At 48.2% G+C, this 72,089-nt stretch overlaps 2 long non-coding RNA genes across 2 annotated transcripts in view; both read right to left on the reverse strand.

Moving 5' to 3' along the window:
* Positions 1-21,280: 21,280 nt before the first annotated feature.
* On the reverse strand, positions 21,281-37,875 carry LOC120914269. The gene is made up of 3 exons (XR_005743647.1): positions 37,751-37,875; positions 29,347-29,531; positions 21,281-21,418 (listed from the first exon to the last, which is right to left on the reverse strand). It is a non-coding gene; the product is annotated as an uncharacterized LOC120914269 (long non-coding RNA).
* Positions 37,876-69,396: 31,521 nt separating this feature from the next.
* LOC120914270 overlaps positions 69,397-72,089 on the reverse strand; it is an 11,223-nt gene continuing 8,530 nt past the window's right edge. The window contains exon 3 of the long non-coding RNA XR_005743648.1: positions 69,397-69,534. This is a non-coding gene — a long non-coding RNA (uncharacterized LOC120914270). The remainder of the gene's footprint in view (positions 69,535-72,089) is intronic.

Below are 72,089 nucleotides of genomic sequence, written 5' to 3' on the forward strand. Positions count from 1 at the left end.
TTGTCGCCACTGTGCCCATCAATTGTCACCACTGTGCCATGGCAAACGCAGTCACTGTGCCATGCCATCAAACGCAGCCACTATGAAATCATTTATTGCCACTGTGCCCATCAATTGTCACTACTGTGTGCCATGCCATCAAACGCAGCCACTGTGCCCATCAATTGTCGCCACTGTGCCCATCAATTGTCGCCACGGTGCCCTGTAAAAATCAGTGCAAAGGAGAGGGGGTGTCTGGGCTGTCAAAAGAAGAGGGGGGGTGAGGAAGAGAGGGGGGTGTCTGGGGGGTGTAAGTAAGAGAGGGGGTGTCTGGGGGGTGTAAGTAAGAGAGGGGGTTGTGTGAGGAGTAGAGAGGGAAGGTGTGAGGTAAGTTGTCTCCCCCCCCCTTGTACTTACAGACACACTGTGTATGAAACATTTCCTTCCTCCCTCCGGTCATGTGAGAGAGACTGAGGCAGAACGGCTGACTTAATTCACTGCACAGCGGCGCTCTCTATTGCCACCTTCAGGCTGGAGGGAGGAGGGAGCTGAAATGCAACCCTAAGCTGAATCCTCTCTCCAGCTATCTGTCTTCTCTGTACTGTGAATTGGAGCCTCGCGTCCACTGCACGGACGCGCGGGGGAAAGGACTCGCGGAAGGGGCGGGGCTCGGATGACTCATACCTGTACGCGGCGGCGGAGCGGCGCCATTTTGTTCCATAGACTCCTATGGACTGAAGTGAAATCACGGAGGCTCTGCTCGCAGGACCGGTACAGCGCCCCACAGAGGACTAATCGGAGACTACTTCGACAGATTTTTCATCCTACATCCATCGGTGACACAGTAAGTCTCATTAGCGGTGATGTCAGTGTGTGTGTGAGGGGGGGTGATGGAGAGCTGGGCCGGCTTGTTGTGTAATGTGACCTGTCAGTGTTTTCTCTCCTCTTTCTGGTCTGAGGGAAGAGAAATCACTTTTCACAATATATATTGTTTTATATATATATATTTTTCTTTTTATTTAAGGGCCCAGAGGTCCCCAGGGCCCCAGATGGTAACCATTTTTTTTAAATATATATATATATACACCCCCCTGCTTCTCAAATCACGGCAGCCCCCCCCCCCCGCTTCTTAATTAATTTGAGGCAGCACCTCCCCCCCCCCCCCCCGGTTCTCTGCTTGCTCCAGGGGGCCCCCCATGCCTGAAGCTGTGTAAGGGGCCCCATAATTCCTGATGGCGGCCCCAAACACCTGACCTGACATGGGCCCCCAACAACCTACTTCACAGGGGCCACCCTACATGACAGGGGCCCCCCTCCTCCTCCCAGTTTGAATATTTCCCCCCCCCCCCCCAATCCCTATAGAAAAGGGACGGCAGGAAGGAGAATCTGAGAATCTGACATAATAACAAGGCCCCACAATATATGACAAAGTATAACCTAAAAATACAAAATGTACTTTATTATACATGAAATGAATGAATGGAATGTAACCAGGGGCGGACTGACCATACCTGAGGGCCCCGGGACCAGTAGGGGCCCCATGAGCGTCTCCTGGGCTGGTATCTATATTGGGTCTCCCGTCCTGTGTTTGGATCCGGATTGGACCGGACGGCGTCCTTATGTCACAGATTTCCTGGCCGGCCAGTGTTTATCGTTGCTAGGATACAGGGGGCCGCATAGAGCATGTGCAGTCACTGTGATCCTTTCTGGTTGGACCAAAAGCAGCTTTCCTGCTGACATAGACCCCGCCCCCTGCCGCCTCCCACTCACCGCCCATTGCTTTGATGTGATATCTACAATATGTGTTTACCCCACAGTGATCACACACACTACCCAATGGGGGCACAGGGATCCCTGCCAGGGGGCACACACTACCCAATGGGGGCACAGGGATTCCTGCTAGGGGGCACACACTACCCAATGGGGGCACAGGGATCCCTGCCAGGGGGCACACACTACCCAATGGGGGCACAGGGATCCCTGCCAAGGGGCACACACTACCCAATGGGGGCACAGGGATTCCTGCTAGGGGGCACACACTACCCAATGGGGGCACAGGGATCCCTGCCAGGGGGCACACACTACCCAATGGGGGCACAGGGATTCCTGCTAGGGGGCACACACTACCCAATGGGGGCACAGGGATCCCTGCCAGGGGGCACACACTACCCAATGGGGGCACAGGGATCCCTGCCAAGGGGCACACACTACCCAATGGGGGCACAGGGATCCCTGCCAGGGGGCACACACTACCCAATGGGGGCACAGGGATCCCTGCCAGGGGGCACACACTACCCAATGGGGGCACAGGATACCTGCCAGGGGGCACACACTACCCAATGGGGGCACAGGGACCCCTGCCAGGGGGCACACTCTACCCAATGGGGGCACAGGGATCCCTGCCAGGGGACACACACTACCCAATGGGGGCACACAGATCCCTGCCAGGGGACACACACTACCCAATGAGGGCACAGGGATCCCTGCCAGTGATCACACACACTACCCATTGGGGGCACAGGTATCCCTGCTAGGGGGCACACACTACCCAATGGGGGCACAGGAATCCCTGCCAGGGGACACACACTACCCAATGGGGGCACAGGGATCCCTGCTAGGGGACACACACTACCCAATGGGGGCACAGGGATCCCTGCCAGTGATCACACACACTACCCATTGGGGGCACAGGGATCCCTGCTAGGGGGCACACACTACCCAATGGGGGCACAGGAATCCCTGCCAGGGGACACACACTACCCAATGGGGGCACAGGGATCCCTGCTAGGGGGCACACACTACCCAATGGGGGCACAGAGATCCCTGCCAGGGGGCACACACTACCCAATGGGGGCACAGAGATCCCTGCTAGGGGGCACACACTACCCAATGGGGGCACAGGGATCCCTGCTAGGGGGCACACACTACCCAATGGGGGCACCGGGATCCCTGCCAGGGGGCACACACTACCCAATGGGGGCACAGGGATCCCTGCTAGGGGGCACACACTACCCAATGGGGGCACAGGGATCCCTGCTAGGGGGCACACACTACCCAATGGGGGCACAGGGATCCCTGCTAGGGGGCACACACTACCCAATGGGGGCACACACTACCCAATGGGGGCACAGGGATCCCTGCTAGGGGGGACACACTACCCAATGGGGGCATAGGGATCCCTGCTAGGGGTCACCCACTACCCAATGGGGGCACAGGGATCCCTGCTATGGTGAACACACTACCCAATTTGGGGCAGAGGGATCCCTGCCAGGGGGCACACACTACCCAATGGGGGCACAGGGATCCCTGCCAGGGGGCACACACTACCCAATGGGGGCACAGGGATCCCGATTTGGAACAATGTCCCTCTTTCCTCCTCATTCAAAATTGGTGTCCTTTTTTCCCCCACAAATACGGATTTCTTTTGGTGGCATTTGATCACCTCTGTGGTTTTTTTTTTGTTGCGCTATAAACAAAAATAGAGCGACAATTTTGAAAAAAATGCAATAGTTTTTACTTTTTGCTATAATAAATATCCCCCAAAAATATATAAAAAACATTTTTTTTCCTCAGTTTAGGCCGATACGTATTCTTCTACTTATTTTTGGTAAAAAAATTGCAATAAGCGTTTATCGATTGGTTTTCCACAAAATTTATAGCGTTTACAAAATAGGGGATAGTTTAATTGCATTTTTATTAATAATTATTTTTTTACTACTAATGGCGGCGATCAGCGATTTTTTTCATGACTGCGACATTATGGCGGACACTTCGGACAATTTTGACAAATTTTTGGGACCATTGTCATTTTCACAGCAAAAAATGCATTAAAATGCACTGATTACTGTGAAAATGACAATTGCAGTTTGGGAGTTAACCACTAGGGGGCGCTGAAGGGGTTAAGTGTGACCTCATCTGTGTTTCTAACTGTAGGGGGGCGGGGCTGGACGTGTGACATCATTGATCGCGTTTCCCTATATGAGGGAACACACGATCAATGACAGCGCCACAGTGAAGAATGGGGAAGGTGTGTTTACACACAGCTCTCCCCGTTCTTCAGCTCCGGGGACCGATCGCGGGACTCCAGCGGCGATCGGGTCTGCGGGACCCGCGGCCGCGGTCACGAGCTTCGGACCGGGTCGCGGACACGCGCCCGCGACCCACGGCTGGGCACTTAAAGAGGACGTACAGGTATGTGCTTGTGCCCAGCTGTGACATTCTGCCGACGTATATCTGCAGGAGGCGGTCCTTAAGTGGTTAAAATTACCGATAGATACCTAACGAAAAAAAAAAACGATTGTTTGTAGGCACGTCCATCGGTTAAAAATCACCACTCACCGACTCTTCCCATAACACTGCGCCGCCCTGGTGGATGTTGCTCCCTCCTCCGAGTCCAGGCCACATGGACTTCTGTGAACAGGCCATTCCTTGAGACTACATGTCCCATTCATGCCCCTCAAGTCTCTTCTGATTGGCAGCTTGTTCTGCTTAGCTGGAGGCAGTGGTGTATTTAGGTTTCGTGCTGCCCTAGGCCTGACTAAACTCGTGCACCCCCTAATTTAAATATGACCCACCCCTTCCTGTCAAGGCCACACCCCTTTCTGTTTAAGAGTGGGGACACCAATTTTATGGGCCTGGGGGTGGGGCATTGGATTCCCTTAATTTGCATAGATTTCCTATCACTTCCTGTTTGGCTATGGGGAAGGAAGTGAAGGGAAATCTCTGCAATGGGACAGGGATGGTAAAAAATAAACAGACAGGGGCTCTAACCCTCCCGCCACTCTATCTAGAATGAAAAAAAAAGTGTTGCCTATAGTTCCACATTCAGCAGAAATTTCTGATCATTTTATGGAGAGGACTGAGAAGATATAACATGCCAATGGTGCAGCAGAAAACATAGGGCACAGTGAGGAAGGTTTGTGGTCCAGGATGAGAGGACAGTCAGAATTAGAAGCAGCTTGTGTTACACTAACAGTGTAGCGCAAGCCAGCGGGGACTCTTTCCGTGCTGCCCCCCTGCAAAGTGCTGCCCTAGGCCTGAGCCTTGTTGGCCTAGGCCAGGATACAGCATTGGCTGGAGGGAGGGGGAAGAGCGAGCGAGCAGCGATTAGACAGAGCTGGCTGCTGACAGGAAGGGGGGGGGGGGCAGCAGGTTGCGAGCGCACAGACGACCTGCAGCTGCGCCTTTTCCCTGTGATAGCACAGCAAACCCGAGACATGTAGTGTTCTGTGCAGCAGTGTGAGGGGAGAGCGCTCAGCTACACTGATATGATAGGGAGGCAGCATGGGCCCCTGTAGCCATGAGCAACCCCTGGGCTCAAGGGGCAGCTGCTTTGGACCCCACAAAAATAACTGGGCCCGGGGCAGCTTCCCCTTTTGCATTATTATGTGCCCTGCAGTAAACCCTTTTAACCACTTAAGACCCGGACCATTATGCAGGTAAAGGACCTTGCCCCTTTTTGCGATTCGGCACTGCGTCGCTTTAACTGACAATTGCGCGGTTGTGAGACGTGGCTCCCAAACAAAATTGGCGTCTTTTTTTCCACCACAAATAGAGGTTTCTTTTGGTGGTATTTGATCACCTCTGCGGTTTTAATTTTTTGCGATATAAAAAAAAAATAGAGCGACAATTTTTAAAAAAATTCAATATTTTTACTATAATAAATATCCCCAAAATATATATATAAACATTTTTTTCCCTCAGTTTAGGCCGATACGTATTTTACATTATTTTGGTAAAAAAAAAATCACAATAAGCGTTTATTGATTGGTTTGCGCAAAAGTTATAATGTTACAAAATAGGGGATAGTTTTATGGCATTTTTATTAATCATTTTTTTACTATTAATGGCGGCGATCAGCGATTTTTTTTTTGTGACTGCGACATTATGGCGGACACATCGGACACTTTTGACACATTTTTGGGACCATTGTCATTTTCACAGCGAAAAGTGCTATAAAAATGCACTGATTACTGTGAAAATGACACTGGCAGTGAAGGGGTTAGCCACTAGGGGGTGCTAAAGGGGTTAAGTGTGCCCTATTGTGTGTTTCTTACTGTAGGGGGGCGTGGCTGGGTGTGTGACGTCACTGATCGTCTGGTCCCTATAACAGGGAACAGACGATCAGTGACAAGCCACAGAGAAGAACGGGGAAGGTTTGTTTACGCTCACCTCTCCCCGTTCTTCAGCTCCTGTGACCCGATCGCGGGACACCGGCGGCGATCGGGTCCCGTGGTCACGGAGATTCAGACCCAGTCGCGCACGAGCCGCCGGCGGCGCGTGTGACCCAATGCTGGGAACTTAAAGGGCTGGGGGATGATTAGGGGTCTCTCCTGCTCCCCCCGATTCTCCTCCTCACCTTCACAGCTCTGCTCCCCCCAGCCGCCATTTCTGCCCCCCAGGACTAGGGTTGCCACCTCATCCCTTTAAAACAGAACACATATGAATTACACAGGTTCTGTGGCTGATTAAGGTGGTAATTGAACTCAAGTGAAGCCTTATCTAAATTAAATTAGCCTCAGAACCTGTGGAATTCATATGTGTTCTGTTTTAAAGGGATGAGGTGGCAACCCTAGCGAGGACCGTTCCTCTCCCCCTCAGTAACAGTCTCTCCTCACCATTCATAGAGATATCCAGTAATAAATATGGCCGATGGCTGATGATGAAACCATAGAAACACTGCATTCGGGATAGGAGACATCTATGGCGGGGATCGGTATTACAGCCAGAGAAGTAAAGATCGCCATCTTGTGGCCAAATTCAATAATAACCATTAAAATCACCCAAAATTTTTTAATTATAAGTAAAATCAATAAAATGATATAAAATTGATAAGGGTTTGTGTTATATGACTGTTGGTGTGAGGGGTTTACTTCAGTGTGAGGCGCTGTGATTGGTCACAGGTTGTTGATCACTTCAGTCTGAGGACCTCTCAGCTCACTTCTCCTTAGTAAGTTGCCAGAGTGACATTCAGAGAGCTATCTCCTGTATTTCACTGCGATTTTCAGCGACTTACGGCGAATAACCGCGACTTGTATAATTTTTATTGATATTTATCACTATTACTAACTCTTATTATAATATTCTTATTAAAATTTGTTTTTTTTTGCCTTTTCAGGTCTTCAGAATGCCTCGTCCATCACGTCGGGACGGCGACTCACCAACCGCCCACCGGAGGAGATCCCGACGTCGGCGGAGGCGAGAGGAGACCCCACCCAGGAGCCGTTCGCCCAGAAATCGCGTCAGGCCCATTGAACAAATCCCAGCACCGCCGCCGGCCATGGAGCCGCGTGGCGAGGAGCAGGTAACATGTGCTATATGTCTTGTAGAGAAGAACGGGGAAGGTTTGTTTACGCTCACCTCTCCCCGTTCTTCAGCTCCTGTGACCCGATCGCGGGACACCGGCTGCGATCGGGTCCCATGGTCACGAAGATTCAGACCCAGTCGCGCGCAAGCCGCCGGCGGCGCGTGTGACCCACTGCTGGGCACTTAAAGGGCTGGGGGGATGATTAGGGGTCTCCCCTGCTCCCCCCGACTCTCCTCCTCACCTTCACAGCTCTGCTCCCCCCAGCCGCCATTTCTGCCCCCCAGGACCGTTCCTCTCCCCCTCAGTAACAGTCTCTCCTCACCGTTCATAGAGATATCCAGTAATAAATATGGCCGATGGCTGATGATGAAACCATAGAAACACAGCATTCGGGATAGGAGACATCTATGGCGGGGATCGGTATTACAGCCAGAGAAGTAAAGATCGCCATCTTGTGGCCAAATTCAATAATAACCATTAAAATCACCCAAAAATGTTTAATTATAAGTAAAATCAATAAAATGATATAAAATTGATAAGGGTTTGTGTTATATGACTGTTGGTGTGAGGGGTTTACTTCAGTGTGAGGCGCTGTGATTGGTCACAGGTTGTTGATCACTTCAGTCTGAGGACCTCTCAGCTCACTTCTCCTTAGTAAGTTGCCGGAGTGACATTCAGAGAGCTAGCTCCTGTATTTCACTGCGATTTTCAGCGACTTACGGCGAATAACCGCGACTTGTATCATTTTTATTGATATTTATCACTATTACTAACTCTTATTATAATATTCTTATTAAAATTAGATTTTTTTTGCCTTTTCAGGTCTTCAGAATGCCTCGTCCATCACGTCGGGACGGCGACTCACCAACCGCCCACCGGAGGAGATGCAGATCCCGACGTCGGCGGAGGCGAGAGGAGACCCCACCCAGGAGCCGTTCGCCCAGAGATCGCGTCAGGCCCATTGAACATGTCCCAGCACCGCCGCCGGCCATGGAGCCGCGTGGCGAGGAGCAGGTAACATGTGCTATATGTCTTGTAGGTTATCAGGTTGGAGAAGAAACAGCCATCCTCACCTGCGCTCATGAATACCACATGGCCTGCATTCAACGGTGGATGGAGGAGAGTGCAACCTGTCCAATGTGCCGAGCTCCCATCCCCCAACCGGACCGCAGAATCCAGTTCAGCATCGCCAACTTGATTGACGAAAGGTTTGAAACTGAGGCTGATGAAAATGGTGATGTGTGGTACATTATTGGGAGGTTATTTTACAGGTTTGAGTTTTACAATGATGGAAATGGTATTATGTGGTTCATTGACTTTGAAGAGCTGATGGCGTACAGGTTTGATATTGAGGTTGATGGAAGTGGTAATACGTGGTTCACCAACATCGAGGGGAGGCTCAGGTACAGGTTCAACATTCAGGACGAACAAAATGATAATATGCCGGTCATTAACCTTGAAAGGTTTTAAAGACTTTCAGGGTAATGAAATTGTAATGATTGCTATAGTATACTTGTATAATTATAATAGTAGTTTTATAGTAGTTAAGAAAAAAAACCGAAAAAAACCCCCCCCAAAAAAATATAGTATAAATATATGTATAAATGTATAGATAAGAGAGATTTTCTTTTAATACCGCGGATAAGTGAATTGGGGGGGGGGGGGGATGGGGGGCAGATGAGTGAATGGGGGGGCAGATGAGTGATGGGGGGGACAGATGAGTGAAAGGGGGGTAGATGAGTGAATGGGGGGTGATTGGGAGGGACAGATGAGTGAATGGGGGGCAGATGAGTGAACGGGGGGGGCAGATGAGTGAACGGGGGGAGGATGATGGGGGGTAGATGAGTGAGGGGGGGACGGGACAGATGAGTGATTCACTCATCTCCCCCTCATCACCCCCCGTTCACTCAACTCCCCCCCATATTACCCCCCTTTCACTCATCTGCCCCCCTCATTCACTCATCTGCCCCCCCCCCCCCCCCCCCCCCCCCGTTCACTCATCTGTCCCCGCCATCACTCATTTTCACCAACATGGAGGAGAGGCTCAGGTACAGGTTCGACATTCAGGTCGATCAAAATGGTAATGTATATATCATTGACCTTGAAGAGTTTTAAAGACTTTCAGGGTAATGAAATGGTAATGATTCCTATAGTATACTTGTATAATTATTATAGTAGTTTTATAGTAGTTAAGAAAAAAAAAAAAAACAAAAAAAAAAAATATATAGTATAAATATATGTATAAATGTATGAATGTATAGGTATAAGAGAGATTTTCTTTTAATACCTCGGATTAAAGAACACCACTGAGAAGGGGACCAATGATCCTGATTGTAGCGTCTAGCTCTCAGGTGCGTTCCCCAGACACCACTGAGAAGGGGACCAATGATCCTGATTGTAGCGTCTAGCTCTCAGGTGCGTTCCCCCAGACACCACTGAGAAGGGGACCAATGATCCTGATGTAGCGTCTAGCTCTCAGGTGCGTTCCCCAGACACCACTGAGAAGGGGACCAATGATCCTGATTGTAGCGTCTAGCTCTCAGGTGCGTTCCCCAGACACCACTGAGAAGGGGACCAATGATCCTGATTGTAGCGTCTAGCTCTCAGGTGAGTTCCCCAGACACCACTGAGAAGGGGACCAATGATCCTGATGTAGCGTCTAGCTCTCAGGTGAGTTCCCCAGACACCACTGAGAAGGGGACCAATGATCCTGATTGTAGCGTCTAGCTCTCAGGTGAGTTTCCCAGACACCACTGAGAAGGGGACCAATGATCCTGATTGTAGCGTCTAGCTCTCAGGTGAGTTCCCCAGACACCACTGAGAAGGGGACCAATGATCCTGATTGTAGCGTCTAGCTCTCAGGTGCGTTCCCCAGACACCACTGAGAAGGGGACCAATGATCCTGATTGTAGCGTCTAGCCCCAGTGTAGCGCCAGTCTTATGAGGTAGACTGGGCCGCAAGACAAATCAGCCTGGCTCCCCCATATTTGGGCGCAAGTTCTGTATTCAGAATGAACTTGCGCCCGTAGTTACGGCGGCGTAACGTATGTGTTGCGGCGTAAGGCCGCGTAATTCAAATGGGGATGTAGGGGGCGTGTTTTATTTAAATATGTGTTGACCCCGCGTTTTTTACGTTTTATTTGAACGGCGCATGCGCCGTTCGTAAAATATCCCAGTGTGCATTGCTCTAAATGACGTCGCAAGGACGTCATTGGTTTCGACGTGAACGTAAATTACGTCCAGCCGTATTCGCAAACAACGTAAAAATTTCAAAACTCGGCGCGGGAACGACGGCCATACTTAACATTAGCTACCCCTCAGCAGGGGTAACTATACGCCGAAAAAAGCCGAACGCAAACGACGTAAAAAAAAAGCGCCGGGCGGTCGTTCGTTTCTGAATCGGTGTAAATCCTCATTTGCATATTCCTTGCGTAAAAATACGGAAGCGACACCTAGCGGCCAGCCTGGAATTGCAGCCTAAGATCCGACGATGTAAGACACTTACACCTGTCGGATCTTAGGGATATCTATGCGTAACTGAATCAGTCGCAAAGATACGACCGGCGGAACTCAGAGATACCGTATCGTATCTCTTTCTGAATCTGGGCCAGGATGTCCAGATGTAAATAAACTGAGCGCTCCATGCTTTAGATAGATGTACACACACACACAACCAAATTAGGAGAGAGTAGATCGCACACACAGATTATAAGATGAGGCCGTACTACAAACCTACACCCAACATTAGAAAAAGGATGACTAGCATCCAGTAGGGTAGCTTAGTGTAGTCAGTGTAGATCCTGCCCTAGAAGAGTCTACCTTGCCGTGGTGGGCAGGCTTGTAATCTCTTGGTCAAAAGTGTGTCAGCGAATGGGTGAGACGATCACTAGATCTTCACTTCTGGCCAATTGATTTTACCAAAGGACTCTTGGTTTAATCCGAGTATATATATATATATATATATATATATAGTTGGAAAAGGAAAAAATATGTATAGGTCCATAATTCTACTTTCATAAACACCCAATAAAAATTTGGTATATTTACATTTGAATTGCTTCCTCTTTTATTTAACCACTTGACAACTGGGCACTTAAACACCCTTAATAACCAGACCAATTTTCAGCTTTCGGTGCTCTCACATTTTGAATGACAATAACTCAGCCATACAACACTGTAACCAAATGAAATTGTTGTCCTTTTTTTCCCACAAATAGAGCTTTCTTTTGGTGGTATTTGATCACCTCTGCGGTTTTAATTTTTTTCGCTATAAATGAAAAAAGAACGAAAATTTTGTAAAAAAAAAGATTTTTTCTTAATTTCTTTTTTTTTTTTTCATTCAAGTTTTAAGTTTATTTTCAATTTAAATAAGATACAATAAAAATAAAATAGCAGAATATACATCAATGATATCTATAAATATAATTAATAGAATACATTTCATACCAAATATTCCCTATCTACTATCCTCCCTCTACACCCAGCAAGCCTATAAGCTTAATATCACGTAAATAGGGATAAAGAATAAAATCATCCAAAGTAACAATACATATCTAATAAAAAAAAGAAAGAGAAGAAAAATTCCCATATGTCTAGGAATTCTCAAATCTCTTAATACCATTTAATATAATAAATAAAATGTCGCATATACCAGATTAAATCTGGAATCTACGAAAAGGATAGATGTAAAGAACATGTCTACCTCCCAAATGGGATCAATCTGTGTCGAAGAAGTATAGTAATTCCCACAATCCATCCTCTCTCCAAAAATCAAAACTGGATAAAACCGGTATTTGGAAGTATATTCCCAAAATTTTCAACCGACTCAAATTCCCAAGGGGAAAGAGGGAATACTACAAATATGCTTATATAAACATATCTTTCCAAAGTAGAACAGATTGAGGATGTAATAAACCAAGGAAATCATCCTCATACATATTATTATAAAAAATAAGAGAAGAAGCAAAAAACAAGAAGAGTAGAAGAGTGAAAAAAAAGAAAGGAGAGTGAAAGAAAGAATCAAGAAGAATAAGAGAAATATACAGCCTGCCTGCCAATATTTGATCTCTTTCCGAAGTCACAAATATAATTATTATAATTACAGGGTATAAGAAATCCCCATGTAAGGTCAACCAAGGTTCCCATATTTCACGGAAAAGGTTAGACTTATCCAACATGGAACATGTCCTTTTTTCTTGTTCCATAATCCATGTAACTTTTCTCTTCATGTATAGGATGGAAACTGTTGGTTTCTTCCATGCTGCTGCGATAGTGATTCTGGCACCTGTCATAATGTTCTTAATTTCTATTATAAAATATTTTTCTTCATAATTTTGGACTAAAATGTATACTGCTACATATCTTTGGTAACAACAAAAAAAAAATGTGGATATTATTTAGTCTGGGTGAAAGTTATAGGGTCTACAAGCTATGGTGCCAATATCTGAAAATTGATCAATTTGATCACACCTGAAGTACTGACGGCCTATCTCATTTCTTGAGACCCTAACATGCCAGAAAAGTACAAATACCCCCTAAATGACCTTTTTTTGGAAAGAAGACATTCCAAGGTATTTAGAAAGAGGCATGGTGAGTTTTTTGAAGTTGTAATTTTTTCCCACAATTCTTTGCAAAAATCAAGATTTTTTTTATTTCTATTTTTTTTCACAAAATGTTTATATTAGTGGGTTATTTCTCACACACAGCATATGCATACCACAAATTACACCCCAAAACACATTCTGCTATTCCTCCCGAGTATGGCGATACCACATGTGTGAGACTTTTACACAGCGTGGCCACATACAGAGGCCCGACATGCAGGGAGCACCATCAGGCGTTCTGGAGCACCCAGACCAGTTCTGACATTCCTCTCCTACATGGAAAAATCATCATTTATTTGCTAGAAAATTACATAGAACCCCAAAACATTATATATGCTTTTTTAGCAAAGACCCTAGAGAATACAATGGCGGTCGTTGCAACTTTTTATCGCGCATGGTATTTGCACAGCATTTTTTCGAATGCGTTTTTTTGGGAAATAAAACAGTTTTGTGCTTTTAAAAAAAAAAAAACATTAAAGTTAGCCCAATGTTTTTGCATAATATGAAAGATAAAGTTACGCCGAGTCAAGAGATACCCAACATGTCACCCTTCAAAATTGTACACGCTTGTGGAATGGCGCCAAACTTCGCTACTTAAAAATCCCCATAGCTGACACTTTAAATATTTTTACTGGTTACATCTTTTTAGTTGGAGAAGAGGGCCAAAATGATTTCTCTCGCTCTAACGTTCGTAGCGATACCTCACATGTGTGGTTTGAACACCGTTTTCATATGTGGGCGGGACTTACGTGTGCGGTCGCTTCTGTATACGAGCACATGGGAACAGGGGCTTTTTAATTTTTTATTTATTTTTTTATTGTTCATTTTACTTTATTTATTTTAGTTTGACATGTTTTTCCCCAAAAATAAATGTTTTGATCACTTTTATTCCTATTACAAGGAATGTAAACATCCCTTGTAATAGGAATATAGCACGACAGGTCCTCTTTACAGTGAGATATGGGGTCAATAAGATCCCACATCTCACCTCTAGGCTGGGAAGCCTAAAAAAAAAAAAAAACAATCCTGGCTTCGATCGTAGCGGTGAGTCGAAAGCACTAGAGAGCGAAGGGAGGGGGGACGTCCCCTTTCGCCTCCCGTAAGAATGATCAAGAGGTGGAACAGCCGTCATGATCATTCTTATGGTGTAGGGAATCGCTGGCTGAAAAAGATGATATCTGAATGATGCCTGTAGCTGCACCCATCATTCAGATATCCCTGCACAAAGTCAAGGACCTTATATGACGTCTGGCGGGCGGGAAGTGGTTAAAACTAGGGCTGTCCCGATACCGATACTAGTATCGGTATCGGGACCGATGCCGAGCATTTGTGCAAGTACTTGTACTTGCACAAATGCTCCCGATGCCTGAGCCGATGCCCGGAAGTCGGCGGACGGAGAGGGGGCGGAGCCAGTGGGGTAGCGTGGGAAGCGCCATTGCACCGGGTGTATCATTCAGGGGGACGCCAGTCAGTGTGTGTCACTGCCGGATCCGTCCCCCTGTTTACTTCCTGTGTCCCTGGCTGGTGCCCTGTGAATGGTCAGGTACGGCGGCGGGGCGGGGCTATTACAGCATTGCTGGCAACAAGAGTGTGCAGCGCGAGTGCTGGAAATTGAAATGTTTTGCCGCTCACCGGGTTATCACAGCGTGAGACAAGCAATCAGCCGGCAGAGCCAGGTGTGCCCGATACAATGGACTGAGCCATTCACAGCGGTCAAAGTCATCAGAGGAGAAATGGTGAGGAAGGAGATGATAGTGCATACAGATATTGTGTTTTTTATTCAGATTGTTTCATGGTGAAAACATATTAATTATCAGAAATTAGTAAATGTGTTTTTACCCGAGGAGACAAGTGAAGAAATGCCATTCTCACTGCCTAACTAGTGTTTGTTTAACGGTACTGCTTTTTTTTTATTAAAGTCAAATATGTTTCATAGGAAGCTATGAGAGCCTTTAGCAAGAAATATTAATTACATACATTTTTTCACCCCTACTCAACAATTTTTTTCATAGAAGGCAGCATTAGATTAATTCCCTTTTAAATGCACCCTTGCAAAATGAAGACATATGTTCACTGAGGACTGGACTGAGCCATTCACAGCCCCTGTCAGAAAATAGTCTGTCTGCTGTCACTTCGCTTAAGATCTTTCTGCTTCAAGAAGTGTCATTTTATGCCAGACCCCGGACAGCTCAGCACTACCTCTCCCCCCCCCCCCTCCTCCTCTGGACACCCTCTCTTCACCTCCTCCAGGCTGATAGAAGACATAAGCTACAGGTGAAACCAAGTCAGCCAGAGAGATTAGAGAGTTTAGACAAGTCAGTATTGGTCAGTATAGTCAGTACATAGTATAGTGTAGTGGACAGAGCAGTGGTCAGTTGTTCCATCCATCCGTCAGTGCCATCCATCCGTCAGTGCCATCCATCCGTCAGTGCCATCCATCCGTCAGTGCCCCCTGTCAGTGCCATCCATCCGTCAGTGCTCCCTGTCAGTGTCATCCATCCTTAGGTTCCCACTGTCAGTGCCATCTATCCATCAGTGCCATCCATCCGTCAGTGCCCCCTGTCAGTGCCATCCATCCGTCAGTGCTCCCTGTCAGTGTCATCCATCCTTAGGTTCCCACTGTCAGTGCCATCCATCCGTCAGTGCCCCCTGTCAGTGCTCCCTGTCAGTGCCATCCATCCGTCAGTGCCCCCTGTCAGTGCCATCCATCCGTCAGTGCCCATTTTTCAAATTGTCACATGACATTAAAAAAAAGTATCGGTATTCGGTATCGGCGAGTACTTGAAAAAAAGTATCGGTACTTGTACTCGGTCTTAAAAAAGTGGTATCGGGACAACCCTAGTTAAAACTTATTTTTTTCCCCAGAGTATTTTCCGGGTATTGCAGAGTATTGGTGCGTGGGTATTGCAGAGTATTGGTGCGTGGGTATTGCAGAGTATTGGTGCGTGGGTATTGCAGAGTATTGTGCGTGGGTATTGCAGAGTATTGTGCGTGGGTATTGCAGAGTATTGGTGCGTGGGTATTGCAGAGTATTGGTGCGGGGGTATTGCAGAGTATTGCGCGGGGGTATTGCAGAGTATTGCGCGGGGGTATTGCAGAGTATTGGTGCGTGGGTATTGCAGAGTATTGCGCATGGGTATTGCATGGGTATCCATGCCGCCTATCAGTGCCCAGCCATGCCCATTTGTGCCACCTATCAGTGCCCATCCATGCCGCCTATCAGTGCCCAAACGTGCCACCAATCAGTGCCCATCCATGCCGCCTATCAGTGCCCATCCATGCCGCCTATCAGTGCCCATCCGTGTCGCAGACTCTCAGCCTCATCTATTGATTTGGTCCATCTCACAATGACCGGTTTCTGATGACACCTCTGGAGCTTCTCTGTGATTGGATGAGACTTTGTGACTTCATTTCAATTGATATTTATAAATTGAAGTGTTTACATGTAAGATAACAATGTGGAAATGTTTATAAATGACTAAACCTTTCTAATGCGTTGCGACGCATTCACACAATTGGGGGATGGGGACAGAGCGTTGTCACCAGGGTGACCATGTGTCCTGGATTGCCTGGGACAGTCCTGTATTTTTCAGGTGTGTCCCGGGTCCCGGGCACCTTCATTCCAGGACTATACAGTGTCCTGGAATGAAACTGACACGACCATCCCATGAGCCGATGATGGAAAATGTCTTGTTTCCCAGCCCAGGGTGTTCGCCCCGCCAAATGCCCTGCAATGCACTGCACCCAACCAGGGCGCAGTAAAAGCTGGTTGTTAAGGAGCGGGGCTGGGAAGGCGGCATCCTTAACAACTGATGAGTCATCAGCTGTCAATGGGCTTCCCCGCTGACAGCTGAATAATAATAAAAAAAAAGCTGCCAATAAAAAAAAGTAAAAAAACAAAACAGCGTTGGGTCCCCCTCCCCTACTCAATTCCAGACCCTTTGGGGGCTTCCAGATTCTGATAACCCCCTTGCCTGCATGCCACCACAACCACTGGCCAGGGTAAGATGGGGACAAGGTGCTTTGGGGTGGGGGGGAGGGGCAGAGCCCGAAGGGTCTGGTATGGACTGGGGCGGGGACCCCACTACGTTTTTTTTTTTTTCAATAGTCGGGTGCCGGCAATTGCAACCACAAGTCAACTTAAATGTGATTTGACTTGTTTTCTTTTTTCTTTCGAAATGTCATTTTTGCTGCAGCATGTTCTATACATGGTACACATGCGTCACTTTACAGGCAGACTAAGGGGAACCCCCCAGGCACCAGATTTAGAGGAATTGTTCATTTTTATTGTTGCATAAATATAATCTCCTGAAAAAACGATAATTTTTACACAGTGGCTGCATTTGATGGGCACAGTGGCTGCCTTTGATAGGCACAGTGAGGCTGCAATTGTCTTTTTTTTTTTATTGTTTGCACCCCCCCCCCCCAAAAAAAATTTGAGCACCAGCCACCACTGCAGGAGCTTCTGAAGGAAAAGAAGTGGAATATTCTGCAATGCCCGAGTCAATCACCTGATCTCAACCCAATTGAGTATTTTTCTTGCTGAAGACAAAACTAAAGGCAGAAAGACCCACAAAGAACAACTGAAGAGAGCTGCACTTAGATCCTGGCAAAGCATCAGAAAGGAGGAAAGCCAGTCGCTGGTAATGTCCATGGGTTCCAGACTTCAGGCACTCATTGCCAGTAAGACCCCTTTTCACACTGAGGTCATTTTGCAGGCGCTATTGCGCTAAAAATAGCGCCTACAAACCGACCCTAAACAGCTGCTGCTGTGTCTTCATTGTGAAACCCCCGAGAGCTTTCAACCTGGAGCGGTGCACTAGCAGGACGGGAAAAAAAGTCCTGCTAGCTGCATCTTTGGAGCGGCGTGTATACCGCTCCTCCACCGCTCCCGCCCATTGAAATCAATGGGACACTGCGGCTATACCACCAGCAATGCGCCTCTGCAGAGGCGCATTGCGGGTGGTTTTAACCCTTTCTTGGCCACTAGCGAAGGGGTAAAACCGCCCCACTAGTAGCCGAATAGTGCCGCGAAATTAGCGGTAAAGAGCTGCTAAAAATAGCGTCGCTTTAACGCCACCGCACCTCCCGCCCCAGTGTGAAAGGGGCCTTAAAGGGGTTGTAAAGGTAAAAAAAAAAATCCCTAAATAGCTTCCTTCACCTTAGTGCAGTCCTCCTTCACTTACCTCATCCTTCCATTTTGCTTTTAATTTTCCTTATTTCTTCTCAGAAATCCTCACTTCCTGTTCTTCTGTCTGTAACTCCACACAGTAATGCGAGGCTTTCTCCCTGGTGTGGAGTGTCGTGCTCACCCCCTCCCTTGGACTACAGGGGAGTCAGGACGCTCCCTAGATTGCAGATAGAGAAAGAAGCTGTGTGCTAGTGGGCGTCCTGACTCTCCTGTAGTCCAAGGGAAGGGGCGAGCACGACACTCCACACCAGGGAGAAAGCCTTGCATTACTGTGTGGAGTTACAGACAGAAGAACAGGAAGTGAGGATTTCTCAGAAGAAATAAGGACATTTAAAAGCAAAATGGAAGGATGAGGTAAGTGAAGGAGGACGGCACTAAGGTAAAGGAAGATATTTAGGGGAAAAATTACCTTTACAACCCCTTTAAGGACTCCCAACAAAATATTAAAAATGAACATTTTATTTATGATTATATTTATTTGTCTAATTACATCCGAGACCCTGAAAATGGGGGGACTGTGTATAAAAGTGGTTGAAGTTGCTAAAATTTGTACTTGATATTCATGTTCAACCCCTTGAATTAAAGCTGAAAGTCTGCATTTGGATTGGTTGGTTTTTATTTTATTCTGGTGACACACAGAGCCAAAAGTATGAAAACTGTGCCTGTGTACAAATACATACAGTTTTGGTCTCATCACTCCAAATGACTTCAAAGTATAGATAAAATAATATGCAAAGTGTTTGGCTTGTAATAAATGTAATTGGCCACAAGATGGCGCTCAGTGACAGCATCACATGCTTGTTTTATATACAGTAATAACCTTGGATTGAGAGTAACTTGGTTTGAGAGCGCTTTGCTAGACAAGCAAAACATTTTAATACATTTTGACTTGATATACAAGCGAGGTCTTGATATAAGAGTATTGTCATGTCACCACCGAGTATAAAAGAGAAGACAGGCGCCTCTAAGTGTAGCAATATGGTTACATTTAATGAAGGTACAACATTTAGAAACATATTGCTACACTTAGAGGCGCCTCTCTTCTCTTTTATACTCTGGAGCTCCTGCTGGATTCCATCTGTGGATGGACATTTAATGGTTACACAACTTATTACATTACCAGGCCTGCCATCGGGGGGGGGGGGGGGGGGGGGGGTACAGGCAGTACACCTGTAAGGGGCCCGGATTGCAACTACCTTCCTTTTTTTATAACATTTAAAAAAAAAAATTATATATATATATTTTTTTTTATTAAAGGGGTGGGGAAACCCCCCCCCCCCCCGCTTCTCAATTTGCGGCAGCCCCCTGCTTCTGAATTTGAGGCGAGAGCACCCCTCCCCGGGTTCTCTGCTCCAGGGGGCCCATGCCTGAAGCTGTGTAAGGGGTCCCATAATTCCTGATGGCGGCCCTGCACATTACTATAATCTTTTTATATGGACTATAAACGAAAGGACTTATGAATAAAAGGCTGTGGAACGAATCATTTGAGTTTCCATTATTTCTTATGGGGAAATTCGCTTTGATATACAAGTGTTTTGGATTACAAGCATGTTTCTGGAACACATTATACTCGTAATCCAAGGTTTTACTGTAATCCAACGTTAGAATGACTTCAAATAAATAAATGTCACAGCCTTCTGAAAGTAAAGACTTCATTTACTATAAGCCTTATTTGAAAATGCTAGTTTCCTGGCTGTCTCTGGTTTTATTACTTTCCAAGTCACAACCCTGGAGCAAACGTGCAGCAAGCAAAGTCAGCATAAGGTAAGCATTGAAGCCATTGGATCGGAGAGACAGTCAGGATTTTTGGAATGAAGCCCTCCTCTGTGTCCTTCTCATGACAGGTGCACTTTATTGCAGAGGTCTCCTGGTCGCTGTGGAGTGACACACAGCAGACGCTCTTTGGGATCAGACAATGTAAAATGCACAATATCCTGGACCAGGCAATCTGGCGGGAGAGAGCCGAGTCCGTATTCTGCAGCGAGACGACAATTCTCATCAATTAGCTCTCTGAGTGCCGAGCTCCAGGAAATATTGCGCTTTATTCCATTCTCTTCTGCCCAGAAAGACAATTACCATGAAGCTGGAGGACACATGGGCCCAGATTCTCAAAGGCGTTACGACGGCGCAACACCATTTGCGCCGTCGTAAGTCCTAATCTGGCCCCGGGTATCTATGCGACTGATTCTTAGAATCAGTTACGCATAGATACCCATTAGATCTGACAGGCGTAAGGCTCTTACGCTGTCAGATCTTAAATGCAATTTTTTTTCCCGCCGCTAGGTGTCGCCGAAGTCGTTTTCCCCGTCGCTTATGTAAATTAGCTAATTACGACGATTCCCGAACGTACGCGCGCTCGATGCAGAGAATTTATGACGTTTCCGTAGCCTTTGCGACACGTAAAGTTGCCCCTGGGTCTATGAGGCGCAGCCAATGTTAAGTATGGCCGTCGTTCCCGCGTCGAAATGTAAAAAATCTACGTCGTTTGCGTAAGACGTCCGTGAATGGTGCTGGACGCCATTTACGTTAACGTCTAAGCAAATGACGTCGGTGCGACGTCATTTAGCGCAATGCACGTCGGGTAATTTACCCGACGGGGCATGCGCAGTACGCTCGGTGCGGGAACGCGCCTAATTTAAATGGTGCCCGCCCCATTTGAATTAGGCGGGCTTGCGCCGAGCACTTTTACGATACACCGCCGCAAGTTTACAGGTAAGTTTTCTGAGAATCAGGCACTAACGCTGTAAACCTGCGGCGGTGTAACGTAAATCACATACGTTACGCTGCCCAGGAGCAACGTAATTCTATGTGAATCTGGGCCATGAAGCATTTAAAGGGGAACTCATTTTATGTTCAGTCATTTTGATGAATGTGTTTCATATACAGATTTATAGATTCTCCTTCCATCGGGCAGTACAGTCAGCACTACTGCTAAATTCCTCTGGGATCAGCCAGGCAAAGGGCCCGCCCTGCAGAAGGAGGCAACCTCAGAATTGCTGTCCCTATAGGCAACCCATGGGAAGCTTTATATTTAAATTAAAGCTAAATATTGCGATTAGCAAATATTGTCTAAATCCATTCATCATGTGTATTCTTCCTGAATCTTGGTGCTCTTCTGTATTTCTTCCAAATCTGTGCAGTAATCCAGAGACTTCCTGTGATAAAGACCGCTCTTTGCTGCTCTCCCTTCTTGTGCAGGGGGACCATCACATTATGGGCAGCTTTAGTGAGATTGGTGGCAGATTTGTACCTCTCCAGTGAACTGACCTTCCATGGCTCTCCGGGCACACCAGAGGAGATGGCAGGCGCTGTGGCAGATTTACTAATCTATAGAAACACCTAGAAAGAAAGATATAATATCATTTCATTATCAATATGTAACGGATTTAATCCACAAACTGAATAAAGGGGGAGCAGATAAGCTAGTGACTTTATTTTACACAGTGTGCACCATGTCCTGGAGTACCGACATCTTGCTGCAATCCCGCAGTCTGGACTTTGTTATCGGTACAGTTTGTACTGAGGGAGAGGTGACTGAAGGTACATATAATGTGTGTATTGCATCAGATGGTACGTGCCATATAGATCAGCACTCCTCGTTCCTCATCTGAAGCCCCTTATCCAACAGATCTCATCCAATGCTCCTCATCTGAAGCCCCTCATCCAACTCTCCTCATCCAATGCTCCTCATCTGAAGCCCCTCATCCAATGCTCCCCATCTGAAGCCCCTCAACCAACTCTCCTCATCCAATGCTCCTCATCTGAAGCCCCTCAACCAACTCTCCTCATCCAATGCTCCCCATCTGAAGCCCCTCATCCAACACTCCCCATCTGAAGCCCCTCATCCAACACTCCCCATCTGAAGCCCCTCATCCAACACTCTCATCTGAAGCCCCTCAACCAACTCTCCTCATCCAATGCTCCTCATCTGAAGCCCCTCAACCAACTCTCCTCATCCAATGCTCCCCATCTGAAGCCCCTCATCCAACACTCTCATCTGAAGCCCCTCATCCAACACTCTCATCTGAAGCCCCTCGTCCAACACTCTCATCTGAAGCCCCTCGTCCAACACTCTCATCTGAAGCCCCTCGTCCAACACTCTCATCTGAAGCCCCTCGTCCAACACTCTCATCTGAAGCCCCTCGTCCAACACTCTCATCTGAAGCCCCTCGTCCAACACTCTCATCTGAAGCCCCTCGTCCAACACTCTCATCTGAAGCCCCTCGTCCAACACTCTCATCTGAAGCCCCTCGTCCAACACTCTCATCTGAAGCCCCTCGTCCAACACTCTCATCTGAAGCCCCTCGTCCAACACTCTCATCTGAAGCCCCTCGTCCAACACTCTCATCTGAAGCCCCTCGTCCAACACTCTCATCTGAAGCCCCTCGTCCAACACTCTTCATCCAATGTTCTTCATCTGAATCTCCTCATTCAACATTCCTCATCTGATGCCTCTCATTCAGTGCTTCTCATCCAATGCTCCTCATCACAAGCTTCTTATCCAATGCTCCTCATCTCAAGCCCCTCATTCAATGCTTCTCATCCAGTGCACCCCATCTGAAGCCCGTCATCCAACACTACTCCACTGAAGCCCCTCATCCAAGACTTCTCATCCAATGCTCCCCATCTGAAGCCTCTTGTCCAACACTCCACATCCAATGCTCCCCATTGTAAGCTTCTCATCCAACACTCCTCATCTAATGTTCCTCATCTAAAACCCCTCATCCAACGCTTCTCATCCAGTCCTCCCCACCTGAAGGGTAAGTTGGGACTTTAAATGAGGTAATGGGTCAATTACCTCCATCGCTGGTTTTGTATAGAAAAAGGAAGCAAAAGCGGGACTTTAAATGAAGCATGTGCGGGAAACAGATTGTAATAAATGGGGGAGAAAAATAAACCAAAGATAATAAATCTGAAATACGTTTAAATATTTTATTGCTTTCACATAGTGCACCGTCCTTGACTATATTGCACTATTGAAGAAATAGATAGACATATGTATTTTACAGATTAGTTGGGGGAAAAGGTATGCGGGGAATGACCCAAGTATATAAATACAGCAAGTACATCAATCTGTACTGTATCCATTAAGACATAAAATAGGTATCACATGCTGAACAAAGATTACATCACGTCATACTGCAGTGATTACACATTGATGCATGGAGTATGTAGCTCTACGCGTTTCGCGACTGTTGGTCGCTCATCAGGAGCAGGCAGAAGAACGGGGAGAGGTGAGTGTAAACAAACCTTCCCCGTTCTTCATTGTGGCAGTGTCAGTGATCATCTGTTCCCTGATATAGGGAAAGACGATCACTGACGTCACACGTCCAGCCCAGTCCCCCCTACAGTTAGAAACACAAATGAGGTCACACTTAACCCCTTCAGCGCCCCCTAGTGGTTAACTCCTAAACTGCAATTGTAATTTTCACAGTAAACAATGCATTTTTATAGCACTTTTCGCAGTGAAAATGACAATGGTCCCAAAAATGTGTCAAAAGTGTCTGATGTGTCCGCCATAATGTCGCAGTCACAAAAAAAATTGCCGATAGCCGCCATTAGTAGTAAAAAAAAAAATATTAATAAAAATGCAATAAAACTATCCCCTATTTTGAAAACGTTATGCATTTTGTGCAAACCAATCGATAAACGCTTATTGGGATTTTTTTTTACCAAAAATATGTAGAAGAATACGTATCGGCCTAAACTGAGGAAAAAATTTTTTTTTTTTTTTAAATCTTTTTTGGGTATATTTATATTAGCAAAAAGTAAAAAATACAATTTTTTTTTAAAAAATTTTCGCTCTATTTTTGCTAATAGCTCAAAAAAATAAAAACCCAGAGGTGATCAAATACCACCAAAAGAAAGCTCTATTTGTGGGAAAAAAAGGACGCCAATTTTGTTTGGGAGCCACGTCGCACGACCGTGCAATTGTCAGTTAAAGCGACGCAGTGCCGAATCGCAAAAAGGGGCAAGGTCCTTAAAGCGGAGGTTCACCCCAAAAAAATGTTTTTAACATTACATTCAGCCGAGTTGTCATAATGACAATCGTCTGTTTTTTTTTCATTTTATCCCGTACATACCATATTTTCACCGCCGCTTCCGGGTATGTCTTCTGCGGGACTGGGCGTTCCTAATTGATTGACAGGCTTCCGACCGTCGCATACTGCGCGTCACACGTTGCCGAAAGAAGCTGAACGTCGGTGCGCAGGCGCCGTATAGAGCCGCACCGATGTTCGGCTTCTTTCGGCAACTCGTGACGCGCTGTATGCGACGGTCGGAAGCTTTTCAATCAATTAGGAACGCCCAGTCCCGCAGAAGACATACCCGGAAGCGGCGGTGAAAATACGGTATGTACGGGATAAAATAAAAAAAAAACAGCCGATTGTCATTATGACAACTCGGCTGAATGTAATGTTAAATTTTTTTTTTTTGGGGTGAACCTCCGCTTTAAGGACCTTGCCCCTTTTTGCGATTCGCCACTGCATCGCTTTAACTGACAATTGCGCGGTCGTGCGACGTGGCTCCCAAACAAAATTGGCGTCCTTTTTTCCCCACAAATAGAGCTTTCTTTTGGTGGCATTTGATCATTTTATTTTTTTGAGCTGAACCCCCGCTTTAACCTGCATAATGGTCCGGGTCTTAAGTGGTTAAAAACCATACAACAAAAGATGCAATCAACAGCTGACGTGTTTCAAACCGTAACTACTGGTGCGAAACACGTCAGCTGTTGATTGCATCTTTTGCTGTATGGTTTTTAACCAATAAAGAAATTGTTGTTGGAGTGCGGCCATCCAGATTACATTTTTTTCTATATCATACAATTCCCGCCGGAAAATCCGATCGTGTGTACGGGGCTTAAAATGGTTGTAAACCCTCTGATACTACTTGCACCTGCAGGTAAGCCTGCATTAAAGTGGATGTAAACCCCTCTCATCAATTGTAAACTACTGCCATAGTGCTGATCTATAAGGCGATACATGCCTCCTGCATCTATCCTTACCAGTCAAATGTGTCCCGTTTATTAGTTAGAAGCCCCCAAAAACAGCAGATTCAGTGGGTGGGTCTGTCATCGGCGCTTGGTGGACGGGGTCATGATGTCAGCAGATGCCCTGCCCACCTCTACACTCCCCTTGGCCAGAGCGTGCAAAGCGCATTCTTGGTAAAAAAACAGAGCGCGCTCACGGCCCCCTGTCATTTCTGTACACAGTCACATCCATCTCCAGTGACAGTCTGGGATGATCGGTGCGGGGGGGAGGGTAAGCTGTGAGCACCGATCCTCCCTGAATGGCTTTTCATCTGCTTCTCTCCCTCCCGCGGCATTCACCTGAAAAGCCATGCAAGGGGGGATCGGTGTTCACAGCTTACCCTCCCCCTCGCACCGATCATCCCAGACTGTCACTGGAGATGGATGTGACTGTGTACAGAAATGACAGGGGGCTGTGAGCGCGCTCTGTTTTTACCATGAATGCGCTTTGCACGCTCTGGCCAAGGGGAGTGTAGAGGTGGGCAGGGCATCTGCTGAAATCATGACCCCGCCCACCAAGCGCCGATGACAGACCCACCCACTGAATCTGCTGTTTTTGGGTGCTTCTAACTAATAAACGGGACACATTTGACTGTCCGATCATCCCTGACTGTCCTCAGTGTCCTTCTTCAGCGCCCCCCCCCTCGTCCCTCTTCGTGTGTCCACACAAAACCCCCCCCCCCCCCCGTGTCTTCCTCCTCCGCCTCGTCCTGGTCTGTGTTCACATTCCCCCATGTCTTCCTCCTCCTCCGCCCTCCTCATCTGCGGTCTTCCCTCCCCTCTCTCTCCTCTCCCGAGGGCTGCGAGGGGGGGAGGGGCGAGCAGGTAGATCTGTGTGGAGTGAGGAGCTGGTATGTCAGTTACCAGCCCCTTTCTTTTCTGGACGGGACACAGAGCGTCCGTTACCGATCGCTGTGCGTCCTGTGATAACTGAGCAGAGTAACCTGTGTGTTACTATGCTCAGTGTATGAATGGAGGGGAGACGCTGTCTTCCCTCCATTCATCTTCTGTGCAGAGAAAAGGACTGGAGAATGAATGTCCTCTGTCCCTTTCTCCATCTTAAATGGGAGATGTCAGGGGTCTCTGTTTAGACCCCTGACATGTCACCAACGCCCCCCACAGGGCTGATAAAAAAAAAAATTGTAAAAAAAAAAAACTGACACAACAACCGCCCCCCCCATACTGACACGGTCCAGAGCCCCAAGTCCACTGACACCGACCACTACCCCACTGACATCGTCCACTACCCCACTGACATCGTCCACTGACACCGACCAATACCCCACTGACATCGTCCACTGACACCGACCACTACCCCACTGACATCGTCCACTGACACCGACCACTACCCCACTGACATCGTCCCTGACACAGACCACTACCCCACTGACATCGTCCCTGACACAGACCACTACCCCACTGACATCGTCCACTGACACCGACCACTACCCCACTGACATCGTCCCTGACACAGACCACTACCCCACTGACATCGTCCACTGACACCGACCACTACCCCACTGACATCGTCCCTGACACAGACCACTACCCCACTGACATCGTCCACTGACACCGACCACTACCCCACTGACATCGTCCACTGACACCGACCACTACCCCACTGACATCGTCCCTGACACAGACCACTACCCCACTGACATCGTCCACTACCCCACTGACATCGTCCACTGACACCGACCAATACCCCACTGACATCGTCCACTGACACCGACCACTACCCCACTGACATCGTCCCTGACACAGACCACTACCCCACTGACATCGTCCACTGACACCGACCACTACCCCACTGACATCGTCCACTGACACCGACCACTACCCCACTGACATCGTCCACTGACACCGACCACTACCCCACTGACATCGTCCACTACCCCACTGACATCATCCACTGACACCGACCAATACCCCACTGACATCGTCCACTGACACCGACCACTACCCCACTGACATCGTCCACTGACACCGACCAATACCCCACTGACATCGTCCACTGACACCGACCACTACCCCACTGACATCGTCCCTGACACAGACCACTACCCCACTGACATCGTCCACTGACACCGACCACTACCCCACTGACATCGTCCCTGACACAGACCACTACCCCACTGACATCGTCCCTGACACAGACCACTACCCCACTGACATCGTCCACTGACACCGACCACTACCCCACTGACATCGTCCACTGACACCGACCACTACCCCACTGACATCGTCCCTGACACAGACCACTACCCCACTGACATCGTCCACTGACACCGACCACTACCCCACTGACATCGTCCCTGACACCGACCACTACCCCACTGACATCGTCCACTGACACCGACCACTACCCCACTGACATCGTCCACTGACACCGACCACTACCCCACTGACATCGTCCCTGACACCGACCACTACCCCACTGACATCGTCCCTGACACAGACCACTACCCCACTGACATCGTCCACTGACACCGACCACTACCCCACTGACATCGTCCCTGACACAGACCACTACCCCACTGACATCGTCCACTGACATTGTCCACTGACACTGACCACTACCCCACTGACCACTGACACCAACCACTACCCCACCCCCTTTCCCAAAGCACTGTAAATAAATATATTTAAAAAATAAAACCCCACCCTCTCATCAATAATACAAAAATACATTGTAAAAAAAAAAATATGTAATTGTAAAAATTAATAAAAACCAAAAAAATCCACTGGTCCCAAAAAACCTTTTGGAAAAAAAAAATATTAAATTGTAAAATAAAAAAAATTATCTGACACTGTCCACTATCCTGACACTCCACATTCCTGTGATTCGCACCGCATTGCTGTTCAGATCACATGCGATGTCTGTGTGATGCGATTTCAGCCACACAAACTGTATGGCTGAAATCGCATCACATTCGGACCAAACACGGACAGGACCCTTTTTTTGGTCTGCACCAGAATCGCATGGGTGTTCACACATATGCGATCTGATTCTTGTCCAAACTGTCAGTTCGCAGTGCGATATGCGAGCTGAAATGGGGGTGACATTACTATTGTATGACACTCCCCAGCAGTTCGCATATGGCTGTGTGAACTGCCGTGCGAGTCGGTGCGATGTGGGAACCCGCAGTGGATTCGCAGAGTTCCTGAATCGCACCAGTGTGAAAAAATGTTGGGTTTACATCCACTTTAAGGCTTACCTGTAGGTGCTTGCAATATCTCCTTAACCTACACGGTAAAGGAGATATTTGCAGAAAATCGGGCACCGATGTCTGCGGCTCATGCGCGCCATAGACAACAGCGCAGGTGCACTGAGCGTACCGGGTCTTGAAAGGGATAGTTCCGGAAAAGCGTGCACGCGCGAGGATCGTGCCGGTTCCGCGCGCATGTGCAGTAGTGACGTCACAGTCACAGCGCCGGAGTGGCGGTGGAGGAGAGGAACGATGGTCGCTGTGGGGGCTTCGATCTCAAGTAAGTAATTCATAATGAGCTAGTATGCTAGTCATACTAGCTCATTATGCCTTTGCCTTGCATGTTTTTATTTCTTTTTTTAATGTTTTTTTGGGTTTACAACCACTTTAAGAACAAAACCTCTGATTTGACACCTTTCAACCCAACCAGCCTTAAAGGGGTTGTAAGCCCTTGTTTTTTTAGTAACAAACATGTCATAGTTACCTCCACTGTGTAGTTCGTTTTGCACAGAGTGGCCCCCGATCCTTGGCTTCTGAGGCCCCTCTGCGGCTTCTCCTCATAAACACCCTATGAGAAGCGCTCTCGGGGTAGGGGGAGGGGGGAAGTTAACCTTGCGGATGCGCCCCCGAGCATCCGCGTCATTGGATTTGATTAACAGCAGTGGGAGCCAATGGCTGCGCTGCTATCAATCTATCCAATCAAGAGCCAAGAACCCCCGGGCAGAGAGGTAGAGGGGGGAACGAATTGGCTCATGTGGAAATACACCCCAATAATCCCTATGTAGAAATATACCCCAATGATACCCTATATGTACAGGCTCCATGTATGACCCGTGAACCTCAAACCCATGAACCCCATACTCCATGCTGTGTGCTCAGGGTCTAAAATATGGACGGAAACATTTAGATTGGTTACTCATTCTTCCCTTTGTGTTCCCTATAAATGCTGGGGGGGAGGGGGGGGGTATTTGAGAGGAATATTGGAAATGTCCCATCCTGAGTTAGGGCAGCCTGGCACAAAAGCCACTTACCTTCCTCCACAGAACTCCTATGACGTGACTGACCCAGCCGGACTTGAGGGGACGGTCAGAAGGTCCTCCACAGGAATTCCCACAGACTCCACACGGACAGGATCAGGATAGGTCTCATCACACACGCCACGCACACCTTCAATGGCTTTACCAGCTGCCAGTGGGCAATCCAATGCATAGACCGTCTGCAGAACATAATGTACCAGTTATTGATCAGTGATGGGGGGGATAGGGAGACAAGGTGGCTCAGGGACCCCAAAGACACAGATTGATCAGTTACTCCAGGAACTCCGTTTTGCCTGCCTAGGTCATGGCCTGTGGGTTTTTATTTTTTAACCACTTAAGGACCTCCTAACGCTGATATACGTCGGCAGAATGACACGGCTGGGCACAAGCACGTACCTGTACGTCCCCTTCAAGTGCCCAGCCGCGGGCGCGCGCCCGTGACCCCGTCCGAAGCTCCGTGACCGCGGGACCCGATCAACGCCGGTGTCCCGCGATCGGTCACATGAGCTGTAGAACGGGGAGAGGTGAGTGTAAACAAACCTTCACAGTGGCAGTGATCGTCTGTTCCCTGATATAGGGAAAGACGATCAATGATGTCACAAGTCCAGCCCCGCCCCCCTACAGTTAGAAACACAAATGAGGTCACAATTAACCCCTTCAGCGCCCACTAGTGGTTAACACCTAATTTTTACAGTAATCAATGCATTTTTTTGCTGTGAAAATGACAATGGTCCCAAAAATTAGAGGTCGACCGATATGGGTTTTTCTCTGGCCGATGCCGATGCCGATATTTGGAAATCGGGGCGGCCGATGGCCGATATGTGTTGCCGATTTTTGCGGCCGATATTTTAGGCCGATTTTTTTTTTTCCCCCCTCATCTCAAAAAACCTAGGGTGGAGAGGAGATAATTGTTTAGGGTGGAGTGCAGCCTGTCAGGGCCACATCAGTGCCCACCAGTGCAGCCTATCAGTGTCCATCAGGGCCACCTCATGGGTGTCTATCAGTGCCCACCAGTGCCACCTCATCAATGCCCACCAATGCATCCCATCATTGCCCACCAGTGCATCTCACCAGCGCATATCACCAGTGCATCACCTTATCAGTGCCAACCAGTGCATCACCTTATCAGTGCCAACCAGTGCATCACCTTATCAGTGCCAACCAGTGCATCACCTCATCAGTGCCAACCAGTGCATCACCTTATCAGTGCATCACCTTATCAGTGCCAACCAGTGCATCACCTTATCAGTGCCAACCAGTGCATCACCTCATCAGTGCCTCACATCAGTGCCCACCAGTACAGCCCAATGTCATTCACTGTCACCAGCGGAGCGTTCCAGGCTCCGTTCCATCTCCCAGCACAAGAAAGATCCAATGTCCCTGGCCCTGACGTGCTGCCCCGCCTCTGCCTACAATCCCCAGAATGCAGAGCGGGCCTGTAACAGCCAATCAGCGGCGGCAGTTACCGGCCCGCGCTGCATTCTGGGGTTTGTAGGCAGAGGCAGGGCGCGCAGCATGTCAGGGGACGTTTTTTTTTTCAGAGCGGAGGATGTCGGCAGCGGCGGCCGCCGATTGGCTGTTACAGGCCCGCTGGTTGGCTGCCGCGCTGGGTGTACCAAGATGGCCGCGGCTCCGGAGCTAGGCCGAAGCCGCGGCCTTTCCTGATGCTGTGACCGCGGCGGTCACAGCATCAGGAAAGGCCGCGGCTTCGGCCTAGCTCCGGAGCCGTGGCACCGCTAGCGGCAAAGTTAAATATCGGCCTAATTTGGAAAAAAAAATCGGCCGATGCCGATTTCTCCAAAACGGCCAAATATCGGCCGATATATATCAGCCTGCCGATAGATCGGTCGACCTCTACCAAAAATGTGTCAAAATTGTCCGAATTGTCCGCCATAATGTCGCAGTCACGAAAAAAAAAAATCGGTGATCACCGCGATTAGTATTAAAAAAAAACATTATGAAAAAAAATGCCATAAAACTATTCCCTATTTTGTAAACACTATAAATTTTGCGCAAACCAATTGTTAAACGCTTATTGCGATTTTTTTTACCAAAAATATGTAGAAGAATACGTATTGGCCTAAACTGAGGAAAAAAAATGTTTTTTTTATATCTTTTTTGGGGATATTTATTATAGCTTTCCTCTGAGGATGCAGCTTCACTTACTAATTCACGTACATTTTTTAAGTGTATATATATATAGTTTAATTGATTTGGCGCGAGATTTTCTTTTTCATATTTATTATAGCACAAAGTAAAAAATATTGAATTTTTTTTCAAAATGTCGCTCTATTTTTGTTTATAGCGAAAAAAAAACAAAAAAACGCAGAGGTGATCAAATACCACCAAAAGAAAGCTCTATTTGTGGGGAAAAAAAGGACGCCGATTTTGTTTGGGAGCCACGTCGCAAGACCGCGCAATTGTTAGTTAAAGCAACGCAGTGCCGAATCGCAAAAAGGGGCAAGGTCCTTTAGCTGCATAATGGTCTGGGTCTTAAAGCGGTGGTTCACCCTCCTTAACATCATTATACCATTACATTCGGCATCGTAGCGCGAGCTACGGTATGCCGGTCTTAAATTTTTAATCCCCGTACTCACTGTGCTATCGATCATTGAAGTTTCCGACTCCCGCGGGGAATGGGCGTGCCTATGGAGAGGGAGGATGATTGACGGCCGGCTCTGGCGCGTCACGCTCCCCGAAGACAGCCGGAGTAGGTCTCGGCTCTTCACGGCGCCTGCGCACAGGCTATGCGCAGGCGCCGTGAAGAGCCAAGCCTATTTCGGCTATTTCCGGAGGAGCGTGACGTGCCAGGGCCGGCCGTCAATCACCTTCTCTCACCATAGGAACGCCCATTCCCCGGAATCTTCAATGTGGAATAGCACAGTGAGTACGGGGATAAAAAATGTAAGACCGGCATACTGTAGCTCGCGCTACGATGCCGAATGTAATGGTATAATAAAAAAAAATTTTTTTTTTTTTTTTTAATAGGGTGAACCCCCGCTTTAAGTAGTTAAAGTTATTCAAATTTTTCCATCCATACAAGAGATACAATAAAGTGAAGATAAGATAAACCAAGTCCTGACAAGGTAAGTATTATCAGTAAAGCCCTGCAGAGGTCTCTTTTACATGGGCAGCTAGGGGCATCTAAAGAGACAGTCGTTGTCTTTTCACCATCACCCAAACCTCTCACCTATAGAAGGGTTGGCACACATGCCACAGATGCAAAGCTGCAACAAATTTACCTTGGCTTATAGAATTTGAGAGGCAGCGCCACCTGTCAAACTTCCCTTTTGGAATGAATGAGAGTGAGCTGCAACCCCAAGCCAACCCACCCCCCCTATTGTAAGAAACACTTGGGGAAAAAGGATGAGCGCAATCAGAAGGTCCTCGGCTGAGGTGGTAATGTAACCCAGACTGTCGGGGGAGCAGAAATATCTCCCTGTGTGGGTGACAGGCAGAGACACCAGGATGGATGCATCACTTTAACTGACAATTGCGCGGTCGTGCGACGTGCCTCCCAAACAAAATTGGCGTCCTTTTTTCCCACAAATAGAGATTTCTTTTGGTGGTATTTGATCACCTCTGCGGTTTTTATTTTTTGCGCTTTAAACAAAAATAGAGCGACAATTTTGAAAAAAATGCAATAATTTTTTATTTTTTGCTATAATAAATATCCCCAAAAAAATCTATCAAAAATTAATAAAAATGTTTCCACAGTTTAGGCCGATACGTATTATTCTTCATATTTTTGTTAAAAAAAATAAATTAAAAAAAAATCGCAATAGGCGTATATTAATTGGTTTGCCCAAAGGGTATAGCGTCTACAAAATAGGGGATAGATTTATTGCATTTTTTTTTTTTTTTACGGCGGCGATCTGCGATTTTTATTGTGACCGTGACATTGCGGCGGACATATCAGACACTTTTGACACATTTTTGGGACCATTCACATTTATACAGCGCTTAGTGCTATAAAACTGCACTGATTACTGTGTAAATGTGACTGGCAGGGAAGGGGTTAACACTAGGGGGCGCTAAAGGGGTTAAATGTTCCCTAGTGAGTGATTCTAACTGTAGGGGGACTCACAAGGGGAGGAGACCGATCTGTGTTCCTCTGTACTGGGAACACAACATTGGTCTCCTCACCTCTGACTGGATATGGATCTATATGTTTACACACAGACACAGATCCACAGTCCTGCCGTGATTGCGGCCAATCGCAGGTGCCCGGCAGACATCGCGGCCACTGGGCACCGAGCGATGCCACGGGCGCGTGCACCCCCTAGCTGGCCGGGAATCCCAGGATGTCATATGACGTCCACCCACAATGGGAGATCCCATCTGTTGATGTCATATGACTATGGGCGGCATGTGAAGAGGTTAACCGCTTGCCGACCGCCAAAACTGCGGCAGGTTGGCTCGGCTGCGCAAGATCACGTAATATAACGCAATGTTGCTCTGCGGCCACTAGGGGCGAGCGCGCGCCCCTGGTGCTGATGTGAGGGCATGGCGGACGCGATCACCGCCGGGCACCCGCGATCGCTCGTGACAGAGCGTGAACTGGGAGCCGTGTGTGTAAACAGACAGCGCCCGATTCTATCAGGGGAGAAATGACTGAGCGTCTGTTATACAATGTATGAACAGCGATCTGTCATTTCCCCTAGTCAGTCCCATCCCCCCTTCAGTTAGAACACACCTAGGGAACATAATTAACTCCTTGATCGCCCCCTAGTGTTAACCCCTTCACTGCCGGGGACATTTTTACAGTAATCAATGCATTTTTATAGCGCTGATCGCTATAAAAATGCCAATGGTCCTAAAAATGTGTCAAAAGCGTCCGATGTGTCCGCCATAAGGTCGCAGTACCGATAAAAATTGCAGATCGCCGCCATTACTAGAAAAAAAAAAATGCCATAAAACTATCCCCTATTTTGTAGACGCTATAACTTTTGCGCAAACCAATCAATAAACGCTTATTGCAATTTTTTTTTAACGAAAAATATGTAGAAGAACACGTATCGGCCTAAACTGAGGAAAAAAATTGCTTTTTTATATATTTTTGGGGGATATTTATGATAGCAAAAAGAATAAAAATTTTTTTTCAAAATTGTGGCTCTATTTTTGTTTATAGCGCAAAAAATAAAAAACGCAGAGGTGATCAAATACCACCAAGAGAACGTTCTATTTGTGGGAAAAAAAGGACGTCAAATTTGTTTGGGAGCCACGTCGCACGACCGCGCAATTGTCAGTTAAAGCGACGCAGTGCCGAATCGCAAAAAGTGGCCCGGTCATTGACCAGCAAAATGGTCCGGGGTTGAAGTGGTTAACAAGAGAAAAGTTTAATGTGGCAGTTAAAGGCATTGTGCAAAAATTTACAAATCTCCCCGACCTGGAAAAATCGCAGGTGTTTAACCCCTCCCCCAGGATGACGCACATCACGAGGAGCCCACAGACCACTGAAAGTGATCCCCGTAGAAGTGCTGCAGGAGGAAAGCGATGAGCCGTCACTAATCACTATGCAGAGGCTGTACAGCAGAGCATCTACTAGAGACGGGCCTCTCTCACACGGGACTGATCCGTGATGATTCGCCCCGTGAACCTCCGCTGATCCCCGCTGAGCAGGCGGATGACAGGGCGATCCCCGCACACTGTTCAGGGACCGCCCTGTCAGATCTCCGCTCTCCCCTATGGGGGGGGGAGGGGGGGATGAACATTGACCGTCAGTCCGTGCTCACCCGATCCCGATCCGCAGACGGAAGGAGAAATAGGATTTTCCTCTGTCTGCAGAATCTGAGGGTTGGGGACCCGGGTGAGATCGGGTGGCAGCGCCCGCAATCTCATAGGGACCAATGTATGTCCCTTTTTCATCCGGAAACGGATGGGTGAGAAAGCGGACATACGGTCCGCCCGCGTGACAGAGCCCTTCGTTGTGACACTAACTTTGCCCCAAGGAGTTGTGCTGTGACATGATCCACCAAGCATGTTGTATGATACATGAATATTGTGCTTACAGAATGCCAAGGTGACCACACATGTCCTGTGCCATGCCATCAAATGCAGCCACTGTGCCCATCATTTATCGCCACTGTGCCATGCCATCAAACGCAGCCACTGTGCCATGGCAAATGCAGCCACTGTGCCATCAATTGTCGCCACTGTGCCATCAAACGCAGCCACTGTGCCATGCCATCAAACGCAGCCACTGTGCCATCAATTGTCGCCACTGTGCCATGGCAAATGCAGCCACTGTGCCATCAAACGCAATCACTGTGCCATGCCATCAAACGCAGCCACTGTGCCATCAATTGTCGCCACTGTGCCATGCCATTAAACGCAGCCACTGTGCCATCATTTATCGCCACTGTGCCATGCCATCAAACGCAGCCACTGTGCCATGCCATCAAACGCAGCCACTGTGCCATCAATTGTCGCCACTGTGCCCATCAATTGTCACCACTGGGCCATGCCATTAAACGCAGCCACTGTGCCATCAATTGTCGCCACTGTGCCCATCAATTGTCTCCACTGTGCCATGCCATCAAACTAAACCACTGTGCCATGCCAAACGCAGCCACTGTGCCATCAAACGCAGCCACTGTGCCATCAATTGTCGCCACTGTGCCATCAATTGTCACCACTGTGCCATGGCAAACGCAGCCACTGTGCCATGCCATCAAATGCAGCCACTGTGAAATCATTTATAGCCACTGTGCCCATCAATTGTCTCCACTGTGCCATGCCATCAAACTAAACCACTGTGCCATCAATTGTCCCCACTGTGTCCATCAATTGTCGCCACAGTGCCCATCAATTGTCACCACTGTGCCATTCCATCAAACGCAGCCACTGTGCCATCAATTGTCGCCACTGTGCCATCAATTGTCACCACTGTGCCATGGCAAACGCAGCCACTGTGCCATGCCATCAAACGCAGCCACTGTGCCATGCCATCAAATGCAGCCACTGTAAAATCATTTATCGCCACTGTGCCCATAAATTGTCACCACTGTGCCATGCCATCAAACGCAGCCACTGTGCCATCAATTGTCCCCACTGTGTCCATCAATTGTCGCCACTGTGCCCATCAATTGTTGCCACTGTGCCATGCCATCAAACGCAGCCACTGTGCAATGCTATCAAACGCAGCCACTGTGCCATCAAACGCTGCCACTGTGTCTTTAAACGCAGCCACTGTGCCATGCTATCAAACGCAGTCACTGTGCCATGCCATCAAATGCAGCCACTGTGCCATCAATTGTTACCACTGTGCCATGCCATCAAACACAGCCACTGTGCCATGCCATGAAACACAGCCACTGTGCCATGCCATCAAACGCAGCCACTGTGCCATGCCAAACGCAGCCACTGTGCCATCAAACGCAGCCACTGTGCCATCAATTGTCACCACTGTGCCATGACAAACGCAGCCACTGTGCCATGCCAAATGCAATCACTGTGCCATGCCAAATGCAATCACTGTGCCATTCCATCAAACGCAGCCACTGTGCCATCAATTGTTACCACTATGCCATCAATTGTCGCCACTGTGCCCATCAATTGTCACCACTGTGCCATGGCAAACGCAGCCACTGTGCCATGCCATCAAACGCAGCCACTGTGCCATGGCATCAAATGCAGCCACTGTGAAATCATTTATCGCCACTGTGCCCATCAATTGTCACCACTGTGCCATGCTATCAAACGCAGCCACTGTGTCCATCAATTGTCGCCACTGTGCCCATCAATTGTTGCCACTCTGCCATGCCAAACGCAGCCACTGTGCCATGCCATCAAACGCAGCCACTGTGCCATGCCATCAAATGCAGCCACTGTGCCATCAATTGTTACCACTGTGCCATCAATTGTCACCACTGTGCCATGGCAAACGCAGTCACTGTGCCATACCATCAAACGCAGCCACTATGAAATCATTTATTGCCACTGTGCCCATCAATTGTCACTACTGTGTGCCATGCCATCAAACGCAGCCACTGTGCCCATCAATTGTCGCCACTGTGCCCATCAATTGTCGCCACGGTGCCCTGTAAAAATCAGTGCAAAGGAGAGGGGGTGTCTGGGCTGTCAAAAGAAGAGGGGGGGGGGGTGAGGAAGAGAGGGGGGTGTCTTCTGGGGGGTGTAAGTAAGAGAGGGGGTGTCTGGGGGGTATAAGTAAGAGAGGGGGTGAGGAAGAGAGGGGGGTGTCTGGGGGGTATAAGTAAGAGAGGGGGGTGTCTTCTGGGGGGTGTAAGTAAGAGAGGGGGGTGTCTGGGGGGTATAAGTAAGAGAGGGGGTGAGGAAGAGAGGGGGGTGTCTGGGGGGTATAAGTAAGAGAGGGGGTTGTGTGAGGAGTAGAGAGGGAAGGTGTGAGGTAAGTTGTCTCCCCCCCCCTTGTACTTACAGACACACTGTGTATGAAACATTTCCTTCCTCCCTCCGGTCATGTGAGAGAGACTGAGGCAGAACGGCTGACTTAATTCACTGCACAGCGGTGCTCTCTATTGCCACCTTCAGGCTGGAGGCTGGAGGGAGCTGAAATGCAACCCTAAGCTGAATCCTCTCTCCAGGTATCTGTCTTCTCTGTACTGTGAATTGGAGCCTCGCGACCACTGCACGGACGCGCGGGGGAAAGGACTCGCGGAAGGGGCGGGGCTCGGATGACTCATACCTGTACGCGGCGGCGGAGCGGCGCCATTTTGTTCCATAGACTCCTATGGACTGAAGTGAAATCACGGAGGCTCTGCTCGCAGGACCGGTACAGCGCCCCACAGAGGACTAATCGGAGACTACTTCGACAGATTTTTCATCCTACATCCATCGGTGACACAGTAAGTCTCATTAGCGGTGATGTCAGTGTGTGTGTGAGGGGGGGGGGGGGGGTGATGGAGAGCTGGGCCGGCTTGTTGTGTAATGTGACCTGTCAGTGTTTTCTCTCCTCTTTCTGGTCTGAGGGAAGAGAAATCACTTTTCACAATATATATTGTTTTATATATATATATATATATTTTTCTTTTTATTTAAGGGCCCAGAGGTCCCCAGGGCCCCAGATGGTAACCATTTTTTTTTAAATATATATATATATACACCCCCCTGCTTCTCAAATCACAGCAGCCCCCCCGCTTCTTAATTTCCCCAGGGCAGCCCCCCCCCAATTAGTGGCACCCCCCTGCTTCTCAATTCGCTGTGTAAGGGGCCCCATAATTCCTGATGGCGGCCCTGTCTGACAGGGGCCCCAAACACCTGACCTGACATGGGCCCCCAACATTCTACTTCACAGGGGCCACCCTACATGACAGGGGCCCCCCCTCCTCCTCCCAGTTGGAATATTTGCCCCCCCCCCATCCCTATAGAAAAGGGACGGCAGGAAGGAGAATCTGACATAATAACAAGGCCCCACAATATATGACAAAGTATAACCTAAAAATACAAAATGTACTTTATTATACATGAAATGAATGAATGGAATGTAACCAGGGGCGGACTGACCATACCTGAGGGCCCCGGGACCAGTAGGGGCCCCATGAGCGTCTCCTGGGCTGGTATCTATATTGGGTCTCCCATCCTGTGTTTGGATCCGGATTGGACCGGACGGCGTCCTTATGTCACAGATTTCCTGGCCGGCCAGTGTTTATCGTTGCTAGGATACAGGGGGCCGCATAGAGCATGTGCAGTCACTGTCATCCTTTCTGGTTGGACCAAAAGCAGCTTTCCTGCTGACATAGACCCCGCCCCCTGCCGCCTCCCACTCACCGCCCATTGCTTTGATGTGATATCTACAATATGTGTTTACCCCACAGTGATCACACACACTACCCAATGGGGGCACAGGGATCCCTGCCAGGGGGCACACACTACCCAATGAGGGCACAGGGATCCCTGCCAGTGATCACACACACTACCCAATGGGGGCACAGGGATCCCTGCTAGGGGGCACACACTACCCAATGGGGGCACAGGAATCCCTGCCAGGGGACACACACTACCCAATGGGGGCACAGGGATCCCTGCTAGGGGACACACACTACCCAATGGGGGCACAGGGATCCCTGCTAGGGGGCACACACTACCCAATGGGGGCACAGGGATCCCTGCTAGGGGGCACACACTACCCAATGGGGGCACAGGGATCCCTGCCAGGGGACACACACTACCCAATGGGGGCACACAGATCCCTGCCAGGGGACACACACTACCCAATGGGGTCACAGGGATCCCTGCCAGGGGGACACACTACCCAATGGGGGCACAGGGATCCCTGCTAGGGGGCACACACTACCCAATGGGGGCACAGAGATCCCTGCCAGGGGGCACACACTACCCAATGGGGGCACAGAGATCCCTGCTAGGGGGCACACACTACCCAATGGGGGCACAGGGATCCCTGCTAGGGGGCACACACTACCCAATGGGGGCACCGGGATCCCTGCCAGGGGGCACACACTACCCAATGGGGGCACAGGGATCCCTGCTAGGGGGCACACACTACCCAATGGGGGCACAGGGATCCCTGCTAGGGGGCACACACTACCCAATGGGGGCACAGGGATCCCTGCTAGGGGGCACACACTACCCAATGGGGGCACACACTACCCAATGGGGGCACAGGGATCCCTGCTAGGGGGGACACACTACCCAATGGGGGCATAGGGATCCCTGCTAGGGGTCACCCACTACCCAATGGGGGCACAGGGATCCCTGCTATGGTGAACACACTACCCAATTTGGGGCAGAGGGATCCCTGCCAGGGGACACACACTACCCAATGAGGGCACAGGGATCCCTGCTATGGGGAACACACTACCCAATGGGGGCACAGGGATCCCTGCTAGGGAGCACACACTACCCAATGGGGGCACTGGGATCCCTGCCAGGGGGCACACACTACCCAATGGGGGCACAGGGATCCCTGCTAGGGGACACACACTACCCAATGAGGGCACAGGGATCCCTGCTATGGGGAACACACTACCCAATGGGGGCACAGGGATCCCTGCTAGGGGGCACACACTACCCAATGGGGGCACAGGGATCCCTGCTAGGGGGCACACACTACCCAATGGGGGCACAGGGATCCCTGCTAGGGGGCACACACTACCCAATGGGGGCACACACTACCCAATGGGGGCACAGGGATCCCTGCTAGGGGGGACACACTACCCAATGGGGGCATAGGGATCCCTGCTAGGGGTCACCCACTACCCAATGGGGGCACAGGGATCCCTGCTATGGTGAACACACTACCCAATTTGGGGCAGAGGGATCCCTGCCAGGGGACACACACTACCCAATGAGGGCACAGGGATCCCTGCTATGGGGAACACACTACCCAATGGGGGCACAGGGATCCCTGCCAGGGGGCACACACTACCCAATGGGGGCACAGGGATCCCTGCCAGGGGGCACACACTACCCAATGGGGGCACAGGGATCCCGATTTGGAACAATGTCCCTCTTTCCTCCTCATTCAAAATTGGTGTCCTTTTTTCCCCCACAAATACGGATTTCTTTTGGTGGCATTTGATCACCTCTGTGGTTTTTTTTTTGTTGCGCTATAAACAAAAATAGAGCGACAATTTTGAAAAAAATGCAATAGTTTTTACTTTTTGCTATAATAAATATCCCCCAAAAATATATAAAAAACATTTTTTTTCCTCAGTTTAGGCCGATACGTATTCTTCTACTTATTTTTGGTAAAAAAATTGCAATAAGCGTTTATCGATTGGTTTTCCACAAAATTTATAGCGTTTACAAAATAGGGGATAGTTTAATTGCATTTTTATTAATTATTATTTTTTTACTACTAATGGCGGCGATCAGCGATTTTTTTCATGACTGCGACATTATGGCGGACACTTCGGACAATTTTGACAAATTTTTGGGACCATTGTCATTTTCACAGCAAAAAATGCATTAAAATGCACTGATTACTGTGAAAATGACAATTGCAGTTTGGGAGTTAACCACTAGGGGGCGCTGAAGGGGTTAAGTGTGACCTCATCTGTGTTTCTAACTGTAGGGGGGCGGGGCTGGACGTGTGACATCATTGATCGCGTTTCCCTATATGAGGGAACACACGATCAATGACAGCGCCACAGTGAAGAATGGGGAAGGTGTGTTTACACACAGCTCTCCCCGTTCTTCAGCTCCGGGGACCGATCGCGGGACTCCAGCGGCGATCGGGTCTGCGGGACCCGCGGCCGCGGTCACGAGCTTCGGACCGGGTCGCGGACACGCGCCCGCGACCCACGGCTGGGCACTTAAAGAGGACGTACAGGTATGTGCTTGTGCCCAGCTGTGACATTCTGCCGACGTATATCTGCAGGAGGCGGTCCTTAAGTGGTTAAAATTACCGATAGATACCTAACGAAAAAAAAAACGATTGTTTGTAGGCACGTCCATCGGTTAAAAATCACCACTCAACGACTCTTCCCATAACACTGCGCCGCCCTGGTGGATGTTGCTCCCTCCTCCGAGTCCAGGCCACATGGACTTCTGTGAACAGGCCATTCCTTGAGACTACATGTCCCATTCATGCCCCTCAAGTCTCTTCTGATTGGCAGCTTGTTCTGCTTAGCTGGAGGCAGTGGTGTATTTAGGTTTCGTGCTGCCCTAGGCCTGACTAAACTCGTGCACCCCCTAATTTAAATATGACCCACCCCTTCCTGTCAAGGCCACACCCCTTTCTGTTTAAGAGTGGGGACACCAATTTTATGGGCCTGGGGGTGGGGCATTGGATTCCCTTAATTTGCATAGATTTCCTATCACTTCCTGTTTGGCTATGGGGCAGGAAGTGAAGGGAAATCTCTGCAATGGGACAGGGATGGTAAAAAATAAACAGACAGGGGCTCTAACCCTCCCGCCACTCTATCTAGAATGAAAAAAAAAGTGTTGCCTATAGTTCCACATTCAGCAGAAATTTCTGATCATTTTATGGAGAGGACTGAGAAGATATAACATGCCAATGGTGCAGCAGAAAACATAGGGCACAGTGAGGAAGGTTTGTGGTCCAGGATGAGAGGACAGTCAGAATTAGAAGCAGCTTGTGTTACACTAACAGTGTAGCGCAAGCCAGCGGGGACTCTTTCCGTGCTGCCCCCCTGCAAAGTGCTGCCCTAGGCCTGAGCCTTGTTGGCCTAGGCCAGGATACAGCATTGGCTGGAGGGAGGGGGAAGAGCGAGCGAGCAGCGATTAGACAGAGCTGGCTGCTGACAGGAAGGGGGGGGGGGCAGCAGGTTGCGAGCGCACAGACGACCTGCAGCTGCGCCTTTTCCCTGTGATAGCACAGCAAACCCGAGACCTGTAGTGTTCTGTGCAGCAGTGTGAGGGGAGAGCGCTCAGCTACACTGATATGATAGGGAGGCAGCATGGGCCCCTGTAGCCATGAGCAACCCCTGGGCTCAAGGGGCAGCTGCTTTGGACCCCACAAAAATAACTGGGCCCGGGGCAGCTTCCCCTTTTGCATTATTATGTGCCCTGCAGTAAACCCTTTTAACCACTTAAGACCCGGACCATTATGCAGGTAAAGGACCTTGCCCCTTTTTGCGATTCGGCACTGCGTCGCTTTAACTGACAATTGCGCGGTTGTGAGACGTGGCTCCCAAACAAAATTGGCGTCTTTTTTCCCCCCACAAATAGAGGTTTCTTTTGGTGGTATTTGATCACCTCTGCGGTTTTAATTTTTTGCGATATAAAAAAAAAATAGAGCGACAATTTTTAAAAAAATTCAATATTTTTACTATAATAAATATCCCCAAAATATATATATAAACATTTTTTTCCCTCAGTTTAGGCCGATACGTATTTTACATTATTTTGGTAAAAAAAAAATCACAATAAGCGTTTATTGATTGGTTTGCGCAAAAGTTATAATGTTACAAAATAGGGGATAGTTTTATGGCATTTTTATTAATCATTTTTTTACTATTAATGGCGGCGATCAGCGATTTTTTTTTTGTGACTGCGACATTATGGCGGACACATCGGACACTTTTGACACATTTTTGGGACCATTGTCATTTTCACAGCGAAAAGTGCTATAAAAATGCACTGATTACTGTGAAAATGACACTGGCAGTGAAGGGGTTAGCCACTAGGGGGTGCTAAAGGGGTTAAGTGTGCCCTATTGTGTGTTTCTTACTGTAGGGGGGCGTGGCTGGGTGTGTGACGTCACTGATCGTCTGGTCCCTATAACAGGGAACAGACGATCAGTGACAAGCCACAGAGAAGAACGGGGAAGGTTTGTTTACGCTCACCTCTCCCCGTTCTTCAGCTCCTGTGACCCGATCGCGGGACACCGGCGGCGATCGGGTCCCGCGGTCACGGAGATTCAGACCCAGTCGCGCGCGAGCCGCCGGCGGCGCGTGTGACCCAATGCTGGGAACTTAAAGGGCTGGGGGATGATTAGGGGTCTCTCCTGCTCCCCCCGACTCTCCTCCTCACCTTCACAGCTCTGCTCCCCCCAGCCGCCATTTCTGCCCCCCAGGACTAGGGTTGCCACCTCATCCCTTTAAAACAGAACACATATGAATTACACAGGTTCTGTGGCTGATTAAGGTGGTAATTGAACTCAAGTGAAGCCTTATGTAAATTAAATTAGCCTCAGAACCTGTGGAATTCATATGTGTTCTGTTTTAAAGGGATGAGGTGGCAACCCTAGCGAGGACCGTTCCTCTCCCCCTCAGTAACAGTCTCTCCTCACCATTCATAGAGATATCCAGTAATAAATATGGCCGATGGCTGATGATGAAACCATAGAAACACAGCATTCGGGATAGGAGACATCTATGGCGGGGATCGGTATTACAGCCAGAGAAGTAAAGATCGCCATCTTGTGGCCAAATTCAATAATAACCATTAAAATCACCCAAAAATTTTTAATTATAAGTAAAATCAATAAAATGATATAAAATTGATAAGGGTTTGTGTTATATGACTGTTGGTGTGAGGGGTTTACTTCAGTGTGAGGCGCTGTGATTGGTCACAGGTTGTTGATCACTTCAGTCTGAGGACCTCTCAGCTCACTTCTCCTTAGTAAGTTGCCAGAGTGACATTCAGAGAGCTATCTCCTGTATTTCACTGCGATTTTCAGCGACTTACGGCGAATAACCGCGACTTGTATAATTTTTATTGATATTTATCACTATTACTAACTCTTATTATAATATTCTTATTAAAATTTGTTTTTTTTTGCCTTTTCAGGTCTTCAGAATGCCTCGTCCATCACGTCGGGACGGCGACTCACCAACCGCCCACCGGAGGAGATCCCGACGTCGGCGGAGGCGAGAGGAGACCCCACCCAGGAGCCGTTCGCCCAGAAATCGCGTCAGGCCCATTGAACAAATCCCAGCACCGCCGCCGGCCATGGAGCCGCGTGGCGAGGAGCAGGTAACATGTGCTATATGTCTTGTAGAGAAGAACGGGGAAGGTTTGTTTACGCTCACCTCTCCCCGTTCTTCAGCTCCTGTGACCCGATCGCGGGACACCGGCTGCGATCGGGTCCCATGGTCACGAAGATTCAGACCCAGTCGCGCGCAAGCCGCCGGCGGCGCGTGTGACCCACTGCTGGGCACTTAAAGGGCTGGGGGGATGATTAGGGGTCTCCCCTGCTCCCCCCGACTCTCCTCCTCACCTTCACAGCTCTGCTCCCCCCAGCCGCCATTTCTGCCCCCCAGGACCGTTCCTCTCCCCCTCAGTAACAGTCTCTCCTCACCATTCATAGAGATATCCAGTAATAAATATGGCCGATGGCTGATGATGAAACCATAGAAACACAGCATTCGGGATAGGAGACATCTATGGCGGGGATCGGTATTACAGCCAGAGAAGAAAAGATCGCCATCTTGTGGCCAAATTCAATAATAACCATTAAAATCACCCAAAAATGTTTAATTATAAGTAAAATCAATAAAATGATATAAAATTGATAAGGGTTTGTGTTATATGACTGTTGGTGTGAGGGGTTTACTTCAGTGTGAGGCGCTGTGATTGGTCACAGGTTGTTGATCACTTCAGTCTGAGGACCTCTCAGCTCACTTCTCCTTAGTAAGTTGCCGGAGTGACATTCAGAGAGCTAGCTCCTGTATTTCACTGCGATTTTCAGCGACTTACGGCGAATAACCGCGACTTGTATCATTTTTATTGATATTTATCACTATTACTAACTCTTATTATAATATTCTTATTAAAATTAGATTTTTTTTGCCTTTTCAGGTCTTCAGAATGCCTCGTCCATCACGTCGGGACGGCGACTCACCAACCGCCCACCGGAGGAGATGCAGATCCCGACGTCGGCGGAGGCGAGAGGAGACCCCACCCAGGAGCCGTTCGCCCAGAGATCGCGTCAGGCCCATTGAACATGTCCCAGCACCGCCGCCGGCCATGGAGCCGCGTGGCGAGGAGCAGGTAACATGTGCTATATGTCTTGTAGGTTATCAGGTTGGAGAAGAAACAGCCATCCTCACCTGCGCTCATGAATACCACATGGCCTGCATTCAACGGTGGATGGAGGAGAGTGCAACCTGTCCAATGTGCCGAGCTCCCATCCCCCAACCGGACCGCAGAATCCAGTTCAACATCGCCAACTTGATTGACGAAAGGTTTGAAACTGAGGCTGATGAAAATGGTGATGTGTGGTACATTATTGGGAGGTTATTTTACAGGTTTGAGTTTTACAATGATGGAAATGGTATTATGTGGTTCATTGACTTTGAAGAGCTGATGGCGTACAGGTTTGATATTGAGGTTGATGGAAGTGGTAATACGTGGTTCACCAACATCGAGGGGAGGCTCAGGTACAGGTTCAACATTCAGGACGAACAAAATGATAATATGCCGGTCATTAACCTTGAAAGGTTTTAAAGACTTTCAGGGTAATGAAATGGTAATGATTGCTATAGTATACTTGTATAATTATAATAGTAGTTTTATAGTAGTTAAGAAAAAAAACCGAAAAAAAACCCCCAAAAAAATATAGTATAAATATATGTATAAATGTATAGATAAGAGAGATTTTCTTTTAATACCGCGGATAAGTGAATTGGGGGGGGGGGGGGGGGTGATGGGGGGCAGATGAGTGAATGGGGGGGCAGATGAGTGATGGGGGGGGACAGATGAGTGAAAGGGGGGTAGATGAGTGAATGGGGGGTGATTGGGAGGGACAGATGAGTGAATGGGGGGCAGATGAGTGAACGGGGGGGGCAGATGAGTGAACGGGGGGAGGATGATGGGGGGTAGATGAGTGAGGGGGGGACGGGACAGATGAGTGATTCACTCATCTCCCCCTCATCACCCCCCGTTCACTCAACTCCCCCCCATATTACCCCCCTTTCACTCATCTGCCCCCCTCATTCACTCATCTGCCCCCCCCCCCCCGTTCACTCATCTGTCCCCGCCATCACTCATTTTCACCAACATGGAGGAGAGGCTCAGGTACAGGTTCGACATTCAGGTCGATCAAAATGGTAATGTATATATCATTGACCTTGAAGAGTTTTAAAGACTTTCAGGGTAATGAAATGGTAATGATTCCTATAGTATACTTGTATAATTATTATAGTAGTTTTATAGTAGTTAAGAAAAAAAAACAAAACAAAAAAAAAAAATATATAGTATAAATATATGTATAAATGTATGAATGTATAGGTATAAGAGAGATTTTCTTTTAATACCTCGGATTAAAGAACACCACTGAGAAGGGGACCAATGATCCTGATTGTAGCGTCTAGCTCTCAGGTGCGTTCCCCAGACACCACTGAGAAGGGGACCAATGATCCTGATTGTAGCGTCTAGCTCTCAGGTGCGTTCCCCAGACACCACTGAGAAGGGGACCAATGATCCTGATTGTAGCGTCTAGCTCTCAGGTGAGTTCCCCAGACACCACTGAGAAGGGGACCAATGATCCTGATTGTAGCGTCTAGCTCTCAGGTGCGTTCACCAGACACCACTGAGAAGGGGACCAATGATCCTGATTGTAGCGTCTAGCTCTCAGGTGAGTTCCCCAGACACCACTGAGAAGGGGACCAATGATCCTGATTGTAGCGTCTAGCTCTCAGGTGAGTTCCCCAGACACCACTGAGAAGGGGACCAATGATCCTGATTGTAGCGTCTAGCTCTCAGGTGCGTTCCCCAGACACCACTGAGAAGGGGACCAATGATCCTGATTGTAGCGTCTAGCTCTCAGGTGAGTTCCCCAGACACCACTGAGAAGGGGACCAATGATCCTGATTGTAGCGTCTAGCTCTCAGGTGAGTTCCCCAGACACCACTGAGAAGGGGACCAATGATCCTGATTGTAGCGTCTAGCTCTCAGGTGCGTTCCCCAGACACCACTGAGAAGGGGACCAATGATCCTGATTGTAGCGTCTAGCTCTCAGGTGCGTTCCCCAGACACCACTGAGAAGGGGACCAATGATCCTGATTGTAGCGTCTAGCCCCAGTGTAGCGCCAGTCTTATGAGGTAGACTGGGCCGCAAGACAAATCAGCCTGGCTCCCCCATATTTGGGCGCAAGTTCTGTATTCAGAATGAACTTGCGCCCGTAGTTACGGCGGCGTAACGTATGTGTTGCGGCGTAAGGCCGCGTAATTCAAATGGGGATGTAGGGGGCTTGTTTTATCTAAATATGTGTTGACCCCGCGTTTTTTACGTTTTATTTGAACGGCGCATGCGCCGTTCGTAAAATATCCCAGTGTGCATTGCTCTAAATGACGTCGCAAGGACGTCATTGGTTTCGACGTGAACGTAAATTACGTCCAGCCGTATTCGCAAACGACGTAAAAATTTCAAAACTCGGCGCGGGAACGACGGCCATACTTAACATTAGCTACCCCTCATATAGCAGGGGTAACTATACGCCGAAAAAAGCCGAACGCAAACGACGTAAAAAAAAAGCGACGGGCGGTCGTTCGTTTCTGAATCGGTGTAAATCCTCATTTGCATATTCCTTGCGTAAAAATACGGAAGCGACACCTAGCGGCCAGCCTGGAATTGCAGCCTAAGATCCGACGATGTAAGACACTTACACCTGTCGGATCTTAGGGATATCTATGCGTAACTGAATCAGTCGCAAAGATACGACCGGCGGAACTCAGAGATACCGTATCGTATCTCTTTCTGAATCTGGGCCAGGATGTCCAGATGTAAATAAACTGAGCGCTCCATGCTTTAGATAGATGTACACACACACACAACCAAATTAGGAGAGAGTAGATCGCACACACAGATTATAAGATGAGGCCGTACTACAAACCTACACCCAACATTAGAAAAAGGATGACTAGCATCCAGTAGGGTAGCTTAGTGTAGTCAGTGTAGATCCTGCCCTAGAAGAGTCTACCTTGCCGTGGTGGGCAGGCTTGTAATCTCTTGGTCAAAAGTGTGTCAGCGAATGGGTGAGACGATCACTAGATCTTCACTTCTGGCCAATTGATTTTACCAAAGGACTCTTGGTTTAATCCGAGTATATATATATATATATATAGTTGGAAAAGGAAAAAATATGTATAGGTCCATAATTCTACTTTCATAAACACCCAATAAAAATTTGGTATATTTACATTTGAATTGCTTCCTCTTTTATTTAACCACTTGACAACTGGGCACTTAAACACCCTTAATAACCAGACCAATTTTCAGCTTTCGGTGCTCTCACATTTTGAATGACAATAACTCAGCCATACAACACTGTAACCAAATGAAATTGTTGTCCTTTTTTTCCCACAAATAGAGCTTTCTTTTGGTGGTATTTGATCACCTCTGCGGTTTTAATTTTTTTCGCTATAAATGAAAAAAGAACGAAAATTTTGTAAAAAAAAAGATTTTTTCTTAATTTCTTTTTTTTTTTTCATTCAAGTTTTAAGTTTATTTTCAATTTAAATAAGATACAATAAAAATAAAATAGCAGAATATACATCAATGATATCTATAAATATAATTAATAGAATACATTTCATACCAAATATTCCCTATCTACTATCCTCCCTCTACACCCAGCAAGCCTATAAGCTTAATATCACGTAAATAGGGATAAAGAATAAAATCATCCAAAGTAACAATACATATCTAATAAAAAAAAGAAAGAGAAGAAAAATTCCCATATGTCTAGGAATTCTCAAATCTCTTAATACCATTTAATATAATAAATAAAATGTCGCATATACCAGATTAAATCTGGAATCTACGAAAAGGATAGATGTAAAGAACATGTCTACCTCCCAAATGGGATCAATCTGTGTCGAAGAAGTATAGTAATTCCCACAATCCATCCTCTCTCCAAAAATCAAAACTGGATAAAACCGGTATTTGGAAGTATATTCCCAAAATTTTCAACCGACTCAAATTCCCAAGGGGAAAGAGGGAATACTACAAATATGCTTATATAAACATATCTTTCCAAAGTAGAACAGATTGAGGATGTAATAAACCAAGGAAATCATCCTCATACATATTATTATAAAAAATAAGAGAAGAAGCAAAAAACAAGAAGAGTAGAAGAGTGAAAAAAAAGAAAGGAGAGTGAAAGAAAGAATCAAGAAGAATAAGAGAAATATACAGCCTGCCTGCCAATATTTGATCTCTTTCCGAAGTCACAAATATAATTATTATAATTACAGGGTATAAGAAATCCCCATGTAAGTCAACCAAGGTTCCCATATTTCACGGAAAAGGTTAGACTTATCCAACATGGAACATATCCTTTTTTCTTGTTCCATAATCCATGTAACTTTTCTCTTCATGTATAGGATGGAAACTGTTGGTTTCTTCCATGCTGCTGCGATAGTGATTCTGGCACCTGTCATAATGTTCTTAATTTCTATTATAAAATATTTTTCTTCATAATTTTGGACTAAAATGTATACTGCTACATATCTTTGGTAACAACAAAAAAAAAAATGTGGATATTATTTAGTCTGGGTGAAAGTTATAGGGTCTACAAGCTATGGTGCCAATATCTGAAAATTGATCAATTTGATCACACCTGAAGTACTGACGGCCTATCTCATTTCTTGAGACCCTAACATGCCAGAAAAGTACAAATACCCCCTAAATGACCTTTTTTTGGAAAGAAGACATTCCAAGGTATTTAGAAAGAGGCATGGTGAGTTTTTTGAAGTTGTAATTTTTTCCCACAATTCTTTGCAAAAATCAAGATTTCTCTTTCGTTCATAGACGGACACAGCATTCTTTGACATTAGGGTTATATCCGCTTTTACTAGGAGAGTTTAGGCAGAAAAAAAGCACTTAAAGTGTTAACAAACACAAACCTCAGTGCAGCTCCTCCCAGGGGGCGTGGCCCCCCCCGGTATAACCCACACCCTGCTCTAACAGCCTCAGTTTTTTCCTGCCTAACGTCAGGAGAGTCAGGCACTCTGGAGTTCCTGTACTCTGGAGATTTTTTTCTTGCGATTTTCTCGCTTTTTATTATTTTGTTCCTGCATTTTTTGGAATCCTGTGATTCTTCTATCAACAGCCGACTGGGTGACAGGCTGGGTCCTCGGCCCTTGTAGTCCCCCCAGGTTCGGCCTTCGAGCGTGTGCCGGCCCTTAGCTCAGCTTTGGGACGTCCACGACAGGCCCCATTGCTCCAGGGGCAGCCGGGGAACTTCGGATCTAGGGCACACATATGACCGGTCTCTATGGCCTTGTCACAGTGTGTCTGGCCGACAGCCATGCCGTTTAGCGGACGTTGGATCTGTCTGGGATACCTCCAGCCGGTGGTCGCAGGACGGGTAAGTAGTGGCCTCTTGCTCAGGTAAGTGGTCTGGCTGGAATTTTCCCCTGGGGAGGTCGACTGAGGGTTTGCCCTGCTTTCCTCTCTCCCTTTTTTCCTCTCCCTCCTTCCCAGTTTCTGGGTGACGGCCGTGAGGTGGGGGCCCCGCTTGGGGGGCTCAGTCTGACCTGGGGGCTGCTACTGCTGTGGGTGCTGTGTTTTTCTGGGCTGCCATATGTGCGGAGGGGGTCCTGTGGGCCTGTGTACTGCGTGTGTCACTGGGGCTTTGCTGTGTGTTTTTTTTTTTTTTTTTTTTTTTTGAAAAAAACGCCGTTTTCGGGCGCCATTTTGCCGCTGACGGCGGTGTTTTATGGCGCAGTTGTAATTGCGGCGGCCATTTTCTCGGAGCCTGCAGACATATCGGCGGCCATCTTGATACAGCTCTTGTGCCTAGGATGACGGCGCGTACGGCTCTGCACATTTTCCTTTTTGATGGCGCGGCACAGGCAGCGTTTTTGGCTCTCGGCAGCGGCGGTCTGGTCGGACGGTGAGTCCTCCGGGGGGGGGGTTTCCCTGTTCTCTGTGGCGGCTGGGGGGATGTCCTGTGGAGCCTGCCAGTACTAGGGGATGTTAACCCTTAGTGTCCCTGTTCCTGCGGCCTCCAGGGATGCTGTGCTGGCAGTCCCTGAGGCGTTTTGGGTCAGGATGGGAGTGTTGGAGGGATGTGAGAATTGCACTTGTTCCCCCCTCTGCCTCTCTCTGGGTATTTTTTCTGACAGGGAATCAGGCCTCGCTGAGGCGTCTGGTTTTGTTTTTTTGTCAGTAGCTGCTGGCTGAAGTCCACACGGACTGTGAGGATGGCCCTGTTTCAGGGTCAGCACTTGATGGTGCTGTTGTTGGGGCTCTTAACACTGCGGTGCGGGTTACCATGGTTAGCTATGGTGGTTTCAGAGGTGGCATCAGTGGTCAGTCCCTTTTGGGTTCCGTGCCGCCCCGCACCGCAATATGTGTTTTTTCCTTGTGTTCCATGTCTGGAATATGTTGTGCAAGGATTGGGATCAGTCGCAGGGTACAAAATGCTTTGCTGTCTGTCCCCTCTTTTTTGGGGAGGATTCCTGTATCAGGGTGTCTCTCTCTCTCTCCCCCCCCGCCCCCTGTGTTCAGCTGGGTAGCTTGTTTTTGAAACAAGGCTGCCACATTACCTGGGGAAGGGGCTCCCGCTTTTGGGGACCCCGCTGATAGGGGTGCTGTGAATGTGGTCGCTCCATATTCACAGCGGGGGGGGGGGGGGGGCGCGGTGGTGAGTCCGGTTTTGGCCGGGACTCTGGTGTCGCAGACGTTTCCCGGACGGGGAGCTGGAGGCGCAGAATGCTTCTATGACCTGCGTGGTCCTGACCGACCAGTTGGTACTAGGTCAGATATTTGTCTGTGTGTCGACCCCGGATATGCTCCCCTTGCTCTCCAGGGCATCCGCCTGCGCCATGTTTTCTGCCCTGCCTTGTATGGCTGGGGGTTGGTCTACGGACGGTCTTTTCAGTAGTCCCTGGTGGTATTGCCCTGTGGGGGTGTACGCAGGGGTGTCTCTGATTGTCATCATAAAGGATGCCACGGGCGGTGTGAGCACTCTGCTCCCGCAATCTAAAAGAGGGTAGGTGCCTCACTGTAGGCGAGGGCCCTCATTTACTGTTCCCCATGCGTTTTTTGGTTTTCGCCCGCCAAGTGCGGCAGGAAAACATTTTCAGGGGGCTAGGACGTCCACTGAGGACACAGGCGCCCCGGGTGCCGCAAGCCTGCTTCCGCTTGGAGGTTTGCCTCCGCTCGCATCTCGGGTGGGGGGCTGGCTCCGCGAATTCGCGGCTCGGTGGAGGTCTCTCCTCTCTGACTGTTGGGGTTGCGAGGTAGTTTCCTCTGAGTGTGAGACAGGATTTCTCTCTTGTCTACCAAACGGGTTTTTTCCCTCCATCCTCTGGCTCGCCGGTTGGCTCTGTCAGGGGCTGTCCAGGATCTTTTGGTCAGGGCAGTGATTGTGCCAGTTCCCTCGTGGAACAGGCTCCGTGGTTTTTCGCCAATCTGTTTTTGGGGTCCCCAAAGGAGGACGGGGTCCGTCCAATCCTGGGCCTCAGGCCTTTGTTTGTTTTTTTGTAAAAGTGCAAACTTTAAGGATGAGGTTTTTCTGGCGTCTTTGGATGCCGTGAACGCGTACCTGCATGTTCCCATATGCTCAAAGCACCAGAGTTTCTGGACTTTGCGGTCAGGGGGGACCATTTTTTCATTGTGGCCCTCCCGCTCGGCTTGGTGTCGACACCACAGGTTTTCACCGAGGTGCTCGTTCCGACACTGGCCCGGCTGTGGCAGCGGGGGTTTGTTATTGTGGGATGTCTGTACGACATTCTCCTACGAGCTTCCTCGAGCTCTGAATTAGTGGAGCCATGTCTGTCACGTGTCAGACTCTCCAAGAGTTTGGCTGACTTCTGTTTTGTCCAGAAGTCAGTGTTGGTCCCGTCTCAGGGACTGGAATTCTTGGGACTAGTCCTGGATTCCGCCGGGGCGAAAAAATTTTCTCCTAACGGAAAGAATTCAGACTCTGCAATCTGCTGGGCAACAGTTGTCGACCTAGTAGTGGTCATCTCTGCGATTCTGCATGAGGGTTCTGGGTCTGACGATGGCCTCTGTCGAGGCGGTTCCGTATGCCAAATTCCACGCCAGGGTGCTACAGAGGGAACTGCTGTCTCGTGGGGACAAGCTTCCGTCATCCCTGGATTACCAGGTTCAGTTGAGTCACCTGGTCCCTGGTGTGGTGGCTGACTTTTCCGGTGCTTCGGGCTGGAAAGGCATTTCTGCCATGTCACTGGACAATGGTCGCGACGGATGCCAGCTTCTCCGGTTGGGGAGGGGTTTTTTTTTGGGGCACCCAGTCAGCCCTGTGGCGCTGGACTCAGGTGGAGTCCCACCTACCAATCGGTGTCCTGGATCAGGCTTTGCCTTACCTGGTGGTCCCTGGATCTACAGGGCTGACCATTCAGGACCCTGTCTGACAACGCTGTGGCGTACGTCGACCATCTGGGAAGCACACGGAGTTCTGTTGCAGCGACGAGGGTCGCGCACATCCTTCGGTGGGCCGAAAGGTCCGTTCCAGCTCTATCGGCCGTGTACATTCCGGGAGTATGGAATTGGCGGGCCGACTCCTGAGTCGGACTGCGCTAGACCAAGGAGAGTGGTCTCTCCACCCGTAGGGGTTTTCAGTGTCTGTGCCGAAAGTGGGGCACTCCATGCGTGGACCTTCTAGCGTCCCGCCTCAACCGGAAGGTGCCATGTTTTTTGGCCAGGTCAAGGGACCCATGGGCAGACGCGTCAGGCGCGTTGGTGGCTCCTTGGGGTCACTGTCGCCTACTTTAAACCTTCCCTCCTCGGTAGCTTCTTCCTCGACTGCTGCGCAGAGTGGAAGCCGAGGGAATTCTATCAATCCTGATTGCCCCAGATTGGCCGCGTCGCTCATGGTACGCGGACCTGGTGCGTCTGATGGCAGACACCCCCTTGCGTCTTCCCCTGGGGGTTGATCTTCTGTTACAGGGTCCGATCATCCACCCTGTTTTTTACAGCCACTGGCTTAGCGGCGTGGCTGTTGAGAGCCTGGGGCTGTGGGCCCGAGGCCTATTGGGCTTAGTGGTCTCTACCGTGCTGCCTGCACGGAAGTCTACCTCACGTAGGTTTTACATCATACGTGGCGGGCCTGCATCTCTGTGTGTAAGGAGATGAAGTGGCACCCTCGGACATACGTGGTGTCCAGGATTCTGCTGTTTTTTACAGCAGGGAGTGGATCAAGCTCTCGCCTTAAGTACGGTTAGGAGTCAGTTTTCTGCTCTGGCTGTTACTTTCGATGAGCCTTGGCGTCGCACTCCTTGGTGCGTACGTCTGGTCTGGGGGTCTGGCATGTGGCCCCTCCACTACCCCCATGGGACTTGAATTTAGTCCTTTCGGTTCTTCTGGATGCTCCCTTTGTGGACATTCGGGAGGTTTTTTTGTTGACTGTCACAAAAGGGGAGCAGGTTTAGCTCAGCGCTAGAGTACCTGCCCTTCATGCATTTGACTCTGGGTGCTAGCCCAGGAAGGTCTGCGTCGTCACGTGGCCATGGCTCAGCGTGGGCATTTCCACTGTGATTTTTTCTGGTAGCAATTACCTCGATCAGACGAGTGTTTGTCTGTTCTGGCGGCCTTGTCTTGCAAGGCTCCCTACTTGGTCATCCATAAGGATGAGGTGGTGCTGCGACCGCAGCCGTCTTTTCTCCCCGGGGTCGTTTCGGCTTTTCACGTTGATGATGACATTGTTCTTCCATCCTTATGTCCTTGGCCGAAATGCAGGGAGGCGGCCACTTTACATCCTCTGGATGTGATTCGGGCCCTACGAGTGTACTTATCTGCTACGATTCCGTTCCGAAAGTCGGACTCACTGTTCGCGTCGCTGGCTGGTCCTACAAGGGGGCCTGGTAGTCTCGTCAGCCACCCCTTTTTCGGGATGGATCCGACGAATTGTGCTTCAGGCCTATGCCCTGAAGGGGCTGGCGCCTCCCTTTTGGGTTACGGCGCATTCGACCAGGGCGATCGGAGCCTCTTGGTTTTTCTGGCATCAGGCCTCTGTGTTACAGGGGTATATGGCAGCGACCTGGTCGTCGGTCCACACTTTTTCAAAGTTTTATAAGGTGGATGTGAGTGCATCTTCTGATGCCTCCTTCGGCCGCAGATGTTACAGGCGGCGTTTTATGGTAGGAGTTTCTCCGTTGAGCAACTCCCGGTTTTGTTTGGGGTGTAACCTGTTTTTGCTGTGTTATTTCCCACCCCTCGAATTTTTTTGACACTGCTTTGGGACGTCCCTAATGTCAAAGAATGCTGTGTCCGTCTATGAACGAAAGAGAAAATAGGATTTTTATACTCACCGTAAAATCCATTTCTCTGAGTTCATAGACGGACACAGCACCCACCCCTCCTTTGTTTGTACTGCTTGTTACGAACTGAGGCTGTTAGAGCAGGGTGTGGGTTATACCGGGGGGGCCACGCCCCCTGGGAGGAGCTGCACTGAGGTTTGTGTTTGTTAACACTTTAAGTGCTTTTTTTCTGCCTAAACTCTCCTAGTAAAAGCGGATATAACCCTAATGTCAAAGAATGCTGTGTCCGTCTATGAACTCAGAGAAATGGATTTTACGGTGAGTATAAAAATCCTATTTTTTTTTATTTCTATTTTTTTTCACAAAATGTTTATATTAGCGGGTTATTTCTCACACACAGCATATGCATACCACAAATTACACCCCAAAACACATTCTGCTATTCCTCCCGAGTATGGCGATACCACATGTGTGCGACTTTTACACAGCGTGGCCACATACAGAGGCCCAACATGCAGGGAGCACCATCAGGCGTTCTGGAGCACCCAGGCCAGTTCTGACATTCCTCTCCTACATGGAAAAATCATCATTTATTTGCTAGAAAATTACATAGAACCCCAAAACATTGTATATGCTTTTTTAGCAAAGACCCTAGAGAATACAATGGCGGTCGTTGCAACTTTTTATCGTGCATGGTATTTGCACAGCATTTTTTCGAATGCGTTTTTTTGGGAAATAAAACAGTTTTGTGCTTTTAAAAAAAAAAAAACATTAAAGTTAGCCCAATGTTTTTGCACAATATGAAAGATAAAGTTACGCCGAGTCAAGAGATACCCAACATGTCACCCTTCAAAATTGTACACGCTTGTGGAATGGCGCCAAACTTCGCTACTTAAAAATCCCCATAGCTGACACTTTAAATATTTTTACTGGTTACATCTTTTTAGTTGGAGAAGAGGTCTAGGGCCAAAATGATTTCTCTCGCTCTAACGTTCGTAGCGATACCTCACATGTGTGGTTTGAACACCGTTTTCATATGTGGGCGGGACTTACGTGTGCGGTCGCTTCTGTATACGAGCACATGGGAACAGGGGCTTTTTAATTTTTTATTTATTTTTTTATTGTTCATTTTACTTTATTTATTTTAGTTTGACATGTTTTTCCCCAAAAATAAATGTTTTGATCACTTTTATTCCTATTACAAGGAATGTAAACATCCCTTGTAATAGGAATATAGCACGACAGGTCCTCTTTACAGTGAGATATGGGGTCAATAAGATCCCACATCTCACCTCTAGGCTGGGAAGCCTAAAAAAAAAAAAAACAATCCTGGCTTCGATCGTAGCGGTGAGTCGAAAGCACTAGAGAGCGAAGGGAGGGGGGGACGTCCCCTTTCGCCTCCCGTAAGAATGATCAAGAGGTGGAACAGCCGTCATGATCATTCTTATGGTGTAGGGAATCGCTGGCTGAAAAAGATGATATCTGAATGATGCCTGTAGCTGCACCCATCATTCAGATATCCCTGCACAAAGTCAAGGACCTTATATGACGTCTGGCGGGCGGGAAGTGGTTAAAACTAGGGCTGTCCCGATACCGATACTAGTATCGGTATCGGGACCGATGCCGAGCATTTGTGCGAGTACTTGTACTTGCACAAATGCTCCCGATGCCTGAGCCGATGCCCGGAAGTCGGCGGACGGAGAGGGGGCGGAGCCAGTGGGGTAGCGTGGGAAGCGCCATTGCACCGGGTGTATCATTCAGGGGGACGCCAGTCAGTGTGTGTCACTGCCGGATCCGTCCCCCTGTTTACTTCCTGTGTCCCTGGCTGGTGCCCTGTGAATGGTCAGGTACGGCGGCGGGGCGGGGCTATTACAGCATTGCTGGCAACAAGAGTGTGCAGCGCGAGTGCTGGAAATTGAAATGTTTTGCCGCTCACCGGGTTATCACAGCGTGAGACAAGCAATCAGCCGGCAGAGCCAGGTGTGCCCGATACAATGGACTGAGCCATTCACAGCGGTCAAAGTCATCAGAGGAGAAATGGTGAGGATGGAGATGATAGTGCATACAGATATTGTGTTTTTTATTCAGATTGTTTCATGGTGAAAACATATTAATTATCAGAAATTTGTAAATGTGTTTTTACCCGAGGAGACAAGTGAAGAAATGCCATTCTCACTGCCTAACTAGTGTTTGTTTAACGGTACTGCTTTTTTTTTATTAAAGTCAAATATGTTTCATAGGAAGCTATGAGAGCCTTTAGCAAGAAATATTAATTACATACATTTTTTCACCCCTACTCAACAAATTTTTTCATAGAAGGCAGCATTAGATTAATTCCCTTTTAAATGCACCCTTGCAAAATGAAGACATATGTTCACTGAGGACTGGACTGAGCCATTCACAGCCCCTGTCAGAAAATAGTCTGTCTGCTGTCACTTCGCTTAAGATCTTTCTGCTTCAAGAAGTGTCATTTTATGCCAGACCCCGGACAGCTCAGCACTACCTCTCCCCCCCCCCCTCCTCCTCTGGACACCCTCTCTTCACCTCCTCCAGGCTGATAGAAGACATAAGCTACAGGTGAAACCAAGTCAGCCAGAGAGATTAGAGAGTTTAGACAAGTCAGTATTGGTCAGTATAGTCAGTACATAGTATAGTGTAGTGGACAGAGCAGTGGTCAGTTGTTCCATCCATCCGTCAGTGCCCCCTGTCAGTGCCATCCATCCGTCAGTGCTCCCTGTCAGTGTCATCCATCCTTAGGTTCCCACTGTCAGTGCCATCCATCCGTCAGTGCCCCCTGTCAGTGCCATCCGTCAGTGCCCCCTGTCAGTGCTCCCTGTCAGTGCCATCCATCCGTCAGTGCCCCCTGTCAGTGCCATCCATCCGTCAGTGCCCATTTTTCAAATTGTCACCTGACATTAAAAAAAAGTATCGGTATTCGGTATCGGCGGGTACTTGAAAAAAAGTATCGGTACTTGTACTCGGTCTTAAAAAAGTGGTATCGGGACAACCCTAGTTAAAACGCATTTTTTTCCCCAGAGTATTTTCCGGGTATTGCAGAGCATTGGTGCGTGGGTATTGCAGAGTATTGGTGCGTGGGTATTGCAGAGTATTGGTGCGTGGGTATTGCAGAGTATTGGTGCGTGGGTATTGCAGAGTATTGGTGCGTGGCTATTGCAGAGTATTGGTGCGGGGGTATTGCAGAGTATTGGTGTGTGGGTATTGCAGAGTATTGGTGCGTGGGTATTGCAGAGTATTGCGCATGGGTATTGCAGAGTATTGGTGCGGGGGTATTGCAGAGTATTGGTGTGTGGGTATTGCAGAGTATTGGTGCGGGGGTATTGCAGAGTATTGGTGCGTGGGTATTGCAGAGTATTGGTGCGGGGGTATTGCAGAGTATTGGTGCGTGGGTATTGCAGAGTATTGATGCGTGGGTATTGCAGAGTATTGGTGCGTGGGTATTGCAGAGTATTGCGCGGGGGTATTGCAGAGTATTGCGCGGGGGTATTGCAGAGTATTGCGCGGGGGTATTGCAGAGTATTGCGCGGGGGTATTGCAGAGTATTGCGCGTGGGTATTGCAGAGTATTGCGCATGGGTATTGCAGAGTATTGGTTCGTGGGTATTGCAGAGTATTGGTGCGTGGGTATTGCAGAGTATTGTGCGGGGGTATTGCAGAGTATTGGTGCGTGGGTATTGCAGAGTATTGTGCGTGGGTATTGCAGAGTATTGGTGCGGGGGTATTGCAGAGTATTGGTGCGGGGGTATTGCAGAGTATTGTGCGGGGGTATTGCAGAGTATTGTGCGGGGGTATTGCAGAGTATTGGTGCGTGGGTATTGCAGAGTATTGATGCGTGGGTATTGCAGAGTATTGGTGCGGGGGTATTGCAGAGTATTGGTGCGGGGGTATTGCAGAGTATTGGTGCGGGGGTATTGCGGGGGTATTGCAGAGTATTGGTGCGTGGGTATTGCAGAGTATTGGTGCGTGGGTATTGCAGAGTATTGTGCGTGGGTATTGCAGAGTATTGGTGCGGGGGTATTGCAGAGTATTGGTGCGGGGGTATTGCAGAGTATTCGTGCGGGGGTATTGCGGGGGTATTGCAGAGTATTTTCCGGGTATTGCAGAGTATTGGTGTGTGGGTATTGCAGAGTATTGGTGCGGGGGTATTGCAGAGTATTGGTGCGTGGGTATTGCAGAGTATTGATGCGTGGGTATTGCAGAGTATTGGTGCGGGGGTATTGCAGAGTATTGGTGCGTGGGTATTGCAGAGTATTGTGCGTGGGTATTGCAGAGTATTGGTGCGGGGGTATTGCAGAGTATTGGTGCGTGGGTATTGCAGAGTATTGGTGCGGGGGTATTGCAGAGTATTGGTGCGTGGGTATTGCAGAGTATTGGTGCGTGGGTATTGCAGAGTATTGTGCGTGGGTATTGCAGAGTATTGGTGCGGGGGTATTGCAGAGTATTGGTGCGTGGGTATTGCAGAGTATTGATGCGTGGGTATTGCAGAGTATTGATGCGTGGGTATTGCAGAGTATTGGTGCGTGGGTATTGCAGAGTATTGTGCGTGGGTATTGCAGCGTATTCGTGCGTGGGTATTGCAGCGTATTCGTGCGTGGGTATTGCAGAGTATTGCGCGGGGGTATTGCAGAGTATTGCGCTGGGGTATTGCAGAGTATTGCGCATGGGTATTGCATGGGTATCCATGCCGCCTATCAGTGCCCAGCCATGCCCATTCGTGCCACCTATCAGTGCCCATCCATGCCGCCTATCAGTGCCCAAACGTGCCACCAATCAGTGCCCATCCATGCCGCCTATCAGTGCCCAGCCATGCCCATTCGTGCCACCTATCAGTGCCCATCCATGCCGCCTATCAGTGCCCAAACGTGCCACCAATCAGTGCCCATCCATGCCGCCTATCAGTGCCCAGCCATGCCCATTCGTGCCACCTATCAGTGCCCATCCATGCCGCCTATTAGTGCCCAAACGTGCCACCAATCAGTGCCCATCCATGCCGCCTATCAGTGCCCATCCATGCCGCCTATCAGTGCCCATCCGTGTCGCAGACTCTCAGCCTCATCTATTGATTTTGTCCATCTCACAATGACCGGTTTCTGATGACACCTCTGGAGCTTCTCTGTGATTGGATGAGACTTTGTGACTTCATTTCAATTGATATTTATAAATTGAAGTGTTTACATGTAAGATAACAATGTGGAAATGTTTATAAATGACTAAACCTTTCTACTGCTTTGCGACGCATTCACACAATTGGGGGATGGGGACAGAGCGTTGTCACCAGGGTGACCACGTGTCCCGGATTGCCCGGGACAGTCCTGTATTTTTCAGGTGTGTCCCGGGTCCCGGGCACCTTCATTCCAGGACTATACAGTGTCCTGGAATGAAACTGACACGGCCATCCCATGAGCCGATGATGGAAAATGTCTTGTTTCTCAGCCCAGGGTGTTCGCCCCGCCAAATGCCATTTTTTTTTGTGATGGGGGGGGGTGTCCCTGAATGGTAGTTTGGAAATGTGGTCACCCTAGTTGTCACCCTACAACAGGAAGTGCCTGAACAAGGACCGCCATGGCGGGATCACCTGGCATTATTATGAGTATGAAAGTTACATAGATAGTCAGGTTGAAGAAAGTCGTCTAGTTCACCGCTATGCGGAGCGATTCAGAGAAAATGACTGTGTGTGTATGGAGACATTGGATAACATGGAGGGGAGATTCCAGGCAGGAAATGAGAGCCGCTCCTTTGATCTGCAGTGTGCATGATGAGCCCTAACAGAAGTCAATGCGAGTGTTAACCACTTGAGACCCGCGCTATTGACAAAAGGCGTCAACAGCGCGGCTCTCAAGTGCCAAGTGGACCTCTTTAGACGTCCTTTTATGTGCATTACCCGTGCGCGCCTCTGGGGGGCGGGCAGCGGGTAAACACTGTCCCGGCACATCGCTGAAGAGCCGATGCGTGTACCTGGCAGCCGCGATGTCCGCCGGGTACACGCGGTCGTCTGTAACACAGCAGGTGACAGCAGGGACGTGGAGCTCTGTGTGTAAACACAGAGCTCCACGTGCTGTCAGGGAGAGAGGAGACCGATCTGTGTCCCTTTACATAGGGACACAGCATCGGTCACCTCCCCCAGTCACCCCCCCACACAGTTAGAACACACCCAGGGAATACATTTAACCCCTTCCTCACCCCTAGTGTTAACCCCTTCCCTGCCAGTCACATTTATACAGTAATTAGTGCATTTTTATAGCACTGATCGCTGTATAAATGTGAATGGTCCCAAATTTGTGTCAAAAGTGTCCGATACGTCCGCCGCAATATCGCAGTCCCAATAAAAATCGCAGATCGCTGCCATTACTAGTAAAAAAAATAATAATAAAAAAAAATCATAATTCTGTTCCCCATTTTGTAGGCGCTATAACTTTTGCGCAAACCAGTCGCTTATTGTGATTCTTTTTTTTTTTTTTTTATGTATCGGCCTTAACTGAGAACATTTTTTTTTTTTTTTTTAAATTGGGATATTTATTATAGCAACAAGTAAAAAATATATATATATATTTTTTAAATTGTCGCTCTTTTTTTGTTTATAGCGCAAAAAATAAAAACCGCAGAGGTGATCAAATACCACCAAGAGAAAGCTCTATTTGTGGGGGAAAAAGGACGTCAATTTTGTTTGGGAGCCACGTCGCACGACTGCGCAAATGTCAGTTAAAGCGACGCAGTGCCGGAAGCTGAAATTTCGCCTGGGCACGAAGGGGGTTTATGTGCCCAGTAAGCAAGTGGTTAAAGTCGCACCTCAGGCTTCTTTTCACACTAGTGCAACTTATCCTGCAACGTGGGACTGCAAAGTCGCATGACAAGTCGTTTCCAATGAGTACCATTCATATCTGTGTGACTTCAAGTCGCACCGACTTCAACGTAGTCCCTGTACTTCTTTGGTCTGACTTTGATGCGAGTTGAGGTCCAGAGACCTCATGTTTACACAGGCATTCCCTGAAATCGTGGTAAAATCGCATCTAATCGCGGTAAAATCGTGCAGCATTGAAGTCACAGCGGTGTAAGACTCTGTTTCCACTATTGCAACCCCAAGTCACGCTATTTACATTGCGACTTTGCAATGCGATTTTTTATGCAATGTCATGCGACTGGTGAGAACAAGTCGCACCGAAGTCGGAACAAAGAAGTGCAAAAACCTTTTTTGGAGTTTGATGCAACTTGAGTCACACCAATTAGAACGGGGACCATTGAAATACATGGGTTTTGACTTGTCATGCGACTTCACATGTGTCAAGTCGCACAACAACTCACGGTAGTGGAAAACAGAGCCTAAAAGGGGCCAAAGTAAGTACAGGAACCTTTTTCTAAGTCTAAGCGGCTTAAGTTGCACTGATTAGAACAGTTCCATTGCCGTTACTGAGGAGCGACTTGTCATGCGACTGTGAACTGTGTAACCAGAGCGGCGAAATAGCAGTAAACCCGCGTGACTTTCAAGATGGCAATGTGAAAGGGGTCTTTAGGCGCCTTTCACACTACTATGACTTCAAAGTCGTGCAATTTTGCGGCCGCGATTTTTACGTGATTTCAGGGAGACTTGAGGCCTATGAACATGAAATCGCATCAAAGTCGGACCGAAGTAGTGCAGGGACTACTTTGAAGTCGGCACGACTTGAAGTCCTACTAATATGAATGGTAGTCATTGGAAATCATGGGGAACGACTTGTCATGCGACTTTGCAGTCCCAAGTTGCAGGAAAAGTCGCACAAGTGTGAAAGAAGCCTTAGGCTCTGTTTTCACTACTGCGAGATGTTGTGCAACTTGACACAAGTGAAGTCGCATGTTCTAACTGGTGCGACTCCAAAAAAGGTGTTTGCACTACTTTGTTCCGGCTTCGGTGCGACTTGTTCTCTCTTGGTTCTCACCGGTTGCATGACAGCCCATCAAAAATCACATTTCAAAGTCGCACTGTAAATTGTGCAACTTTGGGGTCGCAATAGTGGAAACCTAGCCTAAGAGCCGGTTCTTACAGGGCCGGCTTCAAAGTTGGAAGACTTCCTGTACTACTAGTAGTTCCTGTACTACTTTTGGGGCGACTTCAGGGCGACTTGCATTGACTTCTATACGGAAGTCATTTTTCGAGCCGCGCTGAAGTCGTGCTGTACGGGGCGGCTTTAAAGTCGGAAGACTTCAGCGCGGCTTGAAAAACGACTTTTGTATAGAAGTCAATGCAAGCCGCCCCAAAAGTAGCACAGGAACCTTTTTCTAAGTCGGAGCGACTTGAGTTCTGTGCGTTTTCTGGTCCGTTTCGGGTCCCAATTCAGACAAAAATGTGGGATGAAATCCAACCTGAAAACGGTGAATGGAGACGCACCGCCCCCCCCCCCCCCCCCGATGGGAGCCGCTCCGTTCCTCAGTGTGAACCCAGCCTCACACAGCTCTGATTCATACCAGTGCTACTTCATAAGCCGCAGAGCAGTGCGATTTGCCCTTCATTGCAGCTTGTGACTTCAATTAACAGAAGTCGCCCCCCCCCTCCTGTAGTCATAAAAAAAAAAAAAAACGGGCCCTTTAAGGCTTTTAAAATGTCGTTCTGCAGCGCCGGGCAAATAACATACATTCATGGATTGCATTGCAGGAATGTATGTTATTGTGGCCAGCTGCCGCTGGTCTATTCAGATGGCCGGACATAGGGCGCCGGCTAACTGAATAACGGCAGCTGGTTGGCTGTGTGGAAGTGCCAGCGGCTCTGATAGGCTTTCCGAGTACAGCCCTTCGGGTCCCGGATGTCTTATCCTCGGAACGTACGGGGGCTGCGTCCCTTGGATAAGACTGACAGCCGTCTCAGCCAATCAGGTTCACCGATTCTGGTTATCGGTAACCTGATTGGCTGAAGCGTCATCGAGGGCGGCAGAAGACATCGAGGGACCGTAGAAGGAGGATGGCTAACCCCAGAAAGTTAAGTGCCGGGCGGGGGGCAATCTGACTGGCAGCATTTTACAGGGCACAGTGGCGACAATTGATGTGGGCACAGTGGCTACAATTGATGTGGGCACAGTGGCGACAATTGATGTGGGCACAGTGGCGACAATTGATGTGGGCACAGTGGTAACAATTGATGGCATGGCACAGTGGCTGCATTTGATGGCACAGTGGCTGCGTTTGGCATGGCACAGTGGTGACAATTGATGGGCACAGTGGTGACAATTGATGGGCACAGTGATGAAAATTGATGGCACAGTGGCGACAATTAATGGCACAGTGGCTGCGTTTGATGGCATGGCACAGTGGCTGCGTTTGATGGCACAGTGGCTGCGTTTGGCATGGCACAGTGGCGACAATTGATGGCACAGTGGCGACAATTGATGGCATGGCACAGTGGCTGCATTTGATGGGCACAGTGGCTGCTTTTGATGGGCACAGTGGCTGCCTTTGATAGGCACAGTGAGGCTGCAATTGTCTTTTTTTTTTTATTGTTTGCGCCCCCCCCCCCCAAAAAAAAATTTGAGCACCAGCCACCACTGCAGGAGCTTCTGAAGGAAAATAAGTGGAATATTCTGCAATGCCCGAGTCAATCACCTGATCTCAACCCAATTGAGTATTTTTCTTGCTGAAGACAAAACTAAAGGCAGAAAGACCCACAAAGAACAACTGAAGAGAGCTGCACTTAGATCCTGGCAAAGCATCAGAAAGGAGGAAAGCCAGTCGCTGGTAATGTCCATGGGTTCCAGACTTCAGGCACTCATTGCCAGTAAGACCCCTTTTCACACTGAGGTCATTTTGCAGGCGCTATTGCGCTAAAAATAGCGCCTACAAACCGACCCTAAACAGCTGCTGCCGTGTCTTCATTGTGAAACCCCCGAGAGCTTTCAACCTGGATCGGTGCGCTAGCAGGACGGGAAAAAAGGTCCTGCTAGCTGCATCTTTGGAGCGGCGTGTATACCGCTCCTCCACCGCTCCCGCCCATTGAAATCAATGGGACACTGCGGCTATACCACCAGCAATGCGCCTCTGCAGAGGCGCATTGCGGGTGGTTTTAACCCTTTCTTGGCCACTAGCGAAGGGGTAAAACCGCCCCACTAGTAGCCGAATAGTGCCGCGAAATTAGCGGTAAAGAGCTGCTAAAAATAGCGTCGCTTTAACGCCACCGCACCTCCCGCCCCAGTGTGAAAGGGGCCTTAAAAGGGTTGTAAAGGTAAAAAAAAATCCCTAAATAGCTTCCTTTACCTTAGTGCAGTCCTCCTTCACTTACCTCATCCTTCCATTTTGCTTTTAAAGGTCCTTATTTCTTCTGAGAAATCCTCACTTCCTGTTCTTCTGTCTGTAACTCCACACAGTAATGCAAGGCTTTTTCCCTGGTGTGGAGTGTCGTGCTCGCCCCCTCCCTTGGACTACGAGAGAGTCAGGACGCTCTCTAGATTGCAGATAGAGAAAGGAGCTGTGTGTCAGTGGGTGTCCTGACTCTCCTGTAGTCCAAGGGAGGGGGCGAGCACGACACTCCACACCAGGGAGAAAGCCTTGCATTACTGTGTGGAGTTACAGACAGAAGAACAGGAAGTGAGGATTTCTCAGAAGAAATAAGGACATTTAAAAGCAAAATGGAAGGATGAGGTAAGTGAAGGAGGACGGCACTAAGGTAAAGGAAGATATTTAGGGGAAAAATTACCTTTACAACCCCTTTAAGGACTCCCAACAAAATATTAAAAATGAACATTTTATTTATGATTATATTTATTTGTCTAATTACATCCGAGACCCTGAAAATGGGGGGACTGTGTATAAAAGTGGTTGAAGTTGCTAAAATTTGTACTTGATATTCATGTTCAACCCCTTGAATTAAAGCTGAAAGTCTGCATTTGGATTGGTTGGTTTTTATTTTATTCTGGTGACACACAGAGCCAAAAGTATGAAAACTGTGCCTGTGTACAAATACATACAGTTTTGGTCTCATCACTCCAAATGACTTCAAAGTATATATAAAATAATATGCAAAGTGTTTGGCTTGTAATAAATGTAATTGGCCACAAGATGGCGCTCAGTGACAGCATCACATGCTTGTTTTATATACAGTAATAACCTTGGATTGAGAGTAACTTGGTTTGAGAGCGCTTTGCTAGACAAGCAAAACATTTTAATACATTTTGACTTGATATACAAGCGAGGTCTTGATATAAGAGTAGTGTCATGTCACCACCGAGTATAAAAGAGAAGACAGGCGCCTCTAAGTGTAGCAATATGGTTACATTTAATGAAGGTACAACATTTAGAAACATATTGCTACACTTAGAGGCGCCTCTCTTCTCTTTTATACTCTGGAGCTCCTGCTGGATTCCATCTGTGGATGGACATTTAATGGTTACACAACTTATTACATTACCAGGCCTGCCATCGGGGGGGGGGGGAGGGGTACAGGCAGTACACCTGTAAGGGGCCCGGATTGCAACTACCTTCCTTTTTTTATAACATTTAAAAAAAAAAAATTATATATATATATTTTTTTTTATTAAAGGGGTGGGGAAACCCCCCCCCCCCGCTTCTCAATTTGCGGCAGCCCCCTGCTTCTGAATTTGAGGCGGCAGCACCCCTCCCCCGGTTCTCTGCTCCAGGGGGCCCATGCCTGAAGCTGTGTAAGGGGTCCCATAATTCCTGATGGCGGCCCTGCACATTACTATAATCTTTTTATATGGACTATAAACTAAAGGACTTATGAATAAAAGGCTGTGGAACGAATTATTTGAGTTTCCATTATTTCTTATGGGGAAATTTGCTTTGATATACAAGTGTTTTGGATTACAAGCATGTTTCTGGAACACATTATACTCGTAATCCAAGGTTTTACTGTAATCCAACGTTAGAATGACTTCAAATAAATAAATGTCACAGCCTTCTGAAAGTAAAGACTTCATTTACTATAAGCCTTATTTGAAAATGCTAGTTTCCTGGCTGTCTCTGGTTTTATTACTTTCCAAGTCACAACCCTGGAGCAAACGTGCAGCAAGCAAAGTCAGCATAAGGTAAGCATTGAAGCCATTGGATCGGAGAGACAGTCAGGATTTTTGGAATGAAGCCCTCCTCTGTGTCCTTCTCATGACAGGTGCACTTTATTGCAGAGGTCTCCTGGTCGCTGTGGAGTGACACACAGCAGACGCTCTTTGGGATCAGACAATGTAAAATGCACAATATCCTGGACCAGGCAATCTGGCGGGAGAGAGCCGAGTCCGTATTCTGCAGCGAGACGACAATTCTCATCAATTAGCTCTCTGAGTGCCGAGCTCCAGGAAATATTGCGCTTTATTCCATTCTCTTCTGCCCCCCCCCCCCACCCAAAGACAATTACCATGAAGCTGGAGGACACATGGGCCCAGATTCTCAAAGGCGTTACGACGGCGCAACACCATTTGCGCCGTCGTAAGTCCTAATCTGGCCCCGGGTATCTATGCGACTGATTCTTAGAATCAGTTACGCATAGATACCCATTAGATCCGACAGGCGTAAGGCTCTTACGCTGTCAGATCTTAAATGCAATTTTTTTTTCCGCCGCTAGGTGTCGCCGAAGTCGTTTTCCCCGTCGCTTATGTAAATTAGCTAATTACGACGATTCCCGAACGTACGCGCGCTCGATGCAGAGAATTTATGACGTTTCCGTAGCCTTTGCGACACGTAAAGTTGCCCCTGGGTCTATGAGGCGCAGCCAATGTTAAGTATGGCCGTCGTTCCCGCGTCGAAATGTAAAAAATCTACGTCGTTTGCGTAAGACGTCCGTGAATGGTGCTGGACGCCATTTACGTTAACGTCTAAGCAAATGACGTTGGTGCGACGTCATTTAGCGCAATGCACGTCGGGTAATTTACCCGACGGAGCATGCGCAGTACGCTCGGTGCGGGAACACGCCTAATTTAAATGGTGCCCGCCCCATTTGAATTAGGCGGGCTTGCGCCAAGCACTTTTACGATACACCGCCGCAAGTTTACAGGTAAGTGTTCTGAGAATCAGGCACTAACGCTGTAAACCTGCGGCGGTGTAACGTAAATCACATACGTTACGCTGCCCAGGAGCAACGTAATTCTATGTGAATCTGGGCCATGAAGCATTTAAAGGGGAACTCATTTTATGTTCAGTAATTTTGATGAATGCGTTTCATATACAGATTTATAGATTCTCCTTCCATCGGGCAGTACAGTCAGCACTACTGCTAAATTCCTCTGGGATCAGCCAGGCAAAGGGCCCGCCCTGCAGAAGGAGGCAACCTCAGAATTGCTGTCCCTATAGGCAACCCATGGGAAGCTTTATATTTAAATTAAAGCTAAATATTGCGATTAGCAAATATTGTCTAAATCCATTCATCATGTGTATTCTTCCTGAATCTTGGTGCTCTTCTGTATTTCTTCCAAATCTGTGCAGTAATCCAGAGACTTCCTGTGATAAAGACCGCTCTTTGCTGCTCTCCCTTCTTGTGCAGGGGGACCATCACATTATGGGCAGCTTTAGTGAGATTGGTGGCAGATTTGTACCTCTCCAGTGAACTGACCTTCCATGGCTCTCCGGGCACACCAGAGGAGATGGCAGGCGCTGTGGCAGATTTACTAATCTATAGAAACACCTAGAAAGAAAGATATAATATCATTTCATTATCAATATGTAACGGATTTAATCCACAAACTGAATAAAGGGGGAGCAGATAAGCTAGTGACTTTATTTTACACAGTGTGCACCATGTCCTGGAGTACCGACATCTTGCTGCAATCCCGCAGTCTGGACTTTGTTATCGGTACAGTTTGTACTGAGGGAGAGGTGACTGAAGGTACATATAATGTGTGTATTGCATCAGATGGTACGTGCCATATAGATCAGCACTCCTCGTTCCTCATCTGAAGCCCCTTATCCAACAGATCTCATCCAATGCTCCTCATCTGAAGCCCCTCATCCAACTCTCCTCATCCAATGCTCCTCATCTGAAGCCCCTCATCCAATGCTCCCCATCTGAAGCCCCTCAACCAACTCTCCTCATCCAATGCTCCTCATCTGAAGCCCCTCAACCAACTCTCCTCATCCAATGCTCCTCATCTGAAGCCCCTCAACCAACTCTCCTCATCCAATGCTCCCCATCTGAAGCCCCTCATCCAACACTCCCCATCTGAAGCCCCTCATCCAACACTCCCCATCTGAAGCCCCTCATCCAACACTCCTCATCTGAAGCCCCTCATCCAACACTCTCATCTGAAGCCCCTTATCCAACAGATCTCATCCAATGCTCCTCATCTGAAGCCCCTCAACCAACTCTCCTCATCCAATGCTCCTCATCTGAAGCCCCTCAACCAACACTCTCATCTGAAGCCCCTCATCCAACACTCTCATCTGAAGCCCCTCGTCCAACACTCTCATCTGAAGCCCCTCGTCCAACACTCTCATCTGAAGCCCCTCGTCCAACACTCTCATCTGAAGCCCCTCGTCCAACACTCTCATCTGAAGCCCCTCGTCCAACACTCTCATCTGAAGCCCCTCAACCAACGCTCCTCATCTGATGCCTCTCATTCAGTGCTTCTCATCCAATGCTCCTCATCACAAGCTCCTTATCCAACACTCCTTATCCAATGCTCCTCATCTCAAGCCCCTCATTCAATGCTTCTCATCCAGTGCACCCCATCTGAAGCCCGTCATCCAACACTAATCCACTGAAGCCCCTCATCCAACACTCCTCATCCAATGCTCCCCATTTTAAGCTTCTCATCCAACACTCCTCATCCAATGCTCCCCATTTTAAGCTTCTCATCCAACACTCCTCATCTAATGTTCCTCATCTAAAACCCCTCATCCAACACTTCTCATCCAGTGCTACCCACCTGAAGGCCTTCATCCAGCACTTCTCATCTAAAGCCCAAAACTGCTCATCCTACCCTCCTCATCTGAAGCCCCCCATCCAATGCTCCCCATCTGAAGCCCCCCATCCAACACTCCTCATCTGAAGCCTTCCATCCAGTGCTCCTTATCTGAAGCCCCTCATCAAATGCTTCTCATCTAATGCTCCTGATCTGAAGCCCCTCGCCCATCACATTTCATCTGAAGCCCTTTATCCAACACTTCTCATCTATCCAATACTTCCCATACAACATTGCTCATTCAACTCTCCTTATCCAACACTTTTATCATCTTAATTCCTTCATCCAACGCTCCTCTTTCAATATGAGAGAGGGGGGGGGGGCTGGGGAAGGGTAAGTTGGGACTTTAAATGAGGTAATGGGTCAATTACCTCCATCGCTGGTTTTGTATAGAAAAAGGAAGCAAAAGCGGGACTTTAAATGAAGCATGTGCGGGAAACAGATTGTAATAAATGGGGGAGAAAAAAATAAACCAAAGATAATAAATCTGAAATACGTTTAAATATTTTATTGCTTTCACATAGTGCACCGTCCTTGACTATATTGCACTATTGAAGAAATAGATAGACATATGTATTTTACAGATTAGTTGGGGGAAAAGGTATGCGGGGAATGACCCAAGTATATAAATACAGCAAGTACATCAATCTGTACTGTATCCATTAAGACATAAAATAGGTATCACATGCTGAACAAAGATTACATCACGTCATACTGCAGTGATTATACATTGATGCATGGAGTATGTAGCTCTACGCGTTTCGCGACTATTGGTCGCTCATCAGGAGCAGGCAGAAGAACGGGGAGAGGTGAGTGTAAACAAACCTTCCCCGTTCTTCATTGTGGCGCTGTCATCGATCATTTGTTCCCTGATATAGGGAAAGACGATCACTGACGTCACACGTCCAGCCCCGCCCCCCCTACAGTTAGAAACACATATGAGGTCACACTTAACCCCTTCAGCGCCCCCTAGTGGTTAACTCCTAAACTGCAATTGTCCTTTTCACAGTAAACAATGCATTTTTATAGCACTTTTCGCAGTGAAAATGCCAATGGTCCCAAAAATGTGTCAAAAGTGTCCGATGTGTCCGCCATAATGTCGCAGTCACAAAAAAAATTGCTGATCGCCGCCATTAGTAGAAAAAAAAAAAATATTAATAAAAATGCAATAAAACTATCCCCTATTTTGAAAACGTTATACATTTTGTGCAAACCAATCGATAAACGCTTATTGGGATTTTTTTTTACCAAAAATATGTAGAAGAATACGTATCGGCCT

Source organism: Rana temporaria, chromosome 9, assembly GCF_905171775.1.
Source record: "Rana temporaria chromosome 9, aRanTem1.1, whole genome shotgun sequence".
Lineage (NCBI taxonomy): Eukaryota > Metazoa > Chordata > Amphibia > Anura > Ranidae > Rana > Rana temporaria.